The 72,089-nt window shown below is 39.4% G+C and overlaps 1 protein-coding gene across 1 annotated transcript; it reads right to left on the reverse strand.

Annotated features, from left to right (window-relative positions):
- Nucleotides 1–28,704: 28,704 nt before the first annotated feature.
- On the reverse strand, nt 28,705–55,707 carry CAND1 (cullin associated and neddylation dissociated 1). Its single transcript, XM_051607936.1, has 15 exons — nt 55,435–55,707; nt 51,323–51,466; nt 41,642–41,796; nt 39,459–39,582; nt 38,729–38,985; nt 38,534–38,639; nt 37,872–38,017; nt 36,534–36,826; nt 35,846–35,987; nt 33,706–35,199; nt 32,824–32,919; nt 30,908–31,077; nt 30,646–30,810; nt 30,338–30,445; nt 28,705–29,261 (listed from the first exon to the last, which is right to left on the reverse strand). Exons 1-15 carry the CDS (start codon nt 55,500–55,502, stop codon nt 29,037–29,039), a joined length of 3,693 nt encoding a protein of 1,230 aa, XP_051463896.1. The 5' UTR covers nt 55,503–55,707; the 3' UTR covers nt 28,705–29,036.
- Nucleotides 55,708–72,089: the final 16,382 nt, after the last annotated feature.

A 72,089-nucleotide genomic window follows, 5' to 3' on the forward strand; every position in this document is an offset into this window, starting at 1 on the left:
GCCTGCTGCTCAGGGACTGTTACAAGTAAAATTATCCTGCTCTTTGGATTGGTTTTGCTTCTTCCATACAAGGCCTGGGGCCCTGTCACCCCCATCTTGGCAACACTCCTGTGCTGGCAGCGGTGGCTGGATCAGCACTGGGGGTTGCCTGACACAGCAGAGACCAGAGATGTGGCCCAGAGACTTTGCTCACTGCTGGCTCTGCTCACTCCTGGCAGAGCCAGGCTCCTCCGTGCCCCTGCAGAGAGGTGACCCCAGCCTCACAGGTGCTCCAATGCAAGTGATTGTAACAAAAAGCTGCCAGAGTGTTGCTCTCAGGAGAGGTTAAAGATGCTTGTGTGGTCCAGCCCTTGGCATGTGCCGATTCCTAGCTCCCAGATCTTCAGTGAGATGCAGGTGGCTGCTTCTCAGCCTGTCCAACCCCACACAGCAGACATTTGCCCTCACCTGTGGCCATCACTCTGCCTAAATGGTAAACCTCTCAGTGATGCAGGAGGGCAGAGCAACAAGACACCGAGCTTCCGATACCTTTTCCTCTGCAGCTTTCAAAGGATCTTACAATGAAGGAAGAGCTCTATGCAGTTGCTGTAACCTCCCAGCACTTTTCACCCTGTACAAGGGGAGGAAGAGGTTGCCCCACTGAAGTCCAAGCTCTTCCCCTTAAGTCAAGCCAAGGAGGTCAAAACATGAGGCAGAGGCCTGGGGATGAGCTCTCTCTCTGCTCGTTAAACAGGAAAAATATCTTCTGCATCTTGAATATGCTTCCAGAGTAAGGAAGGAATTTCTCCAGTGCTGTGTTTTCCCTGGTATAAAATTTAATGAACATGCATAGAGAAGGTGACTTTACTTGTTCTTTGGGGCTCCCACGTTAGGGCTATAATGACATTTGAGAGGAACATGCCCCATCTCTTGAGGCTGACAGAAATACCAGTTCAGGTGGTCACTACAAAAGACAAGCCCACTGAGGTTCATGTACCTTTGCCATGTTCAAGCCACTCCCAAAGCAACCCAGGAGCACCCCTACAGGACATCCAAGATAGGACAATGTTAAATCTCCCACAGCCGAGGAGAAACCTGGCAGGATCCCCTCCCCTCAGTTAGGACACACCTCTACCTTCCACCTCTCTCAAGAAGGTGGTCACCCATCCCTGCAGAGAGGGTGATCCCTTACCTACACCATGCTTTACTGAAAAGCCAGGCAGGCAATTTGGGCCAGATCCCAAAACTAGGTTATGTCCATGCTGTTTGTTTCCCTAGGGCTCCCGTGTGGCCCTAGCTCCCAGTTTATGTTTGGCAAGAGAGTGGGCACCTGCCCTCCACTACATCAAGGATGACATAGAAGAGGACAGGGCTATTCACTTTCCCCCAAACCCAAGGCTGATGCCATGCCCTTGGCCTTCCTCCACTCTCTTCTTGCTGCCCTTCTGACCCTTCAAGTGTCACACAAAGCATCTTTCTCACTCCACATCTGCTCATCTTACACGTTTGTAGGGTAGTGCCACACACCCAGATCCACCACCCAATATCTCATGCACCACTGCCCAGACCCACCCATGATTCACAAACTTGCTGACCTTGCATGTGGGGTCCTAAAATTGGAAAGCAGCTGTCAAACTTGGAAAGCAGATGATTTTCTACCTCTGAAAATACCCCTTCTCGGTGATGCCCATAGGACCAGCTGTCCCGTAAGCCGGGAGGTCTTTGGGGTGTTGGTAGGTTCCCAGCCTGTATTAACTTCCCATCTGCAGGCCAGACACCTCCCTGTTGAGAGCCTGAGCTATGCCCATCAGCTGATTTCACACCAGCCACAAATAACCTCCCCAGAAGCACAGATTTGCTGTCGCTTGACCTGGTTTCTCACCACTGGTCTTCATTTGAAACACTCGGTAGATTTTATTTCCTGTGGAAACAACACCAATTTGACTTGGTTAGATGGTACATGTCAGTGCAGTACTGTACCTACCCTTTCTAATTAAGAGATGTTTTCAGAGAGGGGGGTGAAGAGAACAGTAGTTAACTGAGAAACAACTTGAGTTGTTCTCTCAACTCCCTGTGCACTGGGCTGAAATTTTATTCTGGCTTCCTACAATATTACATGTACCACATCAAAAGTAAACACTTAATCTAATATTCTAATTGTGATTTTAGATAAACATCACAGTTATAAATCATTTTAATGAGTATATTAAAAAGGAAGCAAATATCACATTAACTTTTCATTCCCTTTTTAACATCCCCCATGGATAATGCAATTCATCTATGGCTAAAACAACCCCCTCTGCTATATCCTGTAGGTACACAGAGGGATGAAATATTGTAGCTTTGGGAGTGGTTAAGGTGTTTTAGAGTAAGAAATTACTATGACTTGATGCACTTCTTGTAAAAACAAAGGTTATACCTTGTAAGAAAGAAGTATGGGATGGAAAGATGGATCATTTGATCCATTAATTAGAAAGAAGAGTTTTCTTAATTGGTACCCCCATACAGAAAAGGTTATTATTAAAAGCAAAACTGAAGAGTAGAAAACTCTGAGGGAAGTAAACTTTTTTTGACAAGCTGTTAATCTAAAGACTCTCCTGTTACAGTCACAAAATCAAATACATTAAAAAAAAAATCACAGTTAAGGGAAACTAAGCATCCCAATGGGTGGCAACTTCTTAGGCAATAACACTTCAACTGCTCTAGAAGTGTAGCCATATGCTCCAGTAAAGGACAGAAACGTCTCGGGAAAAATCTTGCTGTTCTGTAACTCATCAGAATTTCAGCATTGACTTCAAATTGACTTCAGGCTTTTGGTGGTGTTTCCAGTTCTCTCTTTTAGGGGAAAAGTCCCTCTTTAGAGCATTTGGTTGATAGCAATTGTTTAAAAAACATAAAATTTTGTCTATCTGAGCAAAAGTAGTATGAAGCTTGTTTCTTTGAAATGATGCAAGCAAATATCCCAAGAAGCCTTCGTACAGCAGTACATCTATTGTTTCAGATCTTACATAATTTCTTTGTGTCTTACTCTAAAATTTATGTTGTAATATTTGTACAGGCAATAGGATTTCACACAGAGCTTTGCAGTAGCTGAATCAAATAACTGCAGTGGTGAAGAAAATAAACTCTTTCACTGTATCCTAATTTATTACACTTGACTGGAATGGTTTAGAGCCATCTCTGAGCTACACAGCCAGTAATTCTCTGCTTCACAGACAAGACATATTTTCCTAGACATAAACTAAATTATTTATATAATGCGTAGAGGGTATGAACCATCCATTACCTGATACCTCTGAAACAATAGGGTGGAAAGCAGCCAGCATTAATTCATCATCCAACTGTCCAGTGACTCTGTGTGGGCAATTGATGTCAGATGCTATATAATCACACTTTGAAACATTTTCCAGAAATAAATCTTCCCTATAGAGGGAGGCAGTTGTCTTTGGAAGAACTATTTATGTGCAGTGATTTGCCAGCTACAGCACTTGGGTAGGACATGAGCCAAGCTCTTGGCCCCACCAAACAGCAGGGCTGGCGTTCACGTACAAACACACCTTAAGGAAGTGCTGAGCTAATAGGGCACTGTATCATTTTTCTAAGACAGGTTTCTGGGAGGTGTCAGAGGTGGTTTGGCCTGGCTCAGAGGAATCAGTGATTAAAATTACAGCTTGTTTCCAAACCAGCCGTTTGAAAACCACCTTCAGTGGGCTTCCCACCACTGCTGCAGCTCCTGGCTCAGCAGGACTCAGCAGGTGGGTCAGCTTGCTAGTCTGCTTCCCAGACCTGGTGGTCACCAGCCAAGCAGAGCTCGTGCAGCTGAACCAGACACCCCGGGAGAGGTACAACTCCAGCTGTGGGGCAGAGCTGGCTGGCATCATCCCTGCTGATTTCCCTCCTGGGGCCCTGCTGCACCCAGCAATATATATGTGCTGCTCTCGTGACCATCCCATTTTAACTTGGCACAAAGCCTGGCTCAAACAAACTAGCAAGGGCCGTGCATCCCTATGCACCAGCCAGGCCCCAGCACTCACACTGAGCCATGCTGGCTGGCCCACCAGGATGCCTCATGTGTGAATGTCAGCCAGGTCTTCTGGATAAAATCAGCTCCAGCAGCCTCAAAGCATCACCCTTCTATCTTGTGACAGTGCAGGCTACTTCATCTGGTGCAAAAATGATGATTAATCTATTAACCAAATAACAAGTTATTTTGGCCACTGAAAATGTTGAAAAACTATTTTTTTCTTCCTCTGATTAGGCCACCAGTTCTGAGAAACTTTTTGCTCTATCAGTTTTCTTGTTTTCTCTCAACTACGTGGCCCAGGTGAATGTTTGGGAAAGCTTTCATTCCTACATCTTAACCTTCTACTCCACCAAAGCAAATATATTTACATCAAAGACAAGCTGCCCCTTAAGTTTACAGCCTTCATCTCTTTTTTTTTTTTCATCTCACAAAAACTCTTACTTTGGAAAAGTCAGCCTTGGAGCATTCTTCAAGATACATGGTGCTGAAATGCTCTGCACAATGCAAACAGGGGCAAGAGATCAACATTGTGTGTTTTAATGAACACTTACAGCACAACCACAAAAAATTCTGTGTTGTCTGCTAGGATAGTACACCGAATATTTGTTTTACTGCATATGGAAGAATGCAGAAAATCTAATTTGTTACAACTACAGTGCAAATCTTCAGGTGGTCTCAGCAGGAGTGTCTGTGGGGCAGGAGGAAACTCTGTAATACATGAAAAATAATTGCCTTTTTCATTTTTTCCTTGCTGCTCCACAAGACCTTAACAACAGGTCACCTTGATAGGCTGAACAATTCACAGCTAAGTATTTGCAGTGACAAACTTATCTTTCCATGTGTGCTGCTAATCCCACTTTGCCCAGCAGAGCCAGCTTGGATGGCAGAGGTTCCTGATGTGAACCTTTTGGGATGCTTTTTGGGATGCTCCACTGCCACCTACAAAGGCTGGGCCAGCTGTCATGCACAGGTTTTGTTGCTCTGGGAGGGATTTCTGTCATTACCAATGTCTCCCACAGTTGCTCTGTCCCTTCCTTCCATTTGCAAGCTAGTCCATCTTTTCCTCTCTTCCTGCCTCTCTCTTTTCCTTCTTTCTCCAAGTCTTTATGTGACTATATTTTTCCTTTCCTCATTCCTTCACTTTTTCCTTTATCCTCCCAAAAATCACTCCTCAACATGCACTACTGATCACCAGGAGAGGTGCTGTTGGTGACAGGACCACCTTGCTCCTCTGTGACCTCTCCATGAACCCTTTGTTGCCATAAAGGTAATTAAAATCCTACAGGAACTTACAATTGTGGAGATTATGGATCAAATCTGATAGTATCCCTTTTCCCAACACCTTAACTTAGACAGAGCCTTCAACTTAGTAGGGGTTTTGCTAAAGTACAGGAAGACCTCTAGCTTCTCTGGACTTCCTAAGTAGAAAAGGCACAAAATTACTGTCCCACAGCTCCAGTGAATGAAAGTTTGAATACTGGTGTTAATAAGAACTGCTCCTCAAACCAGTACCAGGTTCTGAAGAGGTCTGCACTGAACATGAGCTCAGACCTGCCCATGTAGACTTGTATGAATACTTGAGCTCGCTCTCCCCCTTGGCATGAGACCAACTGCTCAGATTTCCACTCAAATTTGACATGCATGGAGCCCACCCTGGTGGCAGGCAATACTCTGGAGTTGACTCACGTCCCCATCTCAAATGCAAACTGTTTGTCAGATCTTCTGGTGATACTTAAAAACAGAGGCAAAGTATATACAGCTGGTAGCTCATGACTTTTTAACAGAAAGGAACAGATTCCAGTCTGAATTCTAATGGCAAATCATTGATTCAGTTGGTATTTCCACTCGCTCTTGAAGTCTAAGTTAAGGTTCATGCAGCAATGGTGGAGACCAAGGAAAAGCCACCAGATGAATCCTCTCGATGTGCAGGAACAAGAGCTGCAGCCAGTTTCTCACCAAGCAAACATGTCCAGCAGCTACCCTGGGACACAGGAGACCTTATCAACAGGCAGGTGAAGACTCAGCTCTCTGCAGGGTGCAGGGAAAGTTCCCATACGACCCCAGCTTTCTAGCCAGCTCCAACAATCTGCAGGCCATGTTCAAATTGTGCTCTCACCAGCCCCTGCTCTGAGAGGACGAAGTGCAGAGCTGGTAAATCACTTCTACGTGGGGGAAATCCTGCTCAGTTTGCGAAACAGATATTGAATATGTGATGGTCTAGACATCTCTGGGATCTTCTAAGTGATTTATTCCTGCAAGTGCTGAGAGGGCACAGAGTGTTCAATTGAAAACCAGGTCATGACTGTACTCAAAAGCAGATTCTGCGCTTGAATTGCCCTGCAGACATCATGAGACCCTTTCGTAGGGTAGAATGTGGTCATCCCCCACCATGCCCCTCCCTGGACATGAAAGGCAGGTTCACTTCCAGCACTGGTAACTGTTCATCCTCCTTCTGGAAGGGGCACAGATGAAAATCCAGAAGGCTCCCAGAGAAAAAAACAGAGTGCATGTTCACCACTGTACCAACAAGAAAGGGGAGGGTTTGCACTTTATCCCTTTACTTAGTCCTGTCTTTTGATGTCTGCTGACAGGGTCCAAGAGCTCCAAGTAGTTACAGAAAGTGGATTCCTAACTACATAACCTACATTTGATCCAAGATTCTGAATTTTATTTTCTTCACACTTTTTTCTACAGCAGAGGAATATTCACACCTTAACAAGGCCTCCTTATCTTTGCAGAAGAGACCAACTATCTAACTAGCAAAATATAGGGCCATTACAAACCAGGAGAATAACTCCTTCACTCCTTATCTCAATGATAATTTACTCTTCAACTAAAGAGGCAAATAGCTGTGAGATGCGAACTTATTTACAGTTCATGCCTGACCTTTTTAATGTCTGGTAAAATCATGTTATGGAACTGTTTGAAAATTTATTGTCCCCATTTAGCAAGGCTGACATTTTGTGATTATTGGCTCTAGAGAATCTACTGGCACTATCAGGCAGAAAAAGTTCAGAAATTGCTTCCAGGGAACAACAAACCCCTGATTTTTAGAGTGCTGAACACTAACAGATCCTTTTTATTGCATATTTTTAATATCTACAATAAAGAAAAACAAGCTGCAAAGCAAAGCTGAAAAAGGAAAGGAGAAAAATACTCTTGATTAAATGTAAATCAGAACAGGGCTTCACTCCCAGCTGGCTGAAGTCAGTGGTAAAAAGCATCATTACTTCAAAGCAAGGATGATCAGGTCCGGGGACACTCTGAGACCAATTCTGAGCCATTTGGGGCTGGCAGCAGGTGGAAAAAAGCTCAGAGCAATCCAGCTGGCAGTGAAGCAGCCACGTGGGAGCCCCAGGCTGGCTGGGGGGCTGCAGGAAAGGAGCCTCAGCAATTAATGCTTGTGAAACTTTCCAAGTACTCAGGCCACACAAGTGGCCCACACACACACATGAAGGCGTGAGAACAGTCCCATGGGGCTCTTCAAACTGCCAATGGCAAATGATGCTTTCTGTACATGGCCCAAGGAGGTGCTCCTCAGCAGGCATCCAGCACATAGCATTATGAGGTTGGACCACTGCATGGGTAAAACCTCTACCAAATTGTCAGTAGGCAGTGGCTTGCCATGGTGCTCAGGGTGGTATTGAGAAAACCTCTGCCACGATACTTCAGTTGTGTTCATGTACAGCAGCAAAATATTACTGCAGAATGACCACTTGCAGTCATCCTTAAATGATGTATTTTTTTCCCCTGACCTCTCATTTCTTGGTTCTGACCTATATTTTTCAAACATTAGCAACTTTCCTTCATAACATTTTTCTTCCCCCCTTTAATTTTTTCCACCATGTTACAAAAAAAAGTAGCATTATATTTGGAGAAACCAAGAAATTTTTTCACCAGTAGAAAACTACCTCCTCTGTTAACAGGATCTTAAAATTCCGAGAGATACTGAGTCACAGAATCACAGAATTGTCAGAGTTGGAAGGGACCTCTAGAGATCATCTAGTCCAGCTCCCTGCTAAAGCAGGATCACCTAGAGCACATTACTCAAGACTGCATCCAGGTGGGTTTTGAATACCTCCAGAGAAGAGGACTCCACAACCTCCCTGGGCAGCCTGTTCCAGTGCTCTGTCACCCTCACCATAAAGAAGTTTCTCCTCATATTTAAATGGAACTTCCCATGTTCCAGCTTGTGCCCATTGCCCCTCATCCTGTCACTGGGCACTACTGAAAAGAGTCTGGCTCCATCCTCCTTGCACCCACTCTTCAGATACTTAAAGGCCTTAATAAGGTCTCCCCTGAGTCTTCTCTTCTCCAGGCTAAAGAGTCCCAGCTCTCTCAGCCTTTCCTCATACAGGAGACGCTCCAACACAGTCTTTGTTGCTCTCCACTGGATTCTCTCTAGTGGTTCCCCATCTCTCTTGAACTGGGGAGCCCAGAACTGGTCACAGTATTCCAGATGTGGCCTCACCAGGGCAGAGTAGAGGGGGAGGAGAACCTTTCTCAGTGTCCTGGCCACACTCTTCCTTATGCAACCCAGGATTCCATTGGACTTCTTGGCTACAATGGCACATTGCTGGCTCATGGAAAATTAAAACCCATAAAACCCTTTCCATTGATGAGATGAAGCAGCAGACCTCAGCTCTTGAAATGCACGTGTTCGTGATGCATCAGCATTTCTGAAGAAGGAATTAGCTACTCAGGCTGGCAGCTGCCATGGGGAAATGCACAGTTAGCTAACCAGTGTAACACTGGAGGACATGGGTTTTCCACTTAGCTTGCTATAAAATGAAAAAAGATAAAAATTCTTTCAGAATTGCAGCTACAAAGAGAACAAAGACATAAAAAGATCTACAGCCTTTCAAAAATCCCATTTGCAGACCCAGTTTGCAATTGTAGTTTCAAACAGGACCACAGGGTATAGCAGAGATCACGGCAGTACGTGACATGAAATATTTAGGACTACAAGTGGAAATGCTCAATATTATGTTTTAAGATGGTATGACAGTTCTTAAACACCACTCTTTAAAGCTAGCCAAGCACAGCAGTGATTTAATTGAAGTATAATGTTTTTTACAGCCATTCTTCTAAATTTAGTGACTGATCTAACAAAATGATTTTATAAAGTGTATCAAGTCATTGGAGGCCAAATGTCCTCAAGTCAGTTGTGCATCCAGCCCTTTTACAAGCTCCTGTGTTCTAAGTTGCATCTTTCTTTCTTCAGGTTTTTAGGAACTGTGAATGACTCTTCAGATAGTTACTTCTAATTTGACATTGCTACTTGGGATAAGACACTATGAGTCTCCTTCCAGAGAAAGCTGCATTTGACTGCTGCCATTCTGACATTTTAATACCTCTCATTATCACTCCAGAGCTCATGCAGATTAAACAGCATTTTAAACAGATAAGCACAAATAGTAAGGGACTGCGCAGATAGAGCACATAAGAACCTCCTCACAATATACCTCTGATAAAATTAATGTAGAGTCTCAGTTGATTCTGTGCCCGGTCCAGGTCTGAGTCCAGCTACTGGAAATGAGAAAATTACTTGGGTGATGGGAGGTTAGATGTTAAGACGTATCTGAGCACATGGGCAGTGGAATTGCCATGGACATTTCTGCTCTCCCTGAGTGGAGAAGACAGCTGGCATGTCAGTGTGTGTCTGCTTGGTGGCATACCAGCATTTCAGCAAGCAACCAAGAATATGTCAAAGAGCCACTCTTAGGTTCAATACGTACTAAATAACCCAAAGACTGAGTTCTCACTATATTGCTGAAATTAAATACCTAGTTTAATGTGGCTGCAGTCAAACAGCACATTCCATTTCTTTGTGTGTGTTCTTTTCTTTGGGACCCTGTTGCCAGTTACTGGAGAGATGCACCTCAGATGACAGGTTTGGGAAGATGGTTTTGGCTGCACCACTCATACCTTTGCTCTCTTGTCAGCTCTGAGACAGATACAATCACCTTTTAAGTGGAGTATGCTGCTGCCTCATGCTAGCTCAAGTTTTTGAAAGAAAATAAATACTTGAGTCCAAAAGCAAATTTAAATTCATTACAATTGCCCTTACTAGCATGTAACCACTGCAACAGAAAGCTCCCTGACAAAGGCTGTGAGGTGGAAGCAACCACAACCCCAGTTTGCAGTCAACGGCTCAAAGCAGTTCCCCATGTAGGACCAGGAAGGGGGCTAGGGGTGCCCTGAGGCACCAGTGGGCTGGCAGACATGCCACAGGGTCAGCAGGAGGCTCAAGAGGCTGCAAGATGGCTTAAGGCAATCCATTCTTTTCTGCTGCCGCAGGTCCAGCATCATATTCGCCAGCCCTGCGCGGGTGGCTCCAGTGACACTCACACTCTGGTCCCTCTTGACTGTGACAGAACCTGAAAATCAGACTCTGCTGAAGTGCACTGCAGGGTTGTTTCCATATCACAGAAACATCTACAGTCTCTAGCATTGTTTTTACCTTCCTGAGGTAAAGGAAAGGTAAATCATTAGTGGGGTACTTGCAAGGGCTGTTATCTGAGAACACCGAGCAGGTTTTATTTGCCTACAGAAAAGAAAGAGGCAAAGGCTGCAACAGCCACAGTGTGATTGAATTAAAATGCAACAGCAGCTAAATAATTACCACTTTACTCCATTAGTCCGCATTCATAAAGCAGAGTTATCAGCACTCAGTGACTTCCAACAATTATTTTAAATGTTTTTTAAATGTGGTAATGGGGAAAATTTATGGAGTGTTTCCAAAGCCACTTGCTTCTGAAGGACTTATTCATCAACCGTTCATTTATCCCCATATTAACATTTGCAAGTCAGCTTTTAAGGAAATTTTGCACATTTCCACTCATAATAAATAGCATTTTAAAATATGAACTGCTAATGACTAAACGTTGTTTAGAAAGGGGAAGCATTTTGGGTAATCATTCAAGAAGAAAGCCTGTGTCAAAACAGAAAGTGTGGTCCCTTTTTCAGGGAAAATAGAAAAAAAGATTTGAATTTTTAATGCTAGGGACAGATTCAAACACAAGTGGCCAGGGACAAGCAGACTTCTGTCCATTTGGTTTATTCTCAAAACACCAGAACAATTTAGAGTTTCTAATCAACAAGTATGATACTGTGTTGCTGCTTTTGAAAGTGTCCCTTCTGCTGTTAGGTTACATATTAAGACCATCACCACAGTGATGACCAGGCTGTAGGAGACAGCCACAGATTCTCCAACTCCATGGGTGAACATGGGAAATTAAACAGAGGCCAATAAGAGAGTAAGGTCTGAGGCTGCCTGTAATGGTCTGACTTACTATTGCTGCTCCCAGGCCAAGAAAAGTTGGTGACAGGGTCATGGCTCCTCTCTGCTGTTCCTCCAATTTCTGCGTTAGAGGCAGGTGCTGACTGTTCAGGAAGCACTTTTGTTGTGTTTGCTCAGTGCCTGAGTATCTGAAAGAGCACGGGCTGCCTTCTTTGCTTATTCTCTCTGGTGAATATCCCTAATGAGCCAGTGAGCTGTTTGGAAATGCCCTTAAATGAGAAGGCACTAGAATAACAGCAGTTTAGCAGGCAGCACGGGTGCATAGAGGACTCAACCCCAACCACATGGAGAGTGTGGAAGAACAAATGCTACAATACTAAATTTTAAGTTAATTCTATGAGATTTTCCTGGCCAGATTTTTCTTCAAAAGGCCCAAAGGAGGTGATTATTAGCAATTAAGTACTGTAAGAGACATAAAATGAATGCACAGAAACTTTCACTGGTCCAGATGACAAGGCCCATGTTTTCCAGACCAGCTGAGGGGCACCTGCTGGTTTAGGCACACAATCTCTCCAGACTCCTTTAACACGATCATAAAATAAAGTAATTAAAGATATTTCTGTGGTGTGTTCTATAAAGCCCCAAGTCAAAGAACTGGCTTAAAACTCTGTTTTAAATAGGAAACATCAGTGAAATTCAGACACTATACAGCAACAACACATGCATGGGGACAGAGGGTTAGACAGAAAGCCTCCACTGGTGCCTTCTTGTACCCCTTATAAGCTTCAGTCCTGCTCCTCCTTCCTGATGCAAGAATCGTGTAATACTGGCTTGTAGCCCAGGTCAACTGTCAAATAACTCTACTGCTGCCAAAGCCCAGCATCCCCTTAACTGGGAGGGTCACAAGAAGACTTGCAGAAGGATCAGAGGCAGCTTGCTTCCACAGCAGACAGCCAGCAGCCCAGCAGAAAGGAAAGCATTCCGGGGAAGGTGACAGAGGTTGCTTTTCCTTGCATTTGAAACCCTCCCAAGAGAATGAAGAATAAACATTTGTTGCACCCTCGCCCCTCTCTTGCAGTAGAAAAACATCACAGTTCTGCTTATTGCCTTGCCACTAACCTGATGCTACTTGTGCCAGCCAGGGCTAAGAGTGCTTCCTGATGATCCTGGGCACAGGGGGAAAGCCCAGTTACCTGAAGAACCAGGAAAAAAAATATAACTTGTAGGACTCAAACCAATTCAGTGTAATTGTTATCAGTTATTAAGCAAAAAGTATTAAGCTAAATGCTGTATGTACACAGAGGCACCAAGAAGTTGTCAACAGGCAAAGCTGAAATTCTAGCTTCACAGTCAAGCACATTGCTAATTCACCAGGTCCATTTGTTCTGCACTGCTCACCACAAAATTGCTGCTTTTCTCTTAATGACAAGTATGCACAGGCAATTTTTTTCTTCACTCATCTATACACTGCACTCTCATTAACTGAATGGGGAACACTTGCACTTGGATGAGTACAAAAAACAACAGAAATTGTATTGGTCAATTAGGCACAAAGATGTCACTCAGTAGCGTATTTTGACCTGCTGATGTTTGAGGGGGCAGTTCTTAAACACAGTGTCACAAGGCTCATGCTGTTAGACAGGAGCTAAGGGTGAGTGCTCTTTGCAGAGCTGGAGCCCTATCCCACTGGTGAAGGACTCAGAAGTGTCTCACCTTTAATGGCCTTCATTCTGTATTTGTAATCTTTCATCAGCCTGTCCTTGAGCAGGTAGAGGGAAGCAACAGCTACTCTTCCCTCTTGAGCAGGGGACATGCAAACATGTTCTGCCCTATTTCATTTGAGCAGCAAAGCTACAATGACTGATTTAATTGCCTCTTTTTTTTTTTTAATTGTCTTTTGGTTTTTGTTGTGTTTTTTTAACTCCTGTATTTTCATTTCAGCCAAAACATTCCAAGTACTATCTTAGAAGTGACAGAGGATTCTGTCGTGTCATTTCTGCACTGAGCAAATAAGAACCATTGGTTTGGCAAGTCCAGGTCTTGCCTGCTCAGACTTTCTTTCTCAAATGCTGGTTTTATTCTACAAGCCAACAAATCTCTAGCTGGGCTGATATACACTGCAATATTGCATTAAAGAAAGGCCAATGGAAATCATTCAACTGCTTTTCATGAAAGACGGAATTTGCACTTTTGAAAAAAACACTTTCATATGAAGCACACCAGAACTGTCCCTACACACAGTAATACACTGTCACAGTTTGACTCAGATCAACAACAACACTCTCGATCCCCTCCCACTCAGGTAGTGAAGGAGAGAGAGAAAAAGAGAGAGACTTGGCTGGATTGAAAACTAAACTACACATCTTTAATTAAACACTAGTGATATAAGAAAATATAGAAAATTATATACAAATGTGTTCAGGGATGTGCAAAACCCCTATTGCCTCCCCCCACCCCCAGCAACTCCCACAGCACTCTCCTGAGCTACAAACAGTCCCCTAAATCCTGGACTGCTGCTGGAGAAAGCACTGAGTGATGAGGGTCAGGAGAGCTCAAGCTTGGGGGTCGACGGTGATGGATGGACAGTCCCCTCCAGACACCAGCCATGGACGGAAGAGAAGGGAAGAAGAAGCAGGAAGGAAGTTGTCTTCTGTGATCTCTGACCTTCCTCTGAGCTTACATAGATATATGGAATGGAATATCTCTGGCCAATTTTGCTGTCTGTCTAATTCAGCCTCCTATGGGGGGGTCATAGATCTCCCCGTAGTGGCTGAGCCGGCAGAGTAAAGATGTGACCTTGAAGACCCAGCAGTTAGAAAAACATTCCATTGTTATCAGTCTTAGTTGGAACATCCTGCTACTAGTTTTTTAAAAAAAAACTTACTGAAAGAAAAAAAAATCAGTAAAAGGAAAACTGGCTTCATCCTGGCTCCAACCAGGACATACACCCAATTGAGTTTTTCTTCAGTCACAGTAGAATCAGATCTATTCTTTCTATTCCTAATGCACCAAAGCTATTTGTCAAAATCTCACAATAAAACATCCATGAGAAGCCTTCAGCTACTCTGAAGATCTGGATTCCAGCATGGACTATTGCCTGTGCACTACTAGTGTTATTTATACCACAACAGAAAACTTCAGTTATATTCAGCCATCCTGTTATGCCTGCTGCAGTGGATAATTACTCTGGCTTTGTCTACACTTGAATAAGCATTACCAATAGCTGTTGACTTGATGCAACAGCTCAAAAAGCTGTTAATTGTAGGCCATGCTCAGCATCTGTTCAGTTCCAGCAGTTTGGTCCAGGTCCCTCTGAAAGCATTTTTGTCACCACTTTTCAGCACAGATAAAAGCTGTATTCTCTGATGATATTTTTCATAGTATCAGTGCTCCATTCTTTCTGCAAAATGCACATCTAAAAATTGATTGCTCCATTATGAAGGACTGGAGAAGTAATGCACTGTAATAAATCACTTATCCCATTCACAGCATAGAAATAATTGTAACAGGCGTAAACTCAGCTAGAGGAACATGACTAACTTCTGTGTAACTGAAAATTTAGATATAAGATCTTTAGAAGAGTAACTGTTGTAAAAACTTGTCCTGCTTTATGGTGGAAACTGATACAGATTTGGACCAGTCTATGTTCTTCTTTGTCTGGCTTTTGTCAGGCCCACATAGAAGCAACACAAGTGCAATGCCAACGTGGCCTTTGGGTCTGGCTGCTAAGAAAATTAGGGACATTATTTCAAATAAAACGTGATGGGGTCCCCAGAGCTAATCCAGTGCAGAAGGAATGTCCTTCTAGCCACAAACAACAGGGTTGGAAATCGTGTAACAGCTTGTTTCTGCAAAGAGCTAGTGACTACTACAGTATCCACAGAGTATCCACATTAGCCTGTACACTAGCTATTACTTAAAACACAATTAATGAAGTTTTGTTGTGTAGTAAGCAGCTGGTGGCTGTAAGGGATACTGCCAAAGTACAGAAAGCCCTCCAAATGTTCTGCTTCAGGAGTCAGGCATGTCTCAGCTAGCATCCTCAAGAATGCACACTTGGTACTGCTTCATTGGTATGGACACACTGGCATCACACAACAACAGCTCTGAGCACAACAGCAGGAAAGACAAAATGAAAGTGCAGCATAGCACTACATTCACATTCACATTCAACAGGAAACACTCAAGGTGACAGAGTCTACACAATGTAGATATATTTGCACTTGGTATTAAAAAAAATAAATAATATCCTGATGGAACTATCCCCAAAAGTAAGTGTGGCTTTTAGTGATGGCTACAGCAAAAGGCAAACAACAGTAGGGTTTTTCCTATATCCTACCTTTTCATAACTATTTTAAATTTTGTGATCAAATATTTAATCTTTTATGCCATTTGCCCCTAATTCTAAAGCTTTCTGGTAGTAAGCATTGTGTGCATGCACACAGTTAGGCACTGGGTTTGCTGTTAGCTGGTCTACCAGACTCCTGGGGGATATGTTGCTCTTGAGAGCAGGGTCTGTGTTCTCTGACAGTTTGCAGGCACCAGCTGAAGAGTTGCTACTGGTACATCTCATCCTAGAGATTATCTGCTGTAGATACGAGCCTGTATCTTACTCTGTTACCTAGCTTTTGCTCTTATCTATCTCTATTTTCAACCATTCTGCTTTCCAGAGTGAGGAATACTCACAGGACAGGAGAAAGATCACCTCTTCTGTTGGGGCATTTAGAGACGAAAGTACAAGTCCCAGTTTCACTATATATCCAGTATTTAGTATCCAAATAAAAACATTTAAACAAAGCAGAACAGCTCTAATAAGGCACTTTGATGAAGACTCACCTCAGACCATAACCTTCACCCTGATGCTTAGGCCACTGAAAATTTCCTGGTCTGGGTCAAACAAAGACCAAAAAAGCAGACTTGAGCTCTGCAAGATAAAGGTGATGCTCTCACTACTGGCTGCAGTCTCTTTTTTTGAAATTAATAGAAATGTGAAGTGCTGTGGAAACATTAAGCATTACTATAATAATATATAAACCCACAGAAAATAATTAAGAGTTGTATTTCGTTTTCACTCATGCTCACTGTTTAGAACTTTCAATGGTTATCCTGGGTTTTTAGCATTTTTCAGCAGAGACACTAAGACAGAGAAATACCACATCTGTTCTAACTAATATTCGAAGAGTATTAGTGCAATTAAACATGGGATACATTTTCATTTAATGTGTACAACTAATCATTTTCCACATAAGAGGAAATAGGAAATAGGCTATTTAAAAAATTGTAGGGTGCCACCTTTGGAGATTCTTAAAACTCAGCTGGACACAGCCTTAGGCAACATGTTTTAGCTGACCCTGCTTTGGGCAAGGGGAATCTTTCCATCAGAAAAGCTAGCAGCAACACAGAGAGAAAAAGGCAAAACAGGACAACCAAACAAAAAAACCCCAAACAAAACCAAAGGGAGCTTTCATTATTAGCAATCAGCACTTCTGGAATGGCTTAAATGAACACAGTCTTACATTGACACCATGGATTACGCAGACCTCCAAAGCTGTACGTACAGCCACAATGGGGCCAGGCCACCTCACAGATTCAGGGACTCGTTAGGAAATGCTCTAAAGGCTGATACTGCACTGTGCCCAGGCTCAGCTTATACGGCCCTTTTTGGAGGCTCCATGGAGAGTTATTCTTGACATCCAGAGGATGTTATATCACTGGTATGGGGCAGCTCCTTTGCTGGTGATTCGTGGCTAATTTGTAATCTGGATGGATCAGGGCATGCCCCATCTCACAACACCCCACAGCCACATACATGAAGTTATTAATCACAGCAATATACCTGTATTTATTAAAGCCCTGAAAGCAGTTATCTGTGGCTCCATGGCAGCCTCACACAATCTCATTGTTTATCCTCTAGCTGCCTCTTCTGACAGTAACTCACTCCCAAATTCAGGATGCTTCCTCCCTCTGAAAAGATAATCTTTCTAGTCAAGTCGGTGCTGCGCGGTTGATAAAGCAGCCCAGATCATAAGAGCTGAGCCAGATAACCTCTGCAGGGACAGAAAGGGGAACAATCTTTTTCTTTCTAGCTTGTGCAGTTCTTATAACTACTCTGAGGCTAAAGCAAGTTATTTATAAAGTGTGAGATAATGTGAAAATAAGATTCTCAGAAGTAACTGACATGACAGTCACAGAGGATGCTAGGTCTTTTTGTTACCAGTTAATACACATCTTGAATATTCATGGCCTTTGGGGACACACTTAGATGTAATCTGTTTAGAGATCCATCAAGCTTTAATGAAAATAGATGTATTAATGCTTGTCAATAAAACTGGAACTTTAAAAACTATTAAAAAAAATGTATTTTTTCCTACCTATACAAATTCAGGGGATTATGCACAAGGTAGCAGATTTATGTTCTTGGTTGTTCACTAGAATAACTATCAGCAAGGAATTGGATCATAAAGCGGAGCCCTCACACTCAGGAAACCACAATTCAGGCAGCAGAGCTGCAGTAAAAACTGCAAATAAAGGCCCATTTTGGCCACAATGATGCAACATAACCTCTTTGCCATTATGGAGGCAAACTTTTTTTCTGAAGCTTGCTCTGCCAGCAAGGATAACCACCAGACATTCTGCTTTTCCCCTCCGTTACAGCAATGGGTTCCTGGGTGAAAGGAGGAGCCTGTAAACATGAGATCAAACCAGCCTTTATGTTTGCTCCATTCAGCTCCTAACTGACTCCCATTCGATTGTTGCCACTGGTTATACCAGTGCAAACTGCTTCAAAATGAATTTTGGTTACTAGAGAAGAATTTAAACTTCAAATAGATTTTCTTCCTATTGACTTCTAAGGTTACATTAACTTAGTGAGAGGGTTTTGCGCTACCAGTCAAACACAGATTTTTTTACATGAACAATTTGTGCATTTTATAATATTTGCCATATCATATTTGACCTCTACAAGAAGAGGACACATTTGAAGGCTGAAAAAAGTTCCTGCTTGTACATATAAAATTACCCATTCATAACTCATCAAACTAATCCTTCTGGGATGATGTTACAGTTTGGGAGACCCCGGCACAGTGTTGGACACCTGTAAAGAGAGGGTTCTTAGGACCCTGAAAGACTGGAAGGGTCAGTATTCCTGCCACTTCTTGTCACAATCTATAAAAGCCAGGAGAGCCAGAAGCTGGTCCCTTCTCACTTCCTGCTCCTTTCTTCCTGCCAGGGCTGCTGCTGGTTCCTTCAGCTTCTCACATGCTCGCTCCAGAATCCAACTGCATCGGTGCTGTGAGGAGCTGTGGGCCTCTCCCCTGGAGCAGCCCTGCATGTCCCATATCCCTGCGATCAACAAGATCCATTTTGTATCTGTGTACATATATACCTACTTGCTCTTCCCCCACGTTTTACCCTTTTTCCTTGTGTTATGGTAAATTTGTTTCTAGTTTCAATTCCCAAAGTTTAAGTCTCTCTTCCTTATTTCCCTCCTATCTTCCCTTGGGAAGGGGGGGAGGGAGGGAAACAGAGAGCAATTCTGTCCTCTGGTTTTTCGGTTTCAGCTTTAATATTTAAACTAGAACAGATGAGTCCTTCTCTTTCAAGATCTCTTTGACTGAGAAGGAATTAACTCCTTCATGCCACTGGGAAGCTAATGATCAAAATGCAAGAATTGCTCAGGAACATGGCTGGGAGCAGGTGGTGCAGTATGAGCCTGTCCACAGCTGTGTCTCATCACTAGTTTCCCTGACACCTGGGTCCAAGTCTTACCACTTTGTGGGGTTTTTTTTTAATTAACAAGAACCTACAACAACATTCCTTTACAACTCCATCACAATGTAATAGACATCGTGCTAACCTAGGTCAGAACATGTTCCCCATGTAGACAATAAATGCATTTAGGAGACTGAGCTATTTTTGGTCTGGTGCTAGGACAAGTCAAGTGCCAATGGCTTGTCCTGGCACCACACCAAAGAAAGCTCAGCCTTCTGAATGCAACAGCAGGTGTTGGTCTCTAAGCAAGCGTTGTGCAACAGCCAGTGGTGAGAAGATGTGGGTCCTAGTGAAAAGCTCTGTTATGAGCGCACCTGAGGGCCAGGATAAAGGTTGAAATTACAAACAAATGAACAAATAAAATTCTTCTAGACTTGTTTAAAAGTGAGATAAAACAAGCTTCAGAGAAATCCACGTGATGCCATCTCATGCAGCAGTGGCTGAAAAGAACTGCTCTCTCCAAGGATGTGTTTTGGTCTGTGTTGATGCCCACACTGGACTCAAGGTTTTCTTTCCATCTCTCTTGTTGCCTGCAATGTAGAGGAAGCCTCCAGCTCCACCCATCACAGCTCAGTCACTGCAGGACGTTTGACAGATCATTAAGCACTAATCAGTTTTGTTTCGATCCACACATCTGTACAACACAATTTATTTCAAATAAAATTATTCTTCACTTTGCTTTTGTTGAATGCTATCCCAAGTAGGATCTGGTAGAGCAGTAGTGTTTCTTTTGATACTTGCAGCATGCAGTGCCCAGGCCTGCCAAAACAACCTCAACAAGCCTGTGAGCTCCTGAAGCTACTGTTGGCTTCAAAATACACGTCCAGTAACAACTGCTGGGCAATTACCTTGCCCAGTTGTTACTCTAATTATGGTGCAGGTTCATTAGAATTGCATAGAGTTTGTTCTGAATTACTACAGTTTTTCTCCTTTCCATCCGCGTCTTTCCAGAATGGAAATGCCAGTTCTACAGCATAACAGAATATTATGGTTGGAGTTGAGGGTTTGTTTGGTTTGGGGGGTATTTTGTTTGTTTTATGGCCATATTCTAAAACAATACCTGGCAGGATTTTGTTGGTTAGCCAATTAAAACAAAGCTCTCAGCAGCCATGGAAACTTAGGATAGAAATATATATTTTAAAGGCACCCTGGTTTTGTTTTTTTAAAATGCTAGGCCTGAGACGCAAACCAGTACATTGTTACCCAAACACTCAATTTTAGCACTTTCAGATAAAAAATTCATGCAGTCATTCAGAGGAAGGTAAACACTGCTGACGCATCAGTCTGCTCACCAGAACCTGACGCTTAATTTTGTTAGGCCTCTTGTTCTAAGGGCCACCATTCTCTTCAGAGCTGCCTGCTGAAAGCCTGGCAGAAGGCAAATCACTATAGCAAGGCAGAAGGAAAATACCCAATGAAGTTATGAAATCTGCCTTTTCGGCCACATAACTCAGCCGGTGGGACCCACTGGTGTATTCCACTCCTTGCAGCGAGGCCAAGCCATCCAGACCATGCCACCACAAAAGCCTGGCTGTAGAAGGAGCACTGTGGTGGTGACCCCCTACCTGCACAAACTTTGCCAAGCTTCCTGGTACAAAAGTGACATTTAGAAATTGGCAAAAGATTGAAAAGCGCACCAGTCACAACAGAAAGCTTCACTATCGTATCAAGAAGGATAAAGTCACAAGATCTATTTCTAATCTGTTCTTCAAATACGTGCGATTTTTAATCGATGAAGAAATCTCGTCGGCTTCCCTTCTCCCCAAAATGCCTCTGGCACTCGTGAATGAGGCTGCAGCGCCATCTCCTGGAAGACAAGAAGTTGCTGGAATTGCTCCTGAAATTTAATTTTCATTTAACTGTGTTTAAATAACCAGCTAATACAAGATTCTGCCATGACAGTGCAACAAGGTGAAGTAACTGGATGGACAAGCCTTTTCTTCCTTAGTAGACGTACTGTAAATGGTTATAATGAACATAGGCAGAGCCTGGATACTTTGATTTAAGCTATTTAGCCATTGGAGAGGAATAATTTATGCTCCATTTTACAAGGCAATAGCAGATTCACAATTATAGCATCAGCACTGGGAGAGCACAGACCTGCTCAAACAGATCTGGCCATTCGTTGAGCCAAATAGAAATTAAGGGGTTTCTGGTTCAGTTCAGACAGTATAAAACAGTCCAGAAAGCATGACATTAAAATACCACAACATAATAATACTTTCGATTTAAGTTTGATTTCTTTACAAAAAGACAAATAAGTTCATAGTAATAAAATCACTTTCACATAAAAATGTTTTTTTATATTTAATTTTAACTTTTAAAAATAAAATATTAATACACAGTTTTATGTAACATTGGAAAAATATTGGGAAAAAATATAAAAGAATTGACATTTTTTCGGATGACAGAAACAACGTTCACAAACATGATACTGCTCACTTGCATCTGGAAAAAACTCTAGGTTCAAAAAATTAAAACACTGAAAGACTGAAAAAACTGAAAAACTCACCCATTTTCAGACACATGTATCTAGTGGAGATTTTAGTCTGTTAAATTAAGAGAGACACTTGAAAGAGTAGTAAACACAGCTGCAGCTACAATATTATGTTAATATCCTTAATCTTGCAACTATATATAGTATAATACTCTTAGGTACTCATAACTTAGGTACACATAACTTCACTATGTGGCATAAAGAATGTACTTTTATTGAGGTTAGTACTGAAGTTATCACAAAGAAAAAATAATTGTTCCAAAGAATTAGCATTCCTTGTGTATTATCCCATTGAGTGGGATTGTACCCAGTGTGTTTGTTACCACAACCAACTGTACAGTTACCAGAGGAAAAAAAAAATAGTTACACGATTAAAACAGTTCAGTTATATAAAACATCTTTTCTTTCATTAGAAGGTTTCAGGGCTTGATAGTTGAGGCTCTTTCTGAAACATGAAAAAAAAAAAAAAAAGGAGGGGGAAGCTATTGCTATTTTTATTATGCAATCAGTGTAACAGTCTCAGGGCATGATGTCTTCCTCTGGAAAAACTGGTAGTGCCTGCAATCATGAACATTTTATTCAGAAACCTGTGTCAAATGGGTAGAGTTGGGGGCTACAGGAATACCTTGTACCTGATGCAGCATCTTGCTTTGGAGCACAGAAATAACCTTCAGCACTGTGCTGTATTTACCAGCATAAGATAGTGTATTTACTCACACAGCCAAGCAGAAACCTTGAGGTTTTTCTGTAGTAAAGGCGATTGATGAGCAATGAAGACAGACTTCACAGTGAATCAGCTCTTCTTCAGCCACACGATCAACTAGCTGTAAGAACAGATTTATCAAAGATGCTTCTGATGCCATTTTCAGATACTGTACTTTTAATAAACCCATTCCCACTACTTTGTCAAAGAAATATCTAATCTGAAAAACAGAGTGCATTAACTCTGACATCTTTGTAGTCAAACATACTATTCTGTATGCAGTCCTCAGACATTTCCTAGGGCTTCTATGCTTCTGTAGCATTAGCTTTGTCAGAAATTAATTCTGTTTTCATTGCTATGGGCTGAACTCTGGATAAAACCACAGAAAAGTATGCAAGATTTAATCAAGGCAAGTAAGACTGGTTTTTGTAGTGACACAAAGCAAACAAACATTCACAATAAAAGATGTCATCTGTTCACAATCCTGAAATGCATGTGTTGGAGCATTTCTCCTGTAAACCAACAGTATGGCAGCACAGAAACAACATTGTGACATTTAAGGGTAACTTTGCAAATGAATACTTCAGTCTTGTACTGTATTTTTTGCCCTTCCAAAGCACTACCTAGAAAGACTGCTGCTTGATCTGTTCGAGTACTAGCTGTAGTCTACAACAGTGGCAGGTCACTTGCTCAAGTGGGAGAGTTCTCCTTCAGAGATGATTTAAAGAGGTTGCTAAATAAGCCTGCAAATATATATTTTTTTTTTTTTTTAAAGCATAAGCATTCTTGATCTCAAAGCACTTTTACCAACTAGACTGTGTTAAAACCCAAATAAAGGAGATAAACAGAGTAAATGTTCTCCCACTTGCTCTTCACCACTTCTGAAGGCAGGAGGATCATCTGACTCAGTTCCTGCAGAATGTTTTAAATGATTCTGGGAATTGTGACTTGTGGTTGCTAGCTTTATTTATTAGCTTACACGGCAGCATTTTAAAGTTTCCTTTGTTGGAAACAGAACAGAAAAGTGTATCATCGTCCATGCCAAACAACTTCTCAATCATTCACATCAGCTACGTGAAGACACCAATACTCCACCCTTTTATTAGAGCTCAATTCGACCCACTTCATATGCCAAAATTAGTACCCTGTGAGAAAGCAGCACAGAGTTTAGTGTTTTGCTTTGGCTGCGCCCTGCCAAGGTACTAAAACCATCTTGTCCATGTACAACTTGTTTCACACTTCTGATTTTCATGATGAGATGTTTTTTGTAAACAAGTCGCAATGCAAACCAATGCAACATACAGCATTGAATAAAACAAGAACTCAGTACAACTCAATTTAACTTAGTATCTCCCTTTTAATAAAGACTAATTTTATCATCTTTGACTATCTTGCTTGACTTTGAAAAGTAATCAGGATCATGGGAAATACAATTTTAAAAACAAACAAACAAACAAACAAACAGGTCCATTTTTACTCTTCTGTCAAATGTGGCTAACATTTCAGTTTGGTATCTGTGTGAAGATCAGTAGCTGTGGAGGGAGAATCAAAGTAGCTCTTCCCATACGTTCCATCAGTAGGCAAAACTTAGCTGTTACAACACATTACAACTTCTTACTGGGAAGCTACTGTAGAGCTGTGTATTCGATACAGTGTTAAGAAAGTGAGGGACAAGAGAAAAAGTGACACAAAGCCACATTCCATTAGTTGTGCTGCACATGAAACAAATAGTTTTATTTTGTCCTCAGGTATGTTTTTAAATAAGGAAATGTGTTTATTTTTTAATACTTTAAATTCCAGTGAATTTTAGGTATATTGGATTTTCACTACAGAGAGGAATGGTTGAACTATGAACTTCCTCACAAATGGCATTTCAGTTGCATTTAAGCACAGGATCTCTCTGAAAAATCCCTCCATGTAACAGGTACTGTGTGTTGTCTTCATGCACAATGGAAATGTATAGTTATGGGAGATAAACCTCAGTCTTCTAGCAAATCACTCTGCTAAGGGCTGGAGAAAGAGAAAAAGGTCTTCTAGAGGACTTGAGATTACACCATCAAGAATCCCCAGCAATCACGTGATTAAGAGCCCAATACTTGTTCAGTTGAAGAAAGGCTGGAGTTTGAATGGAAGCTACTGTCATATGAGAATATTATTTTTTTTTCATCTATTAATAGAAGAACATTGGTAAGGAGTGAATTGGCAACTTTTTCTACTACAGGGGTATCTTTACTGCACTGAATCAAATGACAGCTTATTTTCTAAAGTCTGCAGCAGCCGTATTGACCTGCCTCCAAATGGTCAGGTGGGAGAAATCCACATATGAAGGGAAAAAACTTCTTCAGAATGAAAGAAAAAATAATCACAAAAATAATTTTAAAACTTTACTCCTTCAAATAGAAGTCTTTTCAGAATTACTGTGTACTTCTGTCAAAATACCTCTGGTTGGATATATGGGCTTTGTTTAGTTTTTATTAAAGGAAGCAGTAGGGAATAGCAATTAAACTTTTCAGTTCTGAGATCACTGAAGTTCACAGCTTGCTAATTATTTTTTTCCTTCTGTACTTCCCATTCTTTAAAAAAAAAAAAAAAAGATCAAAAGCAGAACACAAAAGAAAGAAGAATAATTTTAAATTAAAATACCTTCACTTTAAGATTTCATCTTCTCTTTCTTAGCACTGTATTTCAGGCAAGATCTTCCAGCCAGTGTCTGCAGGGTTCTCAGAAACAGGGTTTTTTTTCTCCTCTGGTTCAGGGTTATGCTTTAAACCACAATACACTGACTAAAATGAACAGAAATCTTTTTGTTTGTTTTGGGGGATAGATGACCTTTCTGAAGGCAGTTTTCTCCTCATCAACTATTATATGGTAACATTAAAGCCTCACGGGGTGGAAACAAATCCAAGTAAGTTTAACTCCCTTATCAAGACAAAATTGCCTGATCCTCAGAAAAGTACCTCTTGCAGAACATTTCCCCGCTTCACCAACACTGGTCATGGAAGATTAATTTACTTCATTATTCTCAAGAACTCCTCCCCCAAACTCAAGACACAATGAAAAATTATAAATGGATACTGTTGGAAAAGGTTAGTTTTAGTGTAAGGGCTATAACCCTATACTGAAGGGCTCTTCTGGAGCAGGGGGCTCTGCTCACTGTCACAACACCTGCCTGTTCATGTTCAACAGTGCAGCAAGCAAAGTTTTCCATCCACAGCAAGGAGGAAACAAGGACAAAAAGAACGTAATAAGATAACTACTATTTTTCATTTATCTAAAATTAACTGTAAGAACAGCAACAACAACAAAAAAATATGAAGTTCAGAGCAACAGGGAAATTAAACTCCAACGCTGCAGGCTTCACTGTTTGCTATGTGGCAGAAACAGGTGTCATTTCAATCAGAATGGACAAGATTAACGAAATAAAAACAAAACAAAACAAAAAACCCCACACTTCCAAGGCCACATGGTACCTTGCTTTTAAAGTCATTTCAAGGGGAGGTAAGGAAGGGCAAGTACCAGCAAATATGAGCACAGTTCCTAAATCACTATGACTAAGCAGTCCACCAGAGCAGGGTGAACTTGTTCCTAGCGTCATTACTGACTGTATCTGCTAAGTCAAATACAACAGTAGCAGATTTGAATTTTTAATACTTCTAATTTGATTTGACGAAACATTAATATAATCCTTCATTTGAGAGAAGCAGTGCTGCTTATATGTGTATGTACTGCTTTGTTAACCTCATAAAAATACAATCTGAAGGTAGTTCAGCTCTTTTTATTTTGCCAAATGCTATATTAAATGTAACATTTTCAAGGGAAATCGTATTTCAAAAATCAATTTACATGATTGAAGTGCAGCATTCTTAAGGTACTTGTAGTTTTCAATTTTTAATTTTATGAAATACCTCCCTTGCAAGGATGGCAAGATTTTTCATGGAAATCAGAGCATTAAGTACTTTTGAGATACAAAAAAATATTTTAAGGGCAAAAATGTACAATGTGAGGACTAACCAACCATTTCTATATTACAGTCAAGCTTATTAATTGGTTTCAATTGTCTGTGTACAAAATGATGAAAGAAAGTTCTACTCATACCAAACATCCGTTAAGAGCAGCCTTTCAGAATCCTGGTTTTGTTTTTAGTGAGAGTAATTTTGTATTATAGTTTCAGGTATTTAGCATTTAAAGAACACCTACATGTATTCCTGACACCATCACCAGAACTACCTGAACCCAACTGCACTAAAAGCAGAGATATACAAGATTTACCCAAATACTTGGATATACAGTGGGAAAAAAACAAATTCTCTTTCAATCAAGAGACCCAATGAAAGTCAGTGGAATGTGAAAACGCAACCTGATCAGATTTTGTAAAACTAATAAATAATTTCAGTAATTATGAACCTGTCTTCCTGCCAAAATAAACCAACTCCTACTTGGAGAGAATCATACTCTTAGAATTTCTGTAATTTACAGGGAAGACTAAATTCTTATATTCCCTCCTGCTTTATCAGTGGTCAAAGTGAAAACAACTCTCTTGCAAGAAAGCCCCACTAGGTAATATAGCTCAACCTTCTCTTCTCTCCTCAAGCTTGCTTCATTGCCACATATTATAAAAGAAAGTGAAGATGACTTTCATCCACCACATTAGAAGTTATGGTGGTACATAAACACACACCAATTTCTCCACTTCCAAGTATTTACTTACCATTGTCACCTACTCGGTTTATACATTTTAGCCTCACATTTCATCATACCATTCTCACACCTAGCTTTAGGTCTATAAAACATTTTAATGCATTCTGAAAACTTCATACAAAAGTTCTAAGATTAGTTTGACAACTAATTAGCACAACAGACTCTTAATTAGGAGGCCTGTATATTGCTGTAATTGAAGTAGATGAGTTATACAGCAAGATAAAATGCACTTAATTCCCAGCACTTTTTCTACCATATGGTTTCTCTCTAGAGCCATCTCATTCTTTTTCATGACATTTAGATATGTTGGTATGTTTAATCTCATTTATTTCTACTTCTAGAAGACAATTGTTACATTAGTATGAAGACTTCGGAGACAGATAAAACTACAATTTCAAAAATTTCTACAGCATTAAAATTGTTACTACTGAATGAACCCGTAGATCTCTTTGTTCAGGTCCTTTTATTGAAGTAAAATGCACCAAGTTCTGCCCTGCTTTTCCCAAGCTGCAAGCATGTAAGGTGAAGAATTTGCCCCAAATCCCAGTGCTCACAAGAAACTGTCTTTGAGGCCATAAAAATGTATGTTTGTTTAGTCACACAGCAGATTATGCCACGTATCCATGTAACAGGTTTCCAAAATATCAAACTAGCTAAAAAATACCTGCTAACTAGAGAAAAATATAATTCAGATTTGACTAAAAAAAAAAAACTTAAACAACTCAGGAATTGAATTAACCAAGTAATGGTAAGTCTCAATTTGAGGCAGTGGCTCCCCATCTTTTGCTATTAAATTCCCAAATCCAGTTCATTGTGGGACTGCCAGCTATCACTTTCTCATCCACTTTTACATCACCCCAGCATATTCATGACAGATTATTTTTTTTTCTGGTATCTGTTTGCTTTCTCCCTTAAGTCTTAAAGCCATTCCTTTTCCCATCTCACCAGAACACTGTATATGACACTTGCAGCACAATGATCTACTGGTGGTTCCATGTGCCAGAAAAGATTCTGACAGGCACAAAACGATGGCCTGGCATCTGGGTAACACTGTGTATTAGTGCCTTAACAAAAGCTGTTGGATGAAGGAGGCAGAAGCCTCTGAAGAAACCTACTTTCATATTTTCATAGCAAAAGCAAAGTTAAATCTAGAGTTCAGCAGACACTGAGCAGCTATTGCTCTCTCTTTACTTGACCTCCATCTCATCTTAATTCCCTCAAACCTTCTGGTCTGTCCACCTCAATTTCAGGGGATCCAGCCTTTGAGTATGAAAAACTAAAAAAAAGCAAGAGTTGTCATATGTGCCGTAGGAACATCTGCAGGGTCATACTACTGGCACTTAAAAAAAGCCAGATTAAGACAACCAACCTTCATTCGTCCCCTCCTGTATGAATGTTCTGTATGACAAAATACCTGAAAACTGCACTGATACAGTAGAACTTATTTTAACTTGCATTACAATAAACTGCACATGCTGTTTTACAGACAATATATATTTGAAAACTTGCTCATGCAAAATTTAGTGTGCACAACAGGGATATTTGTTTTCTAATCCCAACACCTTAAAAAAAATGACATTTATGTCTGCTTTTTTTGAACTGTGCTCAAACCCTCTTCTTAATGTAGTAAATATTTCAAAGAACTAATCTGCCAGCCAAACCAATTTATGAAGCTGAAACCAAAAAGAATAAAAAGTTATACAAAAACATGGTGCACACCTTGATGCTTGATTCCCACCTCCCACCCTTTTTGTTTACAAGCAGAAAGAATGAATAAAAGGGAAAAAATATCGTGGTCACAAAATTTCGACATTTTAATCCTAAACATTACAGGGCAAATAGATGTTGGAACCTATTTCCATACACCATGCATCAACTTTTTAATTCCCAAAGGTGGCCAAATCCACTAAAACAAGAGTGGTTAACAAATTCTGTATTATGGAAATACATTTCTGGAATAAATGGCTAAAAAAAGCAACAATGGGAAAAGCCAACTGTCTCCATAAAGGTAAATAAAGTGGAACAATGTGTAGATTAGATACTTTTTCTGTTTCTTACTTATAACCTGTCAATTCAGTGCATCATATGGTTCAACATAATGGTCCCCATTTTGGACAAACATCTAACTAGTGTCCATTGATTCCAAGTTAGTGGATGATGAATCTTTTTGGATACTTTCAAAGATGGCTGCCAGCTCAGGGTTAGAGCTTATCTGTGACTGAAATTCACTCATTAGTGGACTCTTCTCTGCCTCTGGAATGGTTAGAAGCGCTGCTACTGCCCTCATAGCAGATCGTTTCAGTTCATCTTGCTTTTCAAACTCCTGCTTTACGGAGTTTGCCTTTACCTAGGGAAAAAAAATAAAATCTTTTAAACTTTTCACTTAACCCTCTCTCTACACCCACCTTAAAATGAAAAAAGTACCTTAGAAAGGCCTACTTCTTTCCATACTACCACTTTGCATAGCTTTTAGCATGGCCTAAGCTCTTAAAAAAAAAAAAAAAAAAAAAGCAAAGCAACCCCTCCAAACATCTAATTCTACAAATTTTACAAATATCGAAGTTTACAAGTAAGACTGAAATTGAATATTGCAATTTAAGCAGAAAAAGTTTGTACGTACCAAGTCAATTACCAAATCATAACAATTAACATAACCAACCTCTAGCTAGTAAGGTCAGCAAACAACATTAAAATTATAGTATCACAATAATTCTAGCTTCCAAAGTACAGAAATTTTACAAAAGTTGACCTTTATTAGAATAACTGCTTAACTTTGATATAATTCTCAAAGATGCTTCAGTGATATAATAATAGATTATTATTAAAAGCAAATTTATTGACATGAAATATAAAATATTACAGTAATGAAAAAGCATAGTAAATCAGAATTTAAATGACTTTAAGAATATGGAGGTGGATCAAGTACAAGAGAAGGAAGAGAAGGAGACTGTGCTAAGACCTAAGAATCTTGTCGTATAAATGAAGGGGGAAACAAAACAAAAACCCCAACAAAAACAGGATAGCTTTACACTGCCTCCATCCTTTGATAATCAAATACTTGTCTGCAACAACAATCATTAGAAGTCAGAAAAACTCTCAGTATTCCAGTTTCACTATTTATAATGAAACAAGACTTTCAAGTCGCCCAAGTTGCAGATAGATTTTCAAGGAACAAAAGAAATGGCAAAGAAACAAAGGATTTTAAAAAAGAAGCTAACAAGTCTACTCTTCCATTTGTAATTTAAAGAAATTTAAGACATATATAGGGGTTCACAAATTTATATTGCTCTACTGCAGCTCATGAACTATCACTCAGGAAATACTGCAGCAACACACCGAGATTCTCAGAAGTATTCTTCATACTTTAGTTCATTTATACTTTTAAAAGACAACATAAAATAATTTTTAAATTTAAAACAATACCTTAGTTGTACATGTGGCACGCAAGGGTTCAACCAGCCTATCCAGCCTCTGTAGCACAGCACTTGGACAAAGGGTAGACAATCTCACCAACATTAAAAAGGTTAGCATCTAGGTGGAGAGAAAACCAATAATCAGTTATGTTCAGCACGTATATGGAGAGATTTTTTTAACAGCAACACTTCAATGAAAATGGCAAAGGAAGTGAAGTACTTAAGCACAGGAAGTAGTATTTTTACCATTCCAGTATTTTCACTATGTAAAATATTTTCACTGTATCACTGCTTACACAGGGGAAAAGGATAGCTAACCTTAATATCATAGTGATCCTTCAGGCCATCTTCAACATGATTTAAGAATTCAAAGATATCTAGTCTATCCAAACAGCTATCCAAAAGAGTATACATGCACTCAAAAGCTGCTTTCCTTATGTCCAGCCCATCATCAACTGTATGTTTAAATGGTCCCATCTCCACCTGTCAGCGAATAAAAAACAAAGTTAAGTAGTTATATATTTAGAAAAACAAAGAATCTACTTATGTATATCTAGCACTGGTTTTCTTACTAACATACCTCTCTGATTAATTCCTTTCTGACTTTTGTTTCATTGTAAAGATGAGGAAGCACAGTATCTAAGAGGTCCCTTATTAATGATGGTTTATTGTGTGCAGCTGAGTTAAATGTCACTAGGGCTACTCTCCTGACATTGAGATCTGGGTCCTCCAATGTTTTCAGGAAATCACCTGCAATCAAGTACAGAAATAAGTCAACCTATGATAATGGTTTTTAATTGCTACTTTAAAAATATCTTCACTTAGTTTTACTTTTTGAAAGGACATCTTTAGTGCAGGACTTATTTTGATGTAACACAAACCAGTATCTGTTATTTTAGCATGAATACACAAATAAGTTAATTATAATTGTATCAAAACTATTATATAACTGAGGTATATAGCACTTCAGATAATTAAACAGAAGTAGAAAATCACCACCAAAATAAGCAGCTATCACTTAATGATACCAACATTTTTTTAAAATCTATAGTGGGTATATTAATGAAAACTGTATTTAAAACAATCTTTCCTTTTCTCCATTAAAGTATCTCAGAATATGTATTAGAAAACCAATTTAGATTCTGCAGTTTAAGAGTTAGAGAACACCTTCTACAGAAATTATCAATATATTGATCTTTGACCCTTAAAGTGGCATATATTGAGAATTCTTGAACTACGAGAAGATAAGCCCACTTGGTATATAATAATGTAGCAACATTTCTCTCATCCCATCCCACCCCACCACACTCTCCAGGCACTTTCGAGTATCTACAGTTCTATAAAACAATCTTGTTAAAATAAATGCCTGCAGAAAGAAATAATATTTTTCCCCCAAAGTTTCTGAAGTTTTACTTGCAACTTCCAAGAGTGGTGGAATTTTGAAAACAAGAAATACAAAAGGATGCACACAAAGTGACTTCTACACAGAAAAAAAATAGACAAAACCAAAACAACCCTGGGTAACAAAATTAAAGATGACTGAGATTTTTAAAGTATTAGATAACACTATTTTTTCACTGGATAACCAGTATTTCCAGGAAAAAAAAGAGGCAAGGCAGCAAGAAGGGACAACAGGGGGAAAAACCCACAAGCATATTCAATTATTTAACATGTTATTAAAAAATGTTAGGCTTAGTGATGAAAATAACACATAGGAACTGACACCACTTGCCCATAAATAAAAACCTTGCTCTCTACAAAACTATGTTTTCAAAGATTAATCCTTTTCCCCCTATTAGTTTTAGCAGTATACACAATACTTACAGGTCTTTAAACCTGCAATATAAAGCCACTATAAAACATTCACCATAGCATATTAAACACATTTAGAGTACTTTGTCTACAAATGAAATAAAGAACAAAAAACCACAGCATTGCAAAGCTTTTCATCACACTGATGCTGTGTGAAAGCTCTGATTACCTTAACCCTATAAAAATATACACACTTCCAATAACTTGAATCACAAAGCATTACAGAATCCTAAGGACCTAAAATTACAATTTGCCACCATCCTCAGAATTCCCATGTGCATATGCATTTTTAATGACTGAATGTCAAATATTTCCACAAGACCAGTCTTCTGGGTAAAGGCAGTACCTTACTAGAGCAAACTGACAAAATTTGGCAAGAGCATGGAAAAGGAAACCACCTTTTGGGTTGCGTCTTCCTCAAAGCCTTAGCTCCTTGTATTCTACATCCATCACAGATTCAATACATACCACTTTTGTCACACAACCAGTACTGCTTAGAATACAAATAAGCTAGAATTAACAGAAATGGTTGGCTCGTATTCAAACTCTTTATAACTGGTCCAACAGTTACCATTAGCAGCTAACTCTGGTACCTGCATTTTTTTTTTCTGAATACACAACAGTTTTTAAGTGCAATTCTACTGCTTGAAAACGTAGAAGCTGTCACTGATGTAGAGATCTTACCTATGCAGTTCTTCAGCAGTGGGTCTATGGGTTGTGGATGATCAGAAATAGTAAACTTGACAGCAGTAACCACGGAACTTCGAGCATATGAGGACCCTAATATGAAACAAAAGTGAAAATATGTAATGTTAAAAGAGTGCAACTACAGAATTTACATTATGTTCAATTCCATTCCTTTTAAGCTTCTAATACTCACAAGAACACTAAAGAAGAAACGTTACTTACTACCAGTAATGCAATGTTTTCTCCATAGATGCACTTGTGTTAAATTTTGAACATGGAAAAAGAGACCACAACATCTGTAATAAGCATTTAACATTATCTGCTACAGAAAATTCAAGTAATGAGCCTAATTATGACAGATTTTTTAATTCACTACATAGGCCTACAAACCATCCTCCTCTTTAAAGCAGAAGCACATGAAGAAAACATGTCAATATTCTTGACACGAAAATGATTAATAAGTTATGCATAATGATCCTTCCTAACTCTTAAAATTTCAGAACTCTTATCTGGAAATTAGGAATGCTGTAACTTTCACCAAAACATCAACATGTTGCAACTGGTTTGTCAAGTAGTGCTGTCTCTTCGTCACCCATGCTCCCTCCTCCCCTCTTAAGTTGTTAACTCTTAGTTAAACATAACATGATAAATTTAAATACCACAGTCTGAAAGCAAAACGTAAAATTAATTCATGTTATGTATGACTAACTTATTTTAGCACAAATGGAACCCTCTAAGCTTCACATTGCTGGGGTAGGAGGACAGAAAAACTTCAAGAGTCACTCAAAATTTAAGGAAATAATTCGCAAAACTGGATCACTTTATTAACAGGCAGAATATGGCAGCTTACTACAGTATGCATGAGTTACTACTACTCACCTGATGCCAAGTACCCCTTGAGGCGTGGAAGCAGCGTCTCTGGGTCTATTAAGGTAAGTTTGCCCAAGCATTCAGCAACAACATTCCTTGTACCCTCTTCTGCACATTCGCAGTGTTTCAGGAGTAAGGCCCAGATGTTCTCAACATACGGTTTCAGACCAATCACTGATGCAGAGCTAATTATTTCTTTCAAGGAATGAAGAAGAAGGTATTGCCTCTTAGGTTGGCTGGTTATTTCTTGTAAGACAAATGGCAGATACTCAGGAAGATTGCCAACACTAATACTGCCCAAAGCGTAAGATGCCGCCGATTTGACTTCCTCACTAGGAGAAGAGAACGCTTCTAGTATCACCGACTTCAGCTCAATTTGTCCACTCAAGTCGATATGATGCCCAACTTCCCCAAGAGAAAGCAAAGCCAAAAGCCGAATGGAATCCGTGGACCTTGAGTTCTTGACATCTTGAATGAACTGACCGACAACAGCTGGTCCTTCCTTAGGGCAGGCCCGAGTAAGGGCAGCAACACATTTGGCAATGGAATAGTAAGACTGCTTGTGAGTAAGTGCTGTGCTCTGTGAGTACACTGGACCCGTTAACATGCGCAGTAAATCCATATAGCCTAAATTATTTGTACCAGTCACAACCAAAGCTTGGAAAAATTCTAGCATGGCACTAAGCGCTCCACCCTGAAGTAGAGGCGACCTCACCAGCCCAATAAGTTCATTGAGAATGGACCCACTAATCTTTGTCAGGGAGGAAGGATATACTTTAGCCAGCGTTGTCAGAAAACTGATGGCCATCTGAGATACATGCATATCACTTTCACTAATCAGAGGCGGAAGTTCATCCAGGACAGCATCGATCATGGCTGCTGTCAAGCTATCACTGTAATTCTTAATTAAAATATCTAGAGCAGAAAGAGTGCCCAGTTTCAAAGCTCGCTGGTTCTTTCTCAAAAAAGAAGCAAGAATAGGAACTCCTTCCCCAAGGATTGGTCTCAAATCTATCTTCAAAGGAGAACCAGCAATCAATGTCATGGCCTTCACTGTAGTTAACCGAGTGATCTCATTCTTCAGTCTCTCTAGGAAGATCTGAAGTGTGCTGGGCAAGTCTGTGCCTAGGCTGTCACCAAGACTACAAATTATTTGACCCATGCAAGATATTGCCCTTTCTTTCACCTCCTGATCAATGTCAGCAGCCTTTAATCTCTTGATTGTACAAGTAAACAAATCTTTGATGTAAGGAGTAGCATCAAAGGAAGAAGGCTGGTCTAAAGGCCGAATTACTTTCACAAGTTGTTGGGTAACCAAAAGCGCTTCTGATGTTATTTTGTAAAATGGGTCTCCAACACAAGCTACAACTGGAGGTACCAATGCTTGAACATGAGGATGAAAGACCTGGGGAGAATGATTGCAGAGGATCACATACAAACAGGACAAAGCATCTATCTTCAGATTAGAAGAACTTGATTTGTCATTCAGTGAAAAAATTATTCCTGGAAGAAAAAAAGAGAAATGTATTTTTAGGTTAGGTATTTATATTCTGTTAAAACATCTCAAAATTTCTGAAGACAACTATGCTCAGTTTATATTTTCCTGTTCCCAGACTTTTTCAAATGTTTCCAAGAACTTTCCACCATTTTATTAAATAAATGTAAACATTTTATTCAATCAATTAGTTTTAAAGTGTCCTCTACACAGAGATCATGGACCATTTGATGATTTGTGATGTATTTTCTTAATTATAATGGGATTCTGAACTTCTAACTTTTCCAAACTTACTTTCCCTTGTTATTTCAAAATTCAGTATTTTAGGTCCCAAAATACGGAAAATACTTTGCTCTGTTTAGATGAGAAAGAAGGCAATTTGATCTTGCTGTTACAGAGAAAATTAACCTTCTTTTAGATTTACAAGAAACAAAAAATCTCCATCTTAAGAGCCAAACCTTGTTTTCAAGATTAATGGAAATATGTCACTAAAATATTTATATGGATCCACACAGCAGGTGATTATTTTGCCAGTTGCTTTAAACAGAAGCAACACTTCAAAGCTTTTGCAAAAGGTACAACCAAAACTTAGATTTTGAAACTTCACATTCAAATTACTAATAAATCTTTAAGTTAACAATATGCTTTTCATACCTGGTACAAGTACAGGAACATGTTGTGTTAGGGCTCCAGGTAATACATTTACTAGCTCAGTCAACATGTTAAAGCAACACTGACGAGTCTTCACACTTTTCTCCTTCATCTGTTTGTGCAAGGCTTTAACTATGTTTGGGACCTGTAATCATCACACATCTGTTAATTGATTCAATATCTAACATTTCTTTTATCTCTGATCACTAGGGGGATATAAAGATGTGTGTCCTACCCCTCTATTTCTGATTTGTCTATAGAACTACATAAGTTACAAACACTGGGAAATGAAGATTCAAAAGAACTGCTATTAAACAAAAAAAAAGTAGTAACTTAAATGGTGAGATGAAGCAAAATGAAACTAGATTTGCTTTAATAAAACTGCAGAGAACAACAATGGAAAAGTCAACCAAATAATTCACCTAGAAAAACCTTTTCAGAACTATTATTTTTATCCTGCAAACAAATATGTTGTAGCAAATTAAGCTTTATGTTTACCATTTGAGCTTAAATCTGCAGTGGAGAATGCACAAAACTATTTTGCTTTGGTAATTTGGCTAAACTCAAAGGACATGCAGCTTTTAGGAGTGACTCTAAGTGACTGAAGTCAGATAAGCACATTTGCACTCATACACACATGCAAAACACACAGTGTGTCTTCTCAAAGGTAACAAAAATCTTGACAAATAACCTGACTCTGAAGCATCGTCAAAGGTGTTTCTCCTTGTTCCATTGCATCAGGATCACAAAGCCAACTTTGCACCGGTCGAGTTTGTTTTAAAAGAGAAAGATACGCATGAAAAACATCTGCTTTAACATTCTCTTCACGTTCTTTGAATCTGGCTATTAAAGCAGGAGATACAGTCTTGTAGAATTCTGGAAGCATTTCATGTCGTGTGCTAACCACAGCATCCAGACATTTAGCAGCTGCACGCCTCACTTTCCAGCTCATGTCATCATCATCACTATATTCATCATCACTCCCTTGAAAAAATAAATTATGCATATGTTCAAGTCTAGACAATCAAGATTTATTTTAAACAATTAATAAGAATACCCTTGAGTTCTCTGTGTAAGGCACACCAAAGAAAAAGTCTCAGAAGCATGTTAAAAAACACAGATAAAAAGTCTTCTAGACTGCCTAAACTGTAAGGCTAATTATCTTATCTGACAATTTTTTCATTATAGTCATACACACACTTTATTTTAAACTACACACAAGACAAGGCAATTCCCATCACCTTTGCTTCCTGACTGCTGATTTAAAGCATACAGCTCTTTATTCACAACATAAGCAACAATGCAACAAAAATTACTAGCTGATCAAGTTCAACAAATTACGCGCTTCCTAGGACAAATCAAACTGCACTCTGACCCCCACAATCACAACAAAAATATACAATAAGCAAAAAATTAACTTTTTAAGTGCTAAAGCAACAACAGTATAGCTCATTCATTCTTAAAGTAACCAGAATGTTATGCACTGTGTTTGGATTACCTGTGTGAATTATCAAGTTTTCATAAAGCTTACATATGGCAGGTACTGCCACCATATAAACTATATGTTATGCCTTTCAGTCTAAAACATTTATTTTCCTACAGAAAAATCATGAGTATTTTGCAAATTTCAATCTATTCTGATTTTGTGCATTAGGTAACAATATACTATAGTGGAAATTAGTGATAAGCCACTCCCATGCTGAATATGCACCTTCAAATCATTAATTGACTTTCTTCTCACTTTAGTTATATCACCCTACATGCTTCTGCCTTTGCCACCTTTCAAGTATTTCAAAATATTTGTCCTGTATTTTATGTACACCCTTGGAATGATTTATCTCCAGCAACAACATCCTGTACTTCTATTCCAAGAAATGAGTTCATAAGGTATGTTTAAAAACAGTAAAAAAATTAGTAGAGCAGTATACATGTGGTTCAAATGCTAGTAGCAATACCACCCATATCAGTTTTCTAGATGAGTCCAAGTTCACAAGCTCTTCCTCTGCCCCAAACCAAAAAGGGAATATACCTTGATCATCATCATCACCACCATCAGCATCCATAGCATTTTCATCTTCATCTTCATCATCATAATTATAATTAGGATCATAGGTAAGATACTTAAGACAAATGTTTATAATAGTAGATACATGAGGATAAACTTCTTTAGGACATCTGCATAATACAAAAATACAATCAACGGCAAATTACTTTGAAGAACTAAAATACTCTGAAAAGACTTCATGCCACATGCTGTACTCTGGAGACATTAGCCAAATCAAGTATCATCAATGCATCCACCTAAATTACAGAAGTTCAGAAAGGAAGGTAAGGAAAGGCAATGCTACCGTGTAACCGCATCTGCTGGACTAGAAGGTTGTGGAGGACCAAGATACAGTTTGGGTATCAACTGTTTTGTCATCACTATTCAACAAGAAATATTATTAGAATGCTTCCCTTTCCCCCTGCCTGTTTGCCTAAGTAATAATGGCACAGCTGAAAGTTTCTGAAATACAGACATAAGACATGGCTTAACATTTAAGTTACAACACAGAGTAACAGGTACATTTCCAGCTCAAATCTTGTGAAAATATTTTTTTATGAAGGAGACCATCTCTCGACAGCTGGCAACCGAATAGCACATTATGAGATCTTAAGAAAGCCTGAAACAGGTACCTGAGAATAACTTACCTCCTAACAAAGGATTCAAAGGCTTGAATGCAATACTCTCGTAGTTCATCATCATCTACATTACAAAACTTTACAACCAAAGGAATTATTTTCTCAAGATACTCTCCTGGTAAAAGAAAAAAAAAAAAAAAAGCAAAGTAATTACACTAATCTAAACAGTTTTAAAGTTACAAATAATTTATGTATTTTTCTTACCTATTCTATGACCTGCTTGCCTACTGATAGCAGCAATACACTGTATATAGGTCCTAGTTGTTGACATGGAATCGTTTTTAGACAGCTCTGTCAACAGATGTTCAATGAGGTCAACAAAAACCATATTGCCACAACTCATAACCAGGTGACCAAGAGCAATGATGGTTCTTTTCCTCACAGCAAGTCTGGGGCTAGTCAGCTGGGGGAGCAGACAGGTCAGAATTGAAGGATGGAAGTTAACAAGCAGTCCTCCTTGCCTTAAAACAGACAAAACAAAAACTCAAACCAATTGAATCTAGATAACTTTGTTCATACACCGTACAATAATTCCTTTAAATATTCCCAAAACATCACAGATGTTTCAATTAAGTCTTTAAATTTAAGCTTTTGTAACTTTTAAAAACAATAAATTAGTTTCAAATATACCCTCAAAGCAATAAACATTAAGAAATCTTAAAACTACAGTTCTTGGAAGTAAATTATAATATAATAAAGTAATATAATGATGTTAATAATAACAATTAATAATAATAATAAAGTGATTCATCTATCAATTAACTTATCTTCAATAGATTTTTTTTTTCCTGAATAAAGTTTCACATGTACATAATACTTTACCATATTATTTCACATAACTTAAAAATTTTAATTTAGCATTTGGAAAATTAAAGTTCAAGCGTTCAGAAGTATTTAACATCATTCACCAGGATCCTGGAAGAGGGATGTTTACCTGCTAAGCATATCAGCCATGATATCCAGTGCCTCCAGTTGAACAGACACATCTTCCTGCTTGGCTATAGCACTAGTGAGACGCCCTGTGATCTTTTTGCAAACATTAGCTGCTAATGCAGAACCTAAAAGTACAACAAAACCTCATCATTTTCATAATGAAAACATAGTTTTTAACACCAAAGATCATGTTTGTGACTATGGAAAGCAACCTGATCTCAACATAAAGCAGCTTTTTCCCACCCAACAAAATAAGCTTGAACAGCCAGTTTGTGTGCTCATGTAAAGTATGCTCTGCAGTAAAGCTCAAAGACTCAAAGACTCACTATGTAGAAACATACTCGGGAGGGCTTCTTAATTGTCCCATAAGGTACATGCAACAGAAACGACACTGCTTTTGGCAGGGCAAGCTGTGGAAAGTGAAGGCAAAGACAAGTCTAGAGCAACAAAGGAAAGGACTATAAATAAAAATAAAAGAATAACTAAAAGGCAAGGGGAGGTGGAGAAGTAGTTGAAACCACCTCTAAAGAACTGCTGCGTAACAAGATGAAATTATTTTGCACAAGAAGCTACTTAATAAGCACCTGAAATACTGCTGCAACATTTGATACAGGGGAAAAATTTATACCCGAAGTATTTTAAAATTAAAGTAAATATGTCTTTACCACAACTCCATGGTTCTCCCTTTGCCTCAACTGTCTAACACTGTTCTGAATAACTATGAGAAAAGAAGCAGCTCATGTCACAGTAACCCAATTGCTAGCACTTGCCTCCAGTTGTATGAAGGGGTTTTTTCATGCTTTGTGTATTTAAATGTGAAATTAACACAATTTCAACCCATATTAAATATAGTTCATAAGCATTTGTGGCTTAGTCTTAACTGTATGACTGAAACCAATTTCCTGACTAAAATCAAACACAACAATTGGACAGTTACGTGTATTACCACAGAGACTAAGAAAAAAGACAATCTGTGTTTGGGAAGAGAGCAAAAAACATTTAGGTTCCTTTTGTACTAGGAATACTAATTATGTTGAAAGATTTTGCTATGGTTCTGTTTGCTTCACCTCCACCCCAAAATTTCCTTCCTTTTTGTGTAGGCAAACAAAAAAATCATAGAATCATAGAACAGTTAAGGTTGGAAGGGACCTTAAAAGATTATGAGGTTCCAGCCTGCCTTCTATGAGCAGGTACATCCCGCACTAGACCGGGCTGCACAAAGCCTCATCCAACCTGGCCTTGAACACCTCCAGGGAGGGGGCTTCCACCACCTCGCTGGGCAACCCATCCCAGTGCCTTACTACACCCTTCATGGTAAGGAATTTCTTCATGATATCTAACCTAAATCTACACTCTTTCAGTTTAAAACCTTAGAATAAAAACCTCAAAATAAAAGCTTAGACTGATTTACTTAAAATTAGTTATTTAAAGTTTTTGCATTTCCCTATTGCTTGATAAAAGCAAGACTTACATTTGGACTTCCAACAAAGGATGTCAAAATCAGAACTTTTTGCTTTAAGAAACCTGTCTCTAAAAACTGCATTTCTAAAGCCTTTTTAATCACTTCTCATTCATATTCTCCACAAGGTATCTGAAAATCACTTGAATACAAAAGTAATGCCATTAGCTGATGAGCTGCTCATGATTACTATCTCTTTTGGGGGAAAGATTGCCCTCATTTAAAACTGCAGGTAAGCATTTCAATAATTTAACAGACAATTGTTAGAAACACAAGGTACTTTCCAAAACACCTACCAGAAACTGAGATGAGAAATCAGATCACAAAAGAAAAATACCCAAGTTATAATAAATTTTAAAGTATACTATCAATCAAAAAGCAAGATGAGATTTAGCTATTATGCAGACTAGAAATGTTCCACCAGATAATTATTAAAATAAGAGCTTTTACACTCAATTTGTTATACCAAAGTTATTATAATCTAAGCTTGTTTTTCACATTAATGTAATTCTTCATAACAAAGTTTTTAAACTAGTAAAATCTGGAAATAAAGTCAAAGAAAAAGCTAAAAGGCTTACCATTACCAGTGCCATAAATTTTTCCCCTCACAAAAATGAGTTCTAATGTTAAATTTACTAAATTCTTTTCACTGAAGGATCCAGCTTGTGTGTTTTTAAAATTTGTACTGAAATGATAAAACTAGTCTTAAGTACAAAATGCCTTACCACTGGAAGCTGGGGGGAGTTCTCCAATCACAGTTTTAAGGCCAATGCTTGAAATATCACGTAACTGCTCTTTATCTGAAAGCATGTTTGTACAGAGGGTATCTACAATGGTCTCCACTTGATACTCCTTCACTTTACTCACCAAAGGGCCAAGGCTGTATAAAGAGAAGAAAGGTATTAAATAAGCAACCCTAAATAAACCCCTTCATTTTATTTCAGTATTTTGCATTCAAGTCACAAACTTAAAGCTGGTTTTGGTAGCAATATAAACCAGAATTTTAAAATCTCAACACCTTTAACTGGGTGGGTTGTTAACCTTTTCCCTATTTTTAAAACACCTGGCTTCAGACAAAGAATCTCAGAAGTGGGAAATCAATTTTGAAAGGCTTTAAATTACCAAATTTTTTAATCTAATTAACTGCCTCAAACAGACTACATTAACACATCAAATTCTGAAAAAAAAGTGTGTTTCCAAAGCTGAGCTATATATAGGCTACCAGTACAGTTAACCTACACATACAGTAAACACTCTGAAAGACATAGCTCCCTTGTTTGTAAGCTTCTGTTCTGTGTATGTTTGTCTTTACAGCTATTCCCTCTTTAACTCTCTGTGGTGATATCCACAGTATTACTTTCCAATCAAGAAAGCATGCTTACTAATGAGACATCAACACAAGAGGCGAGCAATGACATGCAGCTAAACTTCTACCAAGCTTAGGTTCTGCACTGACCCTGACAGAAGCAAGGGCTGGAGGACAAGGAGCAGTGTGCAACACCAGGAGAAAAAGCAATGGCTTGACGCAAGAATGGAGGCAGCTGTAGTGAAGACCATCTACAGAAAATGTGGGAATTGTGAACTGGAAGTGTAGCCCACTAGCAAAATTAACAGAAAAACTGATTTATCCCCAGTAAACTACTATTTATTTTCTCTTCCATCTAAAGCAAAGGGATAATGAATAGCATTCTGGCTTAAGTCTTGCGCACAGACCATCCTAGTTGCTTCGCAGCTACTCCAGATGCCCCACCCAGGAAATCCTACCACTTGATTCTCAACAGCACCCCAATGTTTCTCCTTCTATGAAACATACTTCAAGTTACACACATCATTATCAAAATCAATTTCAGCCACAATGAGAAAGCACAGATTTTAAAGTGATTTTACATGTATGTTCTCAGTGTGAACTCTGATGAGCAGAGAAGTGTGAGGATTTAAAGTTACCCCTTTGTAACAAATCAATCTGGTTTAAATTTTGAGGATTTGTTATTTTTAGTAGTTATTTTTCAAAAGCTTAGATTTTGTTGCTGTTTTTGTGAAAGTCAGGGCCCAACTTACAGAAAGTCAAAGCCAGCCTGTGAAATGGTTCCATCAGATTTCTGCCATGAGGACAGAGAGCAGTACAGTGGTTTCAAGTGCTAAGCTAAGAGGCCATGTCTCCTACTGCAACTGACAGAGCCAAGTATTATGGATCAGAAATCATGGACGTTCCGGTGGCTTACAAGGAGAGGGTCCAAATGTTGTGTCTGCCCTTCAACATTTATAGAGAACCTCTCTATAAATTGGAATGACAAAACTGGAATATGTGGAAATCAATGTATAAGCAAATGCAGGAAAAGGAGCACCCTAAAGCCAATCATAACCTGAATATATTAGGGCTATGTTAGAATATAATGCCTCTATATAAGCTTTATTTTTTTCCACATCTGCTTTTCATTACAGTTGATTCTAGCAAAGGTAATTGAGACTAAAATTATGTCTATAGGGTTAGTAAACACTAATTTTGGAAGATGGAAGTCAAACTGAAAACCCTAGAAGAAAAATTAATGAACTGATTTACTATCAAAACTAGACTAAGATCAAGAACACAAAGTTTACATTTGCAAATATATGTCACTACTCACAACTTTGTCAGACTTTTGAGACTGCAATGATTTAGGACCGTATGGTCACAACCTTGTTGAAACATCAGAAGTATGCAGAATTTTTGCAGGCAGATGATGAAATTATTTGTAAAATAGATTAGCATAATTTAAAATAAACAACTTTCAACTAGAAGTATTTGCCAAGTTTAACTCCTTGTTAAGTGCAAAGGGAGCATCCTGTCTTAAAGATGGGCTGGTTCCTCACGCTTAGAAAAAAACTGTAATATTTGGAAAGTAGCAATATATTAATTGACACCTGAATTTTTATGAATTTGAAACAGATAGCAAACTTTTAAAACAGCCCAGCCATAAGTTAGTTTGATACACAAGGGTAAATATTTTTCCTTCTCCTCAAAACTAGACTTTTAAAGCACTTTATAGAAACAAGACAAGCTCAAGAGATTAGGAACTTCCACCTCCAGGCATTTTATTGTACAGTGTAACATTGGAGTTGCCAGATCATGGTACACAACTAAACCCTGATTAACAAATATCAGTATACTGTTCTAGTAAAAGTAATAAAGTCAATACATCATATTCTTATTGTACCAGATTACTGGAAATAAACTATCTAGACACAAAGTACTTCCTTTCAGACCTTACTGATGACAATGGTGAAAAATAAATGTTTTGGTTTAATTTCGTAACATTTTGAGAACTATTTTTAAAAGCACAGGCATTAAGTCCCCTTCTAGTTTTGTGTAGCTGAATCATCCATAGGCAAGTAGAAATTCCATCCAAGCTAGCAAGATACTAGGTTCTCAGTTAAGGCTATTATTCTAGAAGTATATAGTTTAGAATCCAAATTAAGTTATGATACTCAGGCTCACATTATTATATTACAGAAACCCACAAGTGTTTTAAAACAGAAAAATCACTCCGAAGTTAAGATGACAAATGAAATGGTTTTTCTTGTATACTAGAAATGACTCTGGAGTTGAAGTCTAAACTCTCCAAGAACACAGCTGGATCCTGGGTTCACTATTAGCTAATAAAACCGTCAGCTGGGCAGCTGCGAGGGAAGACACAGGTCACAGATCACTATTCAGAATGAAAGATTGAGGCTATGGCATTCAGCAGAAAGGCACTGAAGCTAGTTGAGGAGCTTTGTACTGTATTTTCCAAGAATGTCAGCAAGACAGCCCCACATATGAATACCATGGCTGGTACTGCTAGGGAAAAGAGAAATTTCTGCATTGCTTTAGCAGTGGAGATCTGAGGATGCGTTGCTCCAAAGCATTCTTACCAAGGAAACGTTCTCTTGCAGTTGTTTTACATCTCGACCAATACACACTCTGTATTACCTCATAATTTTTTAATCTCACTTGGCACCTTGGATCAGACTGAATTATCTTTTGAATGTAAAGTCAAACTGGACAATGAATCTGTTAATTTTTGCAAGTTACTTTATCAATCCCCTCTTCTGGTCAGAGCAGCTGTCCTTTCAGATATGCATGGGGAAAAAGAAGTGGAACAATCTGGTCAAACACAGCTCAGAAGCACCTCCAGGGTAAATCCAAACCAACATGTTCCATGTTTCTCTGAAACTCAGCCTTTGCTTCTCTCAGAGCATCAAGCTTTCAATTCCTCCTGCGACAAAGGCTCCCAAACACGTCTTTCAGTTCCCCACACCTTGCACACTTTCTGCCTTAGAGGTTCTCTCATTCTTTCCAAAGTCATCCCTCTCCACCATACAGCTTACACCACAGGACAACCACAGACCTCAAAAAAATAATTGTTCCACTTGATCTACTCAACCATTACCTTCACTCCTGAAAAAAACGACAACATTGTGTTGCAACAGCTCAAACTGAACTGTTAAGACACAGCTGTTGGAGGCAGGTAGCCTGGACAACTAGTCTCAGAAGACTCCAAGCCAGTAATTCCAGCTGGACTCAAATGGCTGAGATCAATGGCTCTCATTCACTCTTGGACAGCTAGCAGACATGGCTCTATACAGTAAGAAAAAAACAAAATGCATTTTCCATCCCAAAAGCTGTTGTATGTATCTCACTGCTGCTAATCTTCTTTCCCAGGTCAAATAATTCACAGTGGCAAGAGCTAATTGTCCTAAAAAATGTTCAACAGAAGCAAAAGACAGTAGGCAAGAAGTATGGACAGGGGGAATACACGGACAAAGGAGATGTATCTACTGTGTAAAGCAAGACCTTGCATCCAAGCACTAAGTGTTACTTAAAATATCATAGTAAGCAAAGTAGGGTTTGAAGTTTTGGCTTTAACGGTTCTCTTTCAATGGTTATGCTCATAATGCCTTACCCACATTAACTCAAAACAGTTGTTGTGCTTGAGGCACAGCACCTAGATTAACACTCAGGAAAACGCAATTCCCAAAACAATCTCACCTACCACTTTCCATGCCTTCCTTAAACGGTAACCTGCTTGGTTTCTCCTTCACTCCTTACCCACCATCACCCTACTCATGTGATAAAGCCTGCTGAAAATACAGGCAACTCTGGAATTTAAAAACAAACAAACAAACCAAAACAAACCAACCCAACAAATAAACAACAACCAAAACAACAGCAAATGCAAAACATAATTACTGAAAACGTGCACTGAAATATCACATACAAATAACTCAGGTATGTTAATGCACAAAACTTCAAGCTAATTTGACACTGAGGCCAAGTCCCCACGTTACATAATATACATCTGAGACTGATGCATTATGACCACCCCAATGCCACAGTCAGAAAGACTTCACTTTACTCATTTTGCAGAGTATTTTACAAATACACAGGTATCTTAAAAATAACTACACCAACTTTGGTACAACATTTCTAAAGATACTGCATACAGATAATCTCAAGAGAACTGTTAATGGAGATACTGACTGGTATTTGATGGAAGATGAAAGAAGTCCTTTAAGCGCACAGAAACAGAGATGTAATGGAATGATTTCTCACTCGCTTCAGCAGGTTCACCTGCTCCTGCAAAAACAAGCAGCTCTGACCCTTTGTTAACAGCAGCCAGGCCTCAGGCCCTAACCTGGCACTGCCCTGTAATTTAGGAAAATGGCACCATACCGAAATCTTTAAATTGAACAAACTGTCTCTACAGCTATTAAACTCCTGAAAGCCATGGTTTAGAGGACCATATACACAATCTCATGTGATTGACATTACTGCTTCAATCATGTTAAATGATAACTGCAATTTTATTAAAACACCTTTTGGATATTGATACTGGGGTAAAGACCTTTGTCTCCACTGGATAAATTCCTGATAAATTTGTACATAAGCATTTGATAACAGTCAGATTATCACCAAGAATAACTCCTGGATTCAAAATACATCAAGCCACCCCTGACTGCATCCCTAGAAGTTGAAATATTTTCCCCCAGTTGCTCAGAAAAGATCACAGGTTTCTCCAGAACCTGATTTCAGTCTTCAATCATGCTTTCCCTTCGTAGTGTCCTACTGACACATCACTAGTTTCTCTGCAAATACACACCACTGTCAGTCAGCGGCTACTCAGCAGTGTTGTGTTCTTCTTCCTTTGATGGGTAGTAAAATGTTCTGCAAGCAACACTAGCACAAACCATCCAGAACAGAAACAATCACAATTCCAAGGCATAATGACTGTTAACAGTTGTACAGAAAAATACCTTGTGCATTTCAGTCAACAGACTATGGTATACAAAGGTTAAAGCACAGAAATCTGTAGACACCATTTCATATCTGTAATAGTGCGTACTCCAACAGAAGTACTGTAAAGAGAAGCACTGGAAGCAGAAACAAGCACATGTATAATTATGGAAGTGTCTTCATATAAAACTGACTAGCAGTATCCTTTTGAAAATATGGCAAGCCTTCACAGTAGCAAGCCTTAAAGTTTGCTTTTGATCAACAGCAAGTGAGTTTGCCACCTGGGTGGCAATGACACCCCTCCTTTCACTGCTAAAGCTCATGTCTTCTGGTTTTGCAGTTTGCAATGACTTGTGCAGCTCTATAAAAAATACATCTTCTCCACCCTAGAGATCTGCAGCTGACACCATGCTTTTAAACACTGACTTTGACAGACTAGAAGCAGTTCTCCACCAAAAAAGCCACATTGCTCCATATATGAAAACACCTGAAAAGTTGGTAAGGCTTTTATTATCTGAGCTATTGAACAACCATTAAATTATTCTAATTTAAATAAGTTTATTTTTCAAGTGTAACCTATGAGTAGCTAAAATAGTAACAGCAAAGACTGGTCAATTAGATCCATCTCCATTAAGTATAGGAAACACTTTTACTGATGTTTTAAAGATGACCATAACTGAAACAACAAAGTCAGTCACACAAACACTTGAAATTAGTCTCTAGAAAGTGTTAAACCAGATTTTACCTGAGTTACCATCTTCAGTCCTATTTATTCAGTCTATTACAATAAAGTCAACATACCAATCAAGAAGTAATTTTTTAAGAAGACTGCCTCAAGATGTTTTGGCCTTTAAAATCGGTACATATCACTTACAGACCTTATTATTAGTCCCAGATTACAACTTGAGCTTATGAGAAGTAGAAAAGAACCTATAACCTTCTTTAATAAAATCAGTTCTGAATACAAAGCTTTTGGTACTTAAGTATTTTACACATTTGAAGGCAGTTTCAGATATTTTTTTAAGTGCTTGTTGATCTTTTCCATTTTTCCTGAAGTCAAAAGCTCATTCAGCTGCCTATGGAAACAAACAGCGACTATAAGACACTGTCTCCTTGAAGTTACATACATTTGAAAATAAAGGTGCTCAGAGTGTAGCTCCTTATTAGGAAGAGCAACACCAACCCATAATCAAGTATCATCTCAAACTGACATACTCTAATAGCTATTAAACAAGCATATTTACTTATAGAGAAGAGTTAAGATTCACAAATGGAAAAAAATTAATCGAATCCCTGTACAGCCTAATGTGCAGCAGTGCATTAGCACAGCATCCAAAACACTTTAAAGCTGCTGAACCGGATCAGCCACACAACAGCCAACATGTGCATCATCCTGTTCACACTAATGACTCACTCACAGCATCAAGCAGGGTTCCCTCTATTGAACTACTGCCCAGAGAAGTCACACTGATAAATGCAGACAAACTGCAGGATCACAGGAATCAGTGAAATATTTACATTAATCCCAGGGTTTTTTCACATATATGTAAATGCACATGCATTTGTTTGGCTTTTTATAGGCTGAAGGAAACCTTTCACGATGTGAAACAAAAGTTTATAAGCATAGGTTTAAAAGGCAGAGTATCAAACCACAGATAACTGCTCAAAATGAGAAACAGTTCATCCTTAAACAGCAATACTGAACATACGAAATTATTAATGTGCAGTTTGGGCCAGCAGAACATAACTAACATTACCAGCAATGAAGAACAGTCCATCCAACACAAACCATACTGCTTGTCTAACACAGATGGACTTATTATTGGATAGAGCTACAGGCAGCATAACTACTACCACCATAAGGTCCACAGAATGCCATACTGGACTAGACAAACAGCCTTAAAATACATATATGCTGTAAGAACAATCAATAGCACCTTCTACATTGGCTGACTATAGAAGAGCTTATGACTATCGGAGCAAAAAACGACTTCTCCAGAAAAAATGCAGACAACAAAAATATATTTGAAATTTGACATGCTCTTAAGAAAAACAAGGTGAACAACCTGCAGTTACTGACCTAGTTTGCATCTACTGCCTGCAGTAACAGAAGCTTGCCAAATACACTCCTTTCCCTTCTGCAGGCTAAAAGCTTAGAGCAAGTTGACTTTTACTCCAAGAGTACTAAGACAGTTTATTAATGTTCATTTTTATTCAGAAATGAACTGCACAATCATCTTTGCAATGCAACCAAATAGCCATGAACTCTCAACCTAACTTATGCTAACCAAAGAACAACAAGTTTTATGCTGTCCAAAACCAGTGCATATAACCAAAAGGATTAAGAAATCACTAGTGTGCTTTGAAGAGATAATAAGAAACAAGTTCATCAGCATTTTAACCTATAGAGCCAAATGTGAAAGCAAGCAGAGGATAAGGCAAAACCAGGAACACTGCTTACTCGTTGCTATGCTTTCCTAAAAATAAATGCTGCTTTAAGGCTGCTCTGAATTGTTTTACATCTGCTCTGTTCAGTGATCTCAGGAATCAAACCTCAAGAGTGGGATCCTCCTGCAGAAGATTCTTACCTGCTCAAGCAGTGATCAATACCTTTGCCATTCATAGTGTTTCCATTGACCTACCTGTACAGGAAGCTCCCCCAACAAACTGCAAATCTTTCCTCCCGTCCTCAAGGAAAAATCTCCTTCAAATACAGATTCAAAAGTACTTACGGCTGTCTTAAATCCTTTTTCTATGAGAAGGAATCTACACTTAAATGGGTCATTAAGTACCAGTCTGATCAAAGTTCCTGCCAATAGTGTATAAAGTTCACCAGAGAATTTAAATCATAAGAGACCTAAACACAGTTTATGCTTTCCTCAGCTGAAAATGCCAGCAAATCCATAACAGAAATACATCAGTAACAAACAACAACACAAGATATTTTCAAAAAACAAAAAGTAAAAAAAAAAAACATGCTGGCTGAATTTTATTTCCCAATAAATTGGGTTTATAAGCAGTGTCGTACCAGATGGAAGATTTTGGATCAGCTTGAAAAGAAAAAACTACAGCTTAACATTGTTCAACCTCTCACATCCTTCACCCCCACTACTGTCTCTACCAATGCTCATCTGACTGCAGGAGAGCACTGCACGTGCATTGCAACAAAACTTTTCCACAAAATGTTATTTCACACAAAAACCAATTCCAATCCTGAGCCAAGTTTCATAATATTCTACCCTGTGATTGAGTACAAGCAATCTGTTTCAAAGCCATAGATCTTAAACTGTACCACAAGGAACTGCAACATTTCAGAAATTTGAATTAAAAATAAACACAGCATTTTGTGTTGTTTGAAGAAAGAAATATTAAAAAACCTGAGCTCATGAACAAGGAACATCCTCAGGAACATGAGAAGCTTCTTAACCAAAAGGCCCTCCTTGAAGGGCACAAAAAGAGTCAGAGGGGCTAAGAACAAAAAGGTCAGTCATCATAAATGTAGCACCTATTCAAAGGGTGATCTGGAAAAGCCACATCACATGTAAAGTTAAATGGAGTGAGGAAGAGAGGCTACTGAAGCAACAGAATTGTCTGAAAGGCAAGGAATGGCACCTTGACTCCCATAAAACATTTACAATTCCTGTAAAGCACGTAAAACTATTAACACAGTACTTTGAACGTCAGTGAAGATGTAAGTTCCCTATTTGATAACCAAGACTATGTATTTACCTTTTTATGTTTTTATGTTTTCTTGAAAACTACCCCAACATTTCAATTCTTTCCCTACACACCATCTACCTTCTCACAATCAAATACCAATGTGGCAACTACCAATTAATTTTAATCTTTTCAAATCTATTTAGCATTCCAGAATTACCACCTGAGAACAAGCATGTCCTTCATACACCTTCAGCAAGGACAGCATGCAGTATTTGCCACCTGGAACCCCAAATATTAAACTGCAATGTCAACAAAAGTCAGTTCTGTAAGAAACTACAATTAAGGCAAGTAGTCTGTGTAAGTACAAGGCTTCCCTTGTGGACATAAATTTCACAATTATTTTGCCTAGCAGTGGTCCCTTTAAGTATTTCAAAAGTGCTTTATACTGTTCACTCACTAGACAACTCTTTACACAATAGAAAAAAATACCTACCATTTCACAGCTAAGTTTTGCACCTCACCGTTTTTATCTTCCAGTAACTTCAAAATCATCTTCACTACCTTTCTTTCACTGTCATCATCCAGCTTGATAGAATCTTTTTGTAGTTCTGTCATCAAGTCATTAGTAGCCATAAACCTGGCAAAAGATAGTCAGATAATTATTACTAGAAGGAAACAGGGTTATTTCACAGCATTCAAGATTCTCACTTTCCACTGTTTGTTATCAAATATATCACATTTAACATTGGGCTACTGTTAATTGGTTTGTGATGCAAGTAGCATTTATTTTAGTTAAGAATTAAAAGGAGAAAAATTTTATTTTAAAATGACAGTAACTTCTAGTTAGGTCATCATCCTTTCTTCATGAGGACAACTACATATTTTGTTTCCACTGGTTACATTATGTTCTAAATGATCTCCACAAAGACAAACAGATATTCCCAGATTTTAAGTAGTCCATTCACTATCCTGACTTTGAAAAAAAACACCACAACAACCAGGCTTTTTTTTTTTCTTTTGTAAGAGTCATCTCTGCTGAGTTAATTTAAAACCAACTTTTAAGCAAGATAAGTAAAAAGCTTTTTAAAAATTTTCCCACAAAATTCACAAAAGCCAAACATTAATGAAGGAAGAAATAAAAGTGAAGCTACATTTTATGTGTTTTTCATTTTCTTCCCCTGCAGACTTTTTTATAGGCCAGACAAAAGCTGATCACATCCAGCCCTCAATGTAGGGTGTCACAATAAAGACCCAGATTAATTCTTGAGAGATCAAGGAAATAAAACCATTTTTCATATAAATTTATTTACTATTCAGTAACATTGTCACACCCACCAATACAAGAACATACTGAGAATTTACTTTCCAAAAATATTGCTTTTATGCCTTTTGTTTCTTTTCCTTCTGATGTCTGTTTTCCAAACTGTTTTTCTTTTGTAAGTGTCCTCTCTTGTCAGGAGAAGTAATACAAATGGATTACTCAACTAGGAATCCCATGGACTTCAGTAACAATTCCAATTCCCATTCAAAGCCCCAGACAAAAATGGTTTGTAACTAAACAGTTAAGGTTGACATTTGGACTTCAGGCACATCAGCCTCAAGCAGACACCACTTAAACTCAGGTCATACTTGGAAGGTTATCTTTACAGCCTGACATGGTAGATACTTTTCTTACTGAAAATGAAAGCCAAGACTCTGTACAATCTTAGTATGAATTACAAACACCAGATGCTTGCCCTCATATAATGGACCCCAACTTGTCCTGTCTTTTAATACAGTAATTCCAGTCTAATACTCTCAATGTGTTTCTAAGATAAGACCTCACTCATTCTTCATTCACTCCAACAGTCCCATTGAATCAAGCCTTTAATCCAACATGAACCAGATGTGTGCATAAACAGATGATGAATGTGAATGGCATCAGCTTTTAAGTAGAGCAAGAAAAAAAGCTACTTGGTAAGTAAAGGGAATGGGGAGCTCAGGAGTAAGGATATACATGAAGTAATGCAGTACTAGCACATTTAAAGCCTGTCTCCACGTTACTGCTATATTTACCTCCTTTTCTTACAAATCCTTAATAGCCTGCCTTCACCTCCTTGATCAGTAGCTTCCATTTCCTAGCCTTATGAGTTCACATGCACTCTTTGCCTGCTTGTGACAACTTCACAAACTAAGCAGAGTTTCTGCATTCTCAGTTCATCAGGAGCTTCTATACTCAACTACAACTGAGAAGTCCTCCTAGCAGACTCCTCCATAAAAAAATAAAAACACAACCAAAAACCAACTCCCAAATCCCATAACAGCGCCAGGAAATTGGCAACTTTAGTTTAAAGTAGCCAGTATTCAGAAACATGACTTTGAGCAGTTCAGAAGTGGCTTCAAAACTGCTTCCTCCACAGGAACATCGAACTTCACCTGATGCAAAGCAGCAGCAAGTCAGCAGCTCCTCATACCCTGCACTCAGAGTAGTCATTATCCTCCTCCAGTAAGGAGGAAGAGCCTCTGCTTCTCTTGTCTGAGCTTCCAGACAACAAATGCCACAAACATTTGCATCAGAGAAACCAGTCTATCCAAAAACAGAGGATTAAGTTTTACAGTAGTTACTTGAACTTTGATTTATACTAATCTCCCCACTATCAACTACTTAAATACATTGTCCCTTTTCAAATACACATGATCTAAAAATAACTGCACTAACAATTACTAGTACTAAATATTATTTTATGCATTATGCAAATACACTACACAAATAAAGTTTCATAAAATGTGTTACTGCATAACAGCCACTTTGTAAAGGGCTTTCATCACTCATTTTCATGGTTTGTAAAATCAGATTTTAATCTATGCTAAGAAAATTAATTTTAATATTCAGGAACTCCAAAGTTGTTCAAAGCTCCTAGAACAGGTAATTTCTAAAGTGTGCTCTCCTACAGCAACTACAAAAAAAGTTTTAATCACATGTAGCTGGGGAAAAAAAAAAGTAACTTGCTACAACTGCATTTGACAAGTAAGAACTACATCTTTTATGCAGAAAATCAATATTCAGTCACAAATCTATTAGAATTTGTTGTAAGTCATCCTCCTTAGAAGCAGAAAATTCAAGGCTCACTGAATTGAAGAAATGCATTAGAATGATAAAAGTAAAAAAAACACCTTCAGAAACATTTAGAGGAAAAAATGTCTGAATCTATTTTTGGTACAATTTAAATGAATCAGGCGATTCTGGACTGTGTCTTTTTAGACTAATCAATGCTTTTTTCTACTTCCAAAATTTCTAGCCTAAATTCTCCATGTAAATCTTACTACTAAAATCTGAAAGAAATCAACATCAAAACTCCATGAATTTATCATGTCTACATCCAGCACTACAACAGTTTGTCAAAAACAAAGGCTACTCGTAATCCAACTTTCTAGTTACTTAATCATCACCTCTGTTTCCCTTTAGATCTTAATATATTAACAAGAGACTCGTTTTGATGTCAGTATGTTCTTTAACTATAAACTAAGCACTGCAATGCTACAGCAGGGCAACAAAATCCAAGTGTATTTAACACCTTTTCACTGTCTGTATTAATGTATCCTCTTTGAAAAATGAATGCTTCAAATGTGAATTTCTGATTGCACACAATAAACAGTAATATAACTATTCTTAAGACTTTGCTAGAACTGTGTACATGTATCATCTCTGCTGTTCCCTTATAGCTCAGTTATACTATTTCATTTTCTGATACTCAAATGTTTGCTTTTTTTTTTGTATTTTTACAAAGCAAGCAAATGATCCAATTAAAAATAGTGCTCTTGTGACAGAGCCTAAGCTCCAAAGTATATATACCAGTCCTGTCCCTGCAAAACTTAATGGGACTTCTCTCTCTGGATGCACAGACTTTCAGAGGCAGTACCAAATCACGCAAAGAGCACAAAACCCCTCTGTCTACTAGATGCAGCATCCAGGAAGCATGTGAGCTTAGGATGCTCAAGCCCGCAGCGCTGCATGGCCCCCCCTGCTCCTATTCGCAACTTCACAGGATCCGTGTTTTTGCAGGTTGGGAAGGGACCCGGGGAGTTTCGACTCGCCCACTCCCTCTGCTCAAACAAGGCCAATAGGTCGCTCGGGGCTTCGTCCATTCGGCTTTTATGCATCTGCCAGGATGCAGATGGCACCGCCGACCCTCGCCCGGCCCAAGCAGGTGAGCAAACCTGCCCATCGCCTCGCTCTTCCCCCCTGCCTGGCACCTCTGCCCACAACGCGGGGAGGCCGACACTTCCCGGGCACTGCCGCGCCCCGTCCCTCACGGGCAGCGAGAAGAGGCGCTCCCCGCCCGCCAACTTCCCTCCTCCGCGGGGTTGCCGCAGATTCGCGCCCAGCCCCGCGGGGCCGGCCCTGGGAGGGGGGAGGGCGGCCTCTCCCACCCCGCCAGGCACCGCGGCGGGCACAGCCCCGTCTGGCTGGCCCGGGTCGGCCCCGCAGGCCTCCCCGCCGCCCGGCGCCGGCCGAGGCCCTCGGAGCGGCGGCGCCAGGCCCGGGCGGAGCGGCGGGGGGGGCAGGGCGGCGCGGGGCGGCTGCGGGCGGGGGGACGGGGGTGGTGCGGCGGTGGCGGCTCCCACCTGAAGTCCTTGTCGCTGGATGTCATTTTCTCCAGCAGGTTGGAGATGTGGTACGAGGCGCTCGCCATGTTGACGGACCCGGCCGGGGCGGGGAGGGAGAGGAGGAGGAGAGGAGGAGGAGGAGGAGAGGAGGAGGAGGCGGCGGCGGCGGCGTCTTCCCGGCCTGGCCGGCTCCCCTTCGCCCGTCGCCGGGGCCGGCGCTGGGTGGGCAGAGCCGGGCGCGGGCGGGACGGAGGCTCCGCCGCCTCCTGCGGCTGCGGCTGGCGGGGCGGGGGGCGGGGCGGGCGGGCAGCGCTCGCGCTCGGCGCCGGGTCGAAGGTCGACGAGGGCCCCCCTGGCGCCTCTGATTGGCTGTGCGGGCGGGCGGTGTCGCCGCCGCGTGACGCCAGAGCGTACGTGGCGCGGAGCGTGCGCGGGAAGTTCGGCCGCCGTTGGAGGGCGGGCGGGCGGGCGGTGAGGCTGGCGGGGACTACGCTTCCCGGCGTGCTCTGCGCCCGCACGGCGGCCGGCAGCGTTGGCGGTGCACGCTGGGAGTTGTAGTCCGGCGTGTCCGCGGCGCGGTGCTCGCTGGGCGGGGGGCCTGGGGGCCGGGGCGGGGGGCGGCCCGCTGGGACGCGGCTGCAGCTTGGCGTCCGCAGCAGCAGGGATCGCCGGCGCGCTGGGCGGCTGCCGCGCCCGCCCGAGGCACCGGGCCCGGTGCTGTGGGTGCTGTGGCCCTCACGGACCGCGGCCCGGCCCGGTGCGGGGGACAGCAGCTGGTGCGCTGGCCGCTCGAGGCTGTGCGGGGCCGCTCGGCGGAGCTGAGCAGGCCCCGAAAACGCCTGGTGGAAGCCAAAAGTGATGTGGAAATTAATTTTCTTGGTAAATAAGAGCGTGCTTCCGTCGGTCATGACTGACAGACAGCAGCTTGGAAATAGGATGTGGGTGCTTTCAGAGGTCTCAGAAGCCAAAGGGATTCGAGAGCTTTCTTGTTCGGGTTTGTCTTTTTTTTGTTGTTTTGGTTTTTTTTGTGAACCTCATCGCTTTTCCTGTCAATCTCCTTACTTTGCTGAGCATAACCTGTGGGTAGATAATCCAGAGCAGTAGGAGAACTGAGGGAGTATTTCCATGTTACGTCTTCCTTAAAGTTAATATTATAATACAAGAATGTTAATATCCTTAATCCTTCTTAGTTGCATGTGTGTACAGCAGAAATCCTAAAGAAATGCTTTTCGATCCCTTTATGTATATCAAAAGAGAAAATGTTTTTTAAATGCACATGGGTTGTTTGCAGCTTGCAAGCAGCCTTGCCCAGCAGCTGGTGGAAAGCACAGGCTCTTCACTCAGTTGATGGAGAGAAACTGTCACCACCGTGGCCTGTCACCCAGCCACAGTGTACAAGCAGCTGTTTTGGAAGATACCCATGCTGTTAATTGTGTGCTGTGTTGGAAAGAGCTTGATGTGTACTGGTCTCATTCTGCAGAACAATTTGGTGGTGTGTTAGCACCGTGCAGCAAAATTGGAGGGGTAAGAAGGAGGTGGCCAGTGTGGTGTTGGATTTGTGGCAGTGCAATGGGATGTGATGCAGGGATAGAGTAAGGAAGATGGGAGTAGACAGGAGGGAGGTGGGTAAGATAAGGAGAAATGGGGAAATGTCAGTATGGCTAGAGGAAGTTCAGTGACGGGAAGCACTCAGAAGGAGGGCTGGCCTAGTGATTTTCAAACAGGTTGTTCACTCCTTTGATTTGGAAATGTTTGTTTTAGAGGTTACCTTTAAAGAGGGAAATTCTTTACTTCATTTTGATTGAACACTTGCGTTGGATATTCAAGGAAGCCAGCTGGAACAATACAGATGAAGATGGGCTCACTCTTGACTGAGTTGTGACAGCTGGAAGTGGTTTATTATGTCTGACTTGTGATGATGAATTTACACCACACACAGAAAAAGCTCTGTAGCTTCTTTTTGAAGTACTGAGACATGACAAGTTGAAGTACAAATGTCTGACGTTTGGCACATTTGATTCATGTTTTGCCATGTGAACATTAGCACTATTCTAAATCATTTTGGTGACCATGACTTTTGAGCATCTTTCAGTTCCCAGGCACAATTTGTTTCTGAGATGTCAGTGTCACACTGTCAGTTCTCACACACTGCAGGAAAGGACTGTTACAACCTGGTCTTTATTTACATTCGTGACCTTGGTACTAAATGGGGGTTATGAGATGGTGAAAGACATCTGTTCCAAAAGTGTTCTGTCCACATATCTACCATGATGCGTGCTACTAGATAAGCATGTTAGACCAACCAGAAGAGAGAAAATTCTCTGTGGTAGGTAAGATCTTTATGTTGATTGATGTTGTGAAGTCAGGCATTGCTAGTGATCCCTGTAAGAAGATCTGCTCAAATAGCGAATTAATTATTTTTTAATGTTTACCATTTCCAGTCAGTCAGACACTAAACCAAGCTATTTCCCACTTCAGGAATCCACCATACATTCATTTATAATAACAGAGTGTATGAGAGAAAAAAAATAATCATAACAATTACACAACAATTCTACTCCGTTCTGCTGAAGAACCTTGAATGCTTTTTGAATTATTTTTAAATCATTTAACATCATCCTCTGGTTTCTGTACCTCAGCCAGCTTAGCCTGCCACTGCTTAAACCTCATTTCCTATTACTACCAGAAACACAGACCGTCATGAAGGAAGTCAAAGTAATTTTTGTTCAAGTACATTTATTACAATTGGGATTCAGCTACAGTAGATGCAATGTTCCAGAGGAAGTTAGACACAGAGAGAGGCTAATTAAGAAGAGATTTTTTCCAGCTGATAGCAAAGAACTTCACAGATGGAGTGGTACTCCTGATCTGTTCCCTGTAGACACACATATTAGATGTTCTTGGTTCATTCATAAAGATAGCTGAAGCTTAATTAAATGCTGGAACCTGAAAGGATTTATCTTGATTTGCACTTGCCAATATATTCAGCAAATGCTGAATATGAGGGAAAAGCAGAGTTAATTTATAGATGCATTCACAGTGCTAGAATTTGAACCCTCACCAGTTTGCCCTTTCACTTCACACAGGAGTTGTGAGCCCACTGATGGGCAGAGGACATTGGGAATGTGCTGCATCTTCATCTATCTGTGGAAACAGCTACTGCACACAGCTTTACTCAGCTTAATGGGAATCTTTTAGGATGACAAGTTTAAAGCTGGTTATCATTTTTTACAGCTGGTTTTGAGAAAATAAAAGGAAAATTGCCATCCTAAGTCAAAAGCTGCTCACAACTGCAAGCAGATATTTGAACCAGAGAACATTATACAGTCATGTTTTATCACTTAGATATATGACTGACTTTGTACATCTGAACTTTGATTTTTTTTAAAAGATGCCTGGAAAAGAAGTCTTTACAAATTTATTGACAGATTATATTAAAAAATCACAAATGGTGATGGTCAAAGAAGTGATGTAGGTTCAAATATGGAAGAAACAAAAAGAAATGGTATGGCAATCTAAATTATACAAAACGAATTGAAATACAAATATAAACCTATACTAGAACCATCATACAGGTAAATGTGTGTTTCAAGGCATTAAAGTTAACACTGTATTGCAGTGTATAAAACAGTAAGTTCCAAGAAATGAAGCTGAGTTACCTGTAGAGCTAAAACTTGGGTTTATCTTAACCATAGCAATGCTCTTAGGGCAGAGGGGATTCCCCCTTATTTTCTGTTTTCCTTCTTTTTAAACTCAGATGACATTCACAGAATCACACAGAATCACAGAATCTCAGGGGTTGGAAGGGACCTCGAAAGATCATCTGGTCCAACCCCCCTGCCAGAGCAGGGTCACCTAGAGCACATCACACAGGAAAACGTCCAGGCGGGTTTTGAATGTCTCCAGCGAAGGAGACTCCACAACCTCTCTTGGCAGCCTGTTCCAGCAATTTCCAAAGTAGGGTAGGGCACATTTGGAACTAAACAAATCATCACCTGCTTTTTACCTCATAAGCAAAAAAGCTGAAAAATTATTCACACACAAGTAAGAATCCCAAAGCATCTTTCCAAAAAGAGTTGGTGCTACTGTGCTGATTCTCACTTAAGACTGTTTCATTTCTGGACAATAGACAATGCTATTGATCTCATTTTGGGGGGATTTCTACACACATACCAAGAAGCATAAATAATATTTACAGCTGTGAATTGCCTGGTCATTTTTTCCTAACCCAGATAATTGTTTCTGTAAAGCAAAATAAAGGAAAGCAAACTGTTTGGGTGTCTGATTCCATCAGCTTTAAAAAGAGAAAGATCTCAAACCAGAACAAATCAGGAAAACAGTGCTGAAAATAATCTATGCATCTGGTTAAGTAATGGACCAAAGCAACTGTTAAATGGGCTGAAATTCTCTCTCTTAAAGAACAGAACTCCAATAGCACCCTCATAATAAGATTAAGTTTCAGGAAACATAATATCTTTAAGAAAAAAACATAACAGTCTTTTGATTAAAAGCCAAAAAGAAACAACCTACAAATACAGAAATGCTAAAAGAAATCTCCCTTCTGGTGCTAAACACTGCACAGCTTTTTGCAGTGTCTGGTCAAAACTTTTCAAATACATGCCACAACAATGCAAAAAAAAAAAAAAAATTAACCTTTCAAATAAAATCTGATTTGAAATACGAGCCAGAAACTTAGATTAAAAGATTTTTATCACTGTATTCTTTTCCTGCCAAAGGAACTCAGCTTACAGGACAAAAGATTTTTTTTCTTCCTTACTACCTCTTTTGAAAATCAGTCCAGGTTGTTCTTTTTGCTTGACCATTTGCATTTCAATTCCTTATCACAGCTCTAAACTTGTAATTCCTTCAGAGCCAATTATATTTCCCTTTATGTCAGCACACCCAGGTTTCTTCTTATTGCAATCTCAGCAATGCTTCTGCTACAGATGCTTGTCTTCAGTAAACTTGCAAGCACTTGTTTAATTGGAACTTCTGATATTGAACAACACTGTTTGTGTTTCAGAAGTCATAAAAATGCAAATTACTTGAAGTGTTTGGACTGTTCAAGCTTATTAGGTAGCTGTGCTATGGATTTTGTTTAATCTGGATCCTACATTTCAGAAGAGCTTTGACCACATCGATAATTTAGAAATTTTGATGTTAGTACCTTGGCTAATTACAGGATGACTCACTATTTGTCAAGGAGGACATGAGGGCGAATGTGTTTCATTTCATCGCACTTTAAAGTAGTGCTGCTGTTTATTCTTGCTTTAAAGTGCTTTGAGGCCAACAGAATGTGCTGTCTCCCTCTCTCACTTATGAGACTGTCAGGAACAGCAAAGATGAAAAAAACATAGAATCATAGACTGGTTTGGGTTGGAAGGGACCTAGAAGATCATCTAGTTCCAACCCCCCTGCATGGCCAGGGACATCTCCCACTAAACCAAGTTGCTCAAAGTCCTGTCCAACCTGGCCTTACACACCATGATCCCCCACCAGGGAGGAGGCATCCACAACTTCCCTGGGCAACCTGTTCCAGTGTCTCACAACCCTCACACTAAAGAATTTCTTCCTAATGTCTCACCTAAATCTACCCTCTTCCAGTTTAAAACCAATACCCCTTTGTCCTATCACTACATGGCCTTGTAAAAAGTCCCTCCCCAGATTTCTTATAGGCCCTTCAGGTACTGGAAGGCCACAATAAGGTCTCCCTGGAGCCGTCTCTTCTCCAGGCTGAACAACCTGAACTCTTATGGCAGATATTCATTGGAGAGGTTCTCCAGCCCTCTGATCACCTTTGTGGCCCTCCTCTGGACTTGCTCCAACAGTTCCATGTCCTTTCTGTGCTGGTGACTCAGAACTGGACACAGTACAGCAGGTGGGGTCTCACAAGAGCAGAGTAGAGGGGGAAAACCACATCTCTTGACCTTTATATATTAATACAATTATTCTTCCATGAGTCTAGGTGAACAGAGAGGGCTAAAACTAAATTGAAACAGATTCATCTATGGAATAGTGTGACTTCGCAGAGCTGGACTTCTTGGAGCAAGGCTGACTCATCCACTGGATCATCCAAGGTAAAGTGACTCAGTGACTCGCCTCTTGGAGCAGATGATGCCCATTGCCAGCCTACATCTCTTGAACAATGAGCACAGTCCACTGCCTGTCAAGATGTGTCTCTTGTGTCCCTGTTGGCTGCCACAAACTGACTCATATTTTGACCTTTGTCATCCTCTGTGAATGTTTTACTTAAGCGCTGTATTAGTCTTTAACTGACATGCTTGAGCAGAACAGCTCTTAATATATGATGTATTCTTTTCTGTTAAATTTGCTATTTGAGAAATAAATTAATAGTAGTGACTCAGTATGCACTGTCTTCCACATTCTCACAGCAGAAAAATCTAAAAAACATCCCGATTTCCATATGGTCTGCAGGAGAGACTTCTCCAGGCATCCTTATACAGTTGTCTGCAGTTCTTAGACCTGACATGTAATACCTGTACCATTCAGGTCCTCCTGAGCAGCAATACACACTTGCTGTTTTTTTTTTAAAGGATCTTCTGAGACTGAGAAGCTCTATGTTTGATCAACTCATCAGTTCTTGGATTTAGTGAACTGGAGTATGTTCAGCACACAGTAAATTGTTATTATCCACAAAATCTTGATAGAGGAGTAAGTTCAGTTACGGATTATAGCCTGTCTGTGCAGTTCTCTCCAGCTTTTTGTTTTTGCAAAGCACAGCACAGTAACAGACTGAAAAATTGCCGTAAGATTGCTTTTGCTGTTTGCACCAACAGATCTGTCACTTCTTCCTCAAAATCTTTGAGTGCTTTGAATTGAAACCTTTAAAAGGACAGAAGTCAACCTCCAGAACATAGGAATCTGCCAAAAATGTGAGAAAGATACATAACTCCCTGGTTTTACCCAAACTTAGTTAACTGAGCCTAGCTCATTTGTGCCATGACCATTTCCAGTTTACCCTGGAGACGGGCCTGCTGAAGGGGCTGGGGTCTCTGGGGTCTTTCTGTTTTCTGGCCATCCTGTACACAGGTGATAGTACCAAATAAGAGATAAGGAGTGGTCTCTTCAACTCTGTGCTGAAGGGCTTTGTGGGTTGTCAACAAGCAGTGGAACAGAAGAATTTATTTAGCTGCAATTATTCTTACCATAACCTATGGAAACTTTGTCTCTAGTGTCTTTCAACATGATTTTATCTTTGATATAATTCATTAACTAGGTTGTGTGCTAAAATAAATTAACACAGAGTCATAGGTGTGAAAGCTTTTTAAATACCTATTATTAGGCTATTCATATGATTCTAGGATTAGTACACATGTATTATACTAGCAGGGTATAGTGTAAGTTTAGGGGATACACAAGACAGCGTATGTTTGAACTTGTCAGAGCCACTATTAGAATTATTAAACCCTTTGGGTATGTATTTTTCTTTTGTCTTCCTAAGGAATATGTAAAAAATTGAGTAGGACTGCCAAGTATTGGTGGCTTAGTTGTGAATTTATGTATATGAATGGCAACTACAAAGCAAAGTATAAAAAGAAACAAGAATACCAGCCAAGAATCTCATGTATCTCATGTGCATTATTCAAGCAGGAAGATGCTCTTAAGAGGAAACATCTGCAATTAGTTATAATACTTTACAAATCATGACATGCCAGGAAGAAAAACAGATATAAAAAATACTATGTTTAAATTTCAAAACAATCTTAAGAAATGCCTCCTGTTGTTTCATTATATTTCAGGGTTTAATGATGCTAGTAGTTCTCACTGAGAGAACTGGTATTTTTTAATAACTTCTATCACAAAAGTCAACCCACGCTGCTACAGTCTGATACAAAGGAATGTAATTCCCCAAACAAAAATAGTTATCCAAAACTTCTTAGTCTTTTCATGCATTGAAAAGCTGAGCCCTGTTACTTGTTAGATGTTGTTAAAAGCAACATCTCCTGCCTGTCACAGTTAAGGTGACCTATATAATTTTAAATATTTTTACTACTTTCTTGGTACTGCCAGTTTAAGGGCATAATTTTATCTCTGTATTCTGCTACAATGGTACCAGATCAAGGCATTGTTCTGTTATCATCTTGTAGAGGCCAAAATTAGTAATTTTTGTAAGATGTTTGCATTACTAGCCAGTGGTATAGAGAGCCTAGAACAAATATATTGTAGGAGCAATGTCATTTGAAAGGATGAGATACAGAGAGACAATCTTCTGCTCACACAGCACAAGATGAAGATGATTTTGTCTCTCAATTAATTGTAATAATATCCTCAAAGTCCATTCCTACAGTGTTTCTGGGAGCAGGGCTTTTTCTAGCAATAGAAAGAAATAAGCTTGTTTTTTTGTTTCTCTATACCTGACATGGTCATTTATGCCAACACGTACACAGTCTGAGAAAACTGATCTGGTGGCATTTTGCAGCCACTTTGTCCTGCTGTGAATAATGGCACTGTCTGTAGCTGCGATGGGCATGGATGGAAGGAAGATGCAGGTGTACAGCCTTATCCTCTGTCAGGAGGTCATCAAGGTGTGTTGCCCAGACAGAACCACTGGGAGAGCAGGAACTAATGTCTCTCCACTCTCCCCTAAAACCTGTGCTTCCAAGGAGCAGCAGAACAGATGGAGAAGCACCTACTGTAATCTGCCAGCCTTGCTTGTGGCTGAGTTTGTTGTCCTTTTGGGATACAGGATGTTTCCCCTCCCACATTTGCTGATGTGAATAAATCACAGAGACTTGTTGTTTTCAGGTCATTTTCTTGTGTTCTTTTCATTCATTGCTCTCTCATCCACTCTGCTTTTCTGTGTGGTGTTAAAAGGGTCATTCTGGGAATGCAGCAAAAGCCAAGAACAGTGTGATATTTGAATTACGTTAAATGTACACAGCATCAGCAGCTGAGGCTGAAAGAGAATTTCCATTATCCCCTAGCAGTGTATAGTCTGAGGCATCTAGCTGAGAAGCTGTGATACCATCTTGGAATAATAGTTTGTACATGCTTCAAGGTCAGCGTGTAAATATAGCTATTTTATTGCAATGGAAAGATCCATTTTAGTCAATGTTCAGGACCAGGACTTTACTAGAAGGGCAGAAATATCTATGAGAGTAATTTTTTTCTGTTCAAAACTATTTGACCACAAACTGATGCAAGGTGTTGTTGTTTCAAGAAGCCAACTCCAAAATTACATTCCCTGGAGGTGACTCATCTAGTAGTGCAGTACCTGCAGGGCAGGCAAAGGAGGTTGGCGATTGTCCATGGTACTTCAGACTACTGGGAGAACAATGAATTGTGGAACATGGTTGGGTTATGTGAGCCATCTTGGGTGATTCAATGTGGCTTTAGCACATTGCTTAATTTTAAACCAATCAGAGTATTCTTACAGCTTCATGTTAACTGTGAGCTTACATGCTTTGCTGAAGAAAGATGTTATTGTATATTGCAGGAGTATCAAGCAGGAGGAAAATCTTTTCACTATATAAGATCTTTAATTAATGTATTTATTTTACATGCTTCAGAGGACAGGAAAGAATTTTTCAGCTTCCTCAATGAGGGCCCCATTTGTCCAAGTCCTTAGCTCAAGGTAGCGCTGTACAACTTCATTGTCATTTTCAGCATCTGGCAGGGTAAAACCTGACACATTTGAAAAACTGGGATGGTGAATACAGTTCCAGAACTGTGGGAGCTGATTGAATGCAGCATTAAATCCATTTGATTCTCTTTCATTACCAACCACCTGGATGTCCAGATAGGTAATTCAAAACAAATATGTTTCTTTGAGTGATTTGAAACTGAATGGAATTAAAATCCATTTTCCCTTAAACTGCTAAGCACTGACCAGAGGAACAAATATTATATTGAACTGTGTTCTAATCTGGGGGAGAGGGACAGCAAAAAAAAATATTTTATTTTTATTTTTTTTTCAAAATAAAGTATTGGGTCATGTATGAACACAGAAGGAAGAAGAGCTACGTGTCACAATTACTCCTACATTTCCCACCAAGTGAAACATTTCTTGTAAAATTGCTCTGTGGCTTCTGCCTCAAGATAACTTTTGCACCTGCTGCTCAAAGATTAAACTACATCTGTTGAAAAGAAACTGCCACTTGGGGTCACGTGTTATCAAATTACATTTTTTGTTTCTTTGTGCAGCTAAGGCTACAGAATTAGGAATTCTTGTTCTTAATTTTGAGCTTTACTGTGCTGAGGCTTTAATTCTGATAGCAGGAAAAAAGAAAAAAGAGGGCATAATTTTTCCTAGATTTCTCCACAGTAATGTATCTGTATTATTAATACTTGAGTAACACAAGCAATTCTATATACATTCAGTACTCCAAGAAGATGCAGATTCTCATTGTTAAATACTTTATTCTTTCACTGTCATCTCTGTTAAATACTTTACTCCCTGCCACTGTCACCCCTTTTAATGGCATTGCTGTTAAAGTAATCTTTGTGTCAAGCACCAGTCTGGCATCCTTCTTGATGTGTGTAGAATATAGTGTAAGAGCAGTAAGAAAGTAAGAACAGCAGCTACTTCTGAAAAATAAGGTTTGTACATGGAGCTGTTCCCCTATAGGTGTCTTTTAGAATGTTAGTAGAAAGCTGATCATGTGGGTACTCTTCGTGTAAAATAATATTCCTGAAAAAAAGGTTACATGATGACAGCTGTAATTCTTTATGTAAGTCTTGTTCTAGCATAATCCCTTTATAGACATAAACCCAGTAACATTCTACATTAGTAAACTACAGAATTATCTACATTCACAGTGTTTTAATGAAAAAGGAGCCCTTGATGAAAAGGCAAATGAGTAATGGCTGAATATACACCTCTGCTTTTTACACACTGGTATGAATTTCTCAGTCTCTCAGTGTTGCCTCCTCAGTGATAATTTCTGTTTTGACAAGATCATTTACTCAAGCTGTTCCTCTTTTAGCACATACAGTTGGTGGCAGACAGAGTCAAATAAGCCCCAGCTTTTCATCCTTTTTCCTGTCAAGGAGTAAAATTTCTTTGTAAACAGAATCAGGTGATGATTCAAAATGGAAGCTAGTAATTTGATTTTGTAAGTTGTTAGACCTTGCAGTCTTGGTATACATTCAGGGTTACTTACAACTGAAATCCACCAAACTTGCCGCCTATCTGTTTTGTTTACCAATATTCTCAAGAAAATCCAGTGCAGGAGGTTTAAAATGTATTTACTATGATTCACATCTGATCTCAAGAGGCATCGTAAGATGGATAAATGCCTAAAGAATAAAACTGCACTTCTAGGAATGGAAGCAAAATACGGCTTCAGCAGAAAAATATTCTCCGGTTGGGTCAACAAATGGTTTAAGATTTTCATGGGTATTTCCAGTGATGAGGGAATACCAGCAAAGAGCAAAATAAATGAATGTTGCTATAAGTGCTGAATGATATCAAGAACTAATGGAGCAACCAGCCCTCCTTGTTCCAAAGAGTCATCTTTTACAGTAGGAGGAGAAAAATGTAGCAATCATAACACATAGCATGACGGTGGAAGATGCAGTGAGAGTGATATTCCATCAAAGTTAATATTTCATTTTTCACTAGAAATTCACAAGTTCAGCAACAGCTGAAATCAGATTGTTATAAATAGTTATTGTTTCAGCTGTCATTGCTTTTTCATTACCTGCCATCAATGAATGTTTTCAAACAACAGATCCAGTCTTTAACTTACCTGTGCTCAACGAACACACCAAGAGACATTTATAAAGGAAACACTGGAAGATTATTTAATAAGCAGTTATTTAAAAATGGGGAAGAGTTAAAGGGAATAATAAAACCAGTGTGCACTGAATTGCAAACAGGAAATAGTTTCTTTTTGCTAGTAGGGCTATGGAAAAATAAAAACTCAAAGCAATGGATGTACTTCATGTCCAATTGATACTGAAAGAATTAAGGTTTCCAGTGTGGAAGATTGAGTAACACTGTGTGTTAGTTTTTCTCTTGCACATAAAAAAATCTTTTGATTCCAATAATAAAAAATAATTTTACTCAAATGCTGCAGCTTAATTCTTATCCCTTCAAACCAAACGCAAGGAGCTGATGGCACAGAAGATATGGGAATTATATATCACATCAGTGCAGAATGATCTAACTTGCTGTGATGCAGAAGTTGTGAAGAAATATGCTGCTAAAGTGATCCAGTCAGACAGGGTTTATTCTTTTGCTGTTCTAGTTTACAAACCAAAAAAATTATTTGAAAACTAAAGCTATGCCCTCCAAGGGGTTACCTTATCACAAAATGAGTCACAAATGGAATACAGAAGTCTTTCAGGGAAAACAGACACAAAATCCATCCTTCTGGTGTTATCTTCATTTTAGAGCTTCACTAATGATGTTTCAGATGAATTCATAATGAACCTGCAAAAAGGGAGAAGTCTGAAAGTTTCACTTTAATTTCATACTTGAGTTACAACAACAGCTCCCAGACTGAGACCATCCTCTCTAATAGTATTAAGAAAACCTGTGCCTGAAGAACTATATTTAAAAAAATCTTGCTAACATAAGTAGAGTGTATCAGAATGTCTTCAGACTTCATTTAGTCAAGTGCAAAGGTACTGAAGTGTGATGTCTCTTTCTACTACTGATAATACAACCAGGTATAAAGATCTCGAAGGCTCAGTGTGCTCACAATTGGCCTCTTTGACATCTAGGGTAGCAATTCAAATCTAAAATAAATGAATGCAACAGTGACTGAATTCTGCTGCCACTTCTGCTCTCGGTGAATCAGTCTCAGAATTCCTGGTAAACAGGTATTATATCACATACAAAATGTCTTACCATTACTTACATCCTCCTAATGCTCAGAGAAAGAAATAATCTAGACTGGAGCAGGAAGGAAGAACAAAATTCTCACTAGTTCCCTCTGGGCAACAGATTTACATTGAGGAATTGGGCCAGGAATAGCAGAAGAAAGCTTGTAACACTCCCCACCTACAGCTTTTAGTACAGCCTTATGCTTAGCCAAACTTGGTCAATTTTTGTTCCAGAATTCTTCAGGAACATTAGAAAGGCATTTTCAGGTCTACATAGAAAAACTAAATGACAGCAAAAAAAACAGCAACTAAGGAAATTAAAGCAAGAAATCTAGATTTTTCCACTCAAGAAAACGCATTTCAGATTTGCATTCTACTCATTCTCTCTCAGTAATAATTTATTCTTTTTAGTCTTGTGCAACAGGTCATTAACCTGCTTAACAACCCTAAATCTAGATGTTTTCCCTTTAGAGAAATGTAATGAAAATGCCAAATCTTCCTTCCAGTTCATTTTCTTTGATAGCTATGTGGAATACATGAAGTGGGATTTCTCTCTCAGAGTGGCAAAGAGTAAATTAGCTATTAATGACATGGGATCTAGATTTGTGACCCTTCCTATGTCTGTGTACAGTCTTATTAACTGCCGAATCTGATTAGATTCTGATCAATATTATCTAATAACTGTGACCACAAGTGGGACATTTCAAGGATATTTCAACTTCCATTGCCATTTGACAGGAGGCAGAAAGTGTCACTACCAGTTGTCCATCTGGAAACAAGAGGAAAATCTTTGAGAGGATAATTCAGTTTCTTCATTCTCAAAACATCTCCCATGTTTTACTTCCAGCATAAACCATGTGGTTGTTTGAGACAGACCATGTAAAGCAAGTGAAAGCTAGAGCCACTCCTACAAGCCTAGTAACAGCTAAAAACTCCACCTGGGTTTTGCCTGTCTCCCACTTGAATTGGTGCTCTATTAGAAGTTACTGTTCTTAAGATATGTTAAGATTCTATCTTTCTCCTGACCTGTTCAGTGTTGTGCTCATCAGTATTGATGTTCTTTTCAAATTCATAACCTGGAGACAAAGGCCATTACCTTTCTAGCTGTAGAAGAAAATGCAATACTTGTTTTGCTTGAAGTTTTATTTTTCCAAAACCCATCTCTCTGCCAGACATGTTCACTGACAGAGACATCAGCCAATATGTTGTTCCAGGATTAATTAAAGAGTTTGTCTGCCAGACATTCTTTAAGTCTGCTTTTTCTCATTTTATTTTTACTTTTTGGCATGTAATAGTATTTCCATACTTATTAAATCCTCTCTGACAATTGCATGCAAAAGAGCAATTAGCAGCAGACAATTTAGTGGCAAAGAATTTGTAATTTGAACTGTTTACCATTCAGAGATGACTGAAAGTGATGGAAACTTGTTTCCAGTCAACTGGACTTCTCAGTTGTGAGAGTGATGGGGCCCTATAAATTGATGCAGAATGGCACCAAATGAAACTTGGTATCAGTGATACTGTTCAGTGGAGCTTCCAGCTAAGGTGGTCTCTGTTTCTCCAGTCTATCTTTGCATTAAACACAAAATCTTGCCTAAACAGAAGACAGGTACTTAAATGGCACACAGTATATCAGGTGTTTCCTAACATAAAAACCTAATTTCATAGAATCATAGAATCATTGCATGGTTTGGGTTGGAAGAGACCTTAAAGATCATCTAGTTCCAACTCATCTGCCATGGGCAGGAACACCTTCCACTAAACCAGGTTGCTCGAAGCCCCATCCAACCTGCCCTTCAACATTTCCAGGGAGGGGGCATCCACAGCTTCCCTGGGCAACCTGTTCCAGTGCCTCATCACCCTCACAGTGAAGAATTTCTTGCTAATATCCCATCTAAGTCTACCCTCTTTCAGGGGTAGACCTGAAAGTCCCTTCCCAGCTTTCCTGTAGCCCCTTCAGGTACTGGAAGGCTGCTATAAGGTCTCCCTGGAGCTTTCTCTTCTCCAGGCTGAACAGCCCCAACTCTCCCAGCCTGTCTTCACTGCTCACCACTCACTGTTTGTTGAGTGGCCTGTCCATATGCTGCCTTCTGCTCTTACTCATGAGTTAGCATAAATTATATTTCTTAGTCAGAGAAACCCAGTGGTGACTGAGATCTATGGAGGCTTTCTCTACTTGTTTTCTATGCTCATTTTAGTAGAAAGTTTAATTATTTGTCTGCAGGAACATAGTTTCTGTGTTCCAAAAATAATAGTGTCATTTGAAGCACAGTAACTAGGACCACAAATGCAGAACCCTCATCAATCATTTCGTATCTGGAAGAAGGAAAAGATTTGAAGATTAATACAAAGAGCTCATCCTGAATGAGAAATTCGGGACAATTATTTGAACATATCTCTGATCATGGACTCAGCAGGAACCAGAATATCACTTTTTTGACAGCCCATTGGGCTTGAAATGTGTCAGTCCATTTATGCATGGACAAGAATACACACAGGCACTGCCAGTTTTATAAGAATAATTACCAACTTCCTTTGCCTCTTCTGATATGCATCAAATAAAATATTTGAAAACGGTGCTGGATAACCAAAATGAAGGAGAATGCCTGGAAAAGAGAAGTCATACCCCAGGCTTTGACGCTTGATTTCTATCTAGTATTTAGATACTACAGTCTGTTGCTTTTTTGCATTGTTTACACTGCAGTTACAAAAGATCACTTCTTCTGTTTAAACCTTGCTATCAATTGTCACTGTTAGGATCAGCCATCCTACCAAAAGCTGTGTAGGAAACTCAGTACATTTATTATAGAAATCTAGTCATCTGAAGTAAAATTGGTACCAGTGTCTATAGTAATTCTAGGAAAAAAGAGACTGAGATACCAACTCAAGTTCATAGATCCCTTTCAGACAAGCAAATAGCAGAATATAGTCATGATGGATTTAATGCCTTTGCTTCTCTATAAAGCCCCATAGATCTTTGCTGTCTATGCCAACCTGAAGACTCGCAGTGGCACAGTGCCCTTTCAGATATTAGTTTCAGGCTCATACAAAACGGAATCTGCTATCTACTGTTGAATCTTTCCTTTCTGATGCACCTGTTATGTCTTTCCAACCAAGTATTGACCTAATCAAAGCTCAATAAGCTGGTAAGATCTGATGTGACTACACCCTGGCAGGAATGGTTTGGAATATTTCAGAACTCAGCAGAAGAAAGCATGTCCACTTTTTATTTTAAACATCCACCCCTGAGCATGCATTTTGATTCATTATAAACAAGGACACTGATGTTTTCAATAGGAAAGCAGAGATCAGATTTGAGGCTGTGACATTTTTTAGGCTTATTTGCATGTGTGAGTACTTTTTCAATCTGACTGACATAACAGGAAACTCTAGTTTGCTTTACAGTTTAAGTGTAATGAAAAATATCCTCCAGCATCTATAATGAATATACACAACTGTGGCTCTATAATGAGCTTTCAAGCCAGTATCAGGGAGCCTGGGAAGGCTTTTGTATGGCTATATTTGCTGCACCAACTATAGATCACTGCCTAAATTTTTCTTACCAAAAGTTTTACAGCACCAGAAGAGGTTGTAGCCTCTGTACCTATGACCTATTGCAGAATAACAAATGCAGACACTTGATTTAATTCCTCTGAAATCAATGTTCACTTTTAATTTGCTAACCTTGTCAGAACAGATAATTTCATCAAACCAGATGAGTTTGTTTGAAAGAGAGTGTATTTCTTTAATAAAAAAATAGCCATTCAATAAGACAGTTAAAAACATTTACATCTACACAGAAGCTAGAAAGCATAGTTAGCCAGGCAATATGATTTATTTGTATTATAACAGAGCCTCGTGTTCTGCTGGATGGAGGATCC

Source organism: Apus apus, chromosome 1 (genome assembly GCF_020740795.1).
Source record: "Apus apus isolate bApuApu2 chromosome 1, bApuApu2.pri.cur, whole genome shotgun sequence".
Classification (NCBI taxonomy): Eukaryota; Metazoa; Chordata; class Aves; order Apodiformes; family Apodidae; genus Apus; species Apus apus.

What these genes read in the sequence shown, in the direction of transcription:
- CAND1 (XM_051607936.1), bottom strand. Translation starts at nt 55,502, where the DNA reads ATGGCGAGCGCCTCGTACCACATCTCCAACCTGCTGGAGAAAATGACA. An exon ending in ATGGCTGATATGCTTAGCAG is followed by an intron (nt 38,986 to 39,458) that starts GTAAACATCCCT and finishes GTCTGTTTTAAG; the next exon opens with GCAAGGAGGACTGCTTGTTA. An exon ending in GCAAGCAGGTCATAGAATAG is followed by an intron (nt 38,640 to 38,728) that starts GTAAGAAAAATA and finishes TTCTTTTACCAG; the next exon opens with GAGAGTATCTTGAGAAAATA.